The sequence below is a fragment of the Prunus avium genome, chromosome 6, assembly GCF_965620075.1.
Source record: "Prunus avium chromosome 6, drPruAviu1.hap1.1, whole genome shotgun sequence".
Taxonomy (NCBI): domain Eukaryota; kingdom Viridiplantae; phylum Streptophyta; class Magnoliopsida; order Rosales; family Rosaceae; genus Prunus; species Prunus avium.
Genome location: NC_142289.1, coordinates 35,689,453 through 35,750,400, shown reverse-complemented (window position 1 = coordinate 35,750,400; position 60,948 = coordinate 35,689,453). Strand labels below are relative to the sequence as shown.

The 60,948-nt window shown below is 38.6% G+C and overlaps 9 protein-coding genes across 11 annotated transcripts; 4 read left to right on the top strand and 5 right to left on the bottom strand.

Annotated features, from left to right (window-relative positions):
- Positions 1-517: 517 nt before the first annotated feature.
- On the bottom strand, positions 518-1,343 carry LOC110753857 (6,7-dimethyl-8-ribityllumazine synthase). Its single transcript, XM_021954838.2, has one exon. It carries the CDS (start codon positions 1,299-1,301, stop codon positions 849-851), a length of 453 nt encoding a protein of 150 aa, XP_021810530.1. The 5' UTR covers positions 1,302-1,343; the 3' UTR covers positions 518-848.
- A 6,798-nt stretch (positions 1,344-8,141) lies between these two features.
- Positions 8,142-13,011, top strand: LOC110753837 (GDSL esterase/lipase At2g30310-like). 2 transcript variants are annotated; one of them, XM_021954818.2, is made up of 4 exons: positions 8,142-8,909; positions 9,162-9,423; positions 9,503-9,749; positions 10,056-13,011. In XM_021954818.2, exons 1-3 carry the CDS (start codon positions 8,301-8,303, stop codon positions 9,742-9,744), a joined length of 1,113 nt encoding a protein of 370 aa, XP_021810510.1. In that variant the 5' UTR covers positions 8,142-8,300; the 3' UTR covers positions 9,745-9,749; positions 10,056-13,011. The 2 variants fall into 2 exon arrangements, with proteins under 2 accessions (XP_021810510.1, XP_021810509.1); XM_021954817.2 differs by lacking the exon at positions 10,056-13,011 and having other exon boundaries at positions 9,503-9,917.
- EXO70B1 (exocyst subunit exo70 family protein B1) lies at positions 10,772-13,219 on the bottom strand. Its single transcript, XM_021954843.2, has one exon. It carries the CDS (start codon positions 12,901-12,903, stop codon positions 11,002-11,004), a length of 1,902 nt encoding a protein of 633 aa, XP_021810535.1. The 5' UTR covers positions 12,904-13,219; the 3' UTR covers positions 10,772-11,001.
- Positions 13,220-22,480: 9,261 nt separating this feature from the next.
- LOC110753902 (PRA1 family protein B1) lies at positions 22,481-23,532 on the top strand. Its single transcript, XM_021954887.2, has one exon. It carries the CDS (start codon positions 22,673-22,675, stop codon positions 23,306-23,308), a length of 636 nt encoding a protein of 211 aa, XP_021810579.1. The 5' UTR covers positions 22,481-22,672; the 3' UTR covers positions 23,309-23,532.
- Positions 23,533-25,039: 1,507 nt separating this feature from the next.
- Positions 25,040-29,756, bottom strand: LOC110753864 (sorting nexin 2B). Its single transcript, XM_021954845.2, has 5 exons — positions 28,324-29,756; positions 28,023-28,232; positions 27,597-27,857; positions 26,225-26,311; positions 25,040-25,380 (listed from the first exon to the last, which is right to left on the bottom strand). The coding sequence occupies exons 1-5, from the start codon at positions 29,416-29,418 to the stop codon at positions 25,300-25,302; spliced, it is 1,734 nt and encodes a 577-aa protein (XP_021810537.1). The 5' UTR covers positions 29,419-29,756; the 3' UTR covers positions 25,040-25,299.
- Positions 29,757-30,552: 796 nt separating this feature from the next.
- LOC110753861 (Tetratricopeptide repeat (TPR)-like superfamily protein) lies at positions 30,553-43,390 on the top strand. 2 transcript variants are annotated; one of them, XM_021954841.2, is made up of 19 exons: positions 30,553-30,971; positions 31,070-31,226; positions 31,325-31,443; positions 31,546-31,620; positions 31,859-31,952; positions 32,071-32,189; positions 33,034-33,104; positions 33,536-33,677; positions 33,854-34,029; positions 37,474-37,676; positions 38,932-39,062; positions 39,219-39,295; positions 39,773-39,847; positions 39,964-40,156; positions 40,670-40,789; positions 40,871-41,009; positions 41,402-41,442; positions 41,602-41,856; positions 42,307-43,390. In XM_021954841.2, the coding sequence occupies exons 1-19, from the start codon at positions 30,825-30,827 to the stop codon at positions 43,000-43,002; spliced, it is 3,030 nt and encodes a 1,009-aa protein (XP_021810533.2). In that variant the 5' UTR covers positions 30,553-30,824; the 3' UTR covers positions 43,003-43,390. The 2 variants fall into 2 exon arrangements, with proteins under 2 accessions (XP_021810533.2, XP_088110973.1); XM_088254847.1 differs by lacking the exons at positions 30,553-30,971; positions 31,070-31,226 and having other exon boundaries at positions 31,550-31,620.
- Positions 43,391-44,868: 1,478 nt separating this feature from the next.
- Positions 44,869-47,583, top strand: LAC3 (laccase 3). Its single transcript, XM_021954835.2, has 6 exons — positions 44,869-45,026; positions 45,140-45,291; positions 45,599-45,843; positions 45,943-46,071; positions 46,163-47,119; positions 47,216-47,583. The coding sequence occupies exons 1-6, from the start codon at positions 44,907-44,909 to the stop codon at positions 47,344-47,346; spliced, it is 1,734 nt and encodes a 577-aa protein (XP_021810527.1). The 5' UTR covers positions 44,869-44,906; the 3' UTR covers positions 47,347-47,583.
- A 422-nt stretch (positions 47,584-48,005) lies between these two features.
- SEF (HIT-type Zinc finger family protein) lies at positions 48,006-49,641 on the bottom strand. Its single transcript, XM_021954836.2, has 4 exons — positions 49,177-49,641; positions 48,981-49,083; positions 48,444-48,550; positions 48,006-48,354 (listed from the first exon to the last, which is right to left on the bottom strand). Exons 1-4 carry the CDS (start codon positions 49,279-49,281, stop codon positions 48,151-48,153), a joined length of 519 nt encoding a protein of 172 aa, XP_021810528.1. The 5' UTR covers positions 49,282-49,641; the 3' UTR covers positions 48,006-48,150.
- Positions 49,642-50,173: 532 nt separating this feature from the next.
- LOC110753905 (cation/H(+) antiporter 24) lies at positions 50,174-53,542 on the bottom strand. The gene is made up of 3 exons (XM_021954888.2): positions 53,196-53,542; positions 52,030-53,037; positions 50,174-51,548 (listed from the first exon to the last, which is right to left on the bottom strand). The coding sequence occupies exons 1-3, from the start codon at positions 53,520-53,522 to the stop codon at positions 50,307-50,309; spliced, it is 2,577 nt and encodes an 858-aa protein (XP_021810580.1). The 5' UTR covers positions 53,523-53,542; the 3' UTR covers positions 50,174-50,306.
- Positions 53,543-60,948: the final 7,406 nt, after the last annotated feature.

The following is a 60,948-nucleotide window of genomic DNA, read 5'->3' as shown; positions in this document are numbered from 1 at the left end:
ATATGAATGCCAACTATTCTCTGCTCAAGTCAAGTCACATATGATATATATATATATAGGATTAAAATAAAATAATGAATCTGGCAATACTGGCAAATGAATTTGGTATTGTATTTAAAAAAGAATAAGAACAATAATGGAATATATAGGAAATTACGAGTTAATATTGAAAGCAATCACCTCCAACATTTAAATCAGTCATGAAAATGGATCTGACTAAAACACAATCAAATTTCTAGCAATGTATTTTTTCTTTTTATACAAATTTCCCGAGAAATTAATTTTTCAGTTGGACAAATTATGAGAACAGTTCAATTTTCAGCTGTCTTTCAAAGAAAGTACATGGAATTATGGACTGCAAGAAAGCAACTATTTTTTTTTATACATGTGAAATGCCAAAAAGCTCAAATTAAACACACTTCAATTCAACTATAATGGAAATTTATCTCTCTTTTTTAGGCTGCCCAGTTATTTGCTTCTGCACACACAACATGAGATCGATGAGAAAAGAGAGAAATAGAAGAAGAAACATATTTACTTACAAACTTGAAGGTGTACATACAATTGTTTTCGTACAAACGTACATTTCTTTTCTATCTCTCTCCCTCTGTCAAGACTGCCAGTGTGCCATGATTTTTCAATTTTCTCGAGAACCAAACAGATCATGACCTCATGAACACTGAATTTAATTCCGAATCTGCCATTATTATACGCAGACCCAAAAAAAAAAAACAAAAAAAAAAACCAGCACAACCACATTTTATACACAAGAGAAAATACCAAACCTCCCCATGTACCCCAATAAATAAATAAAAACCCCTCCCATCCATCACCGGAAAAAAAATTTGTTAGTCTTCGGTGATGCTCTCGAGATGAGGCCGCCATACTGTGGCCCGGCCGGCCCGGCGATCCCGCCGTGACGAAGACTTCTTTTCCGTGATAATCTCCGTTAAGTAGCGGTCGGTACTCTCGGTGTGGCTTTTAGTGCTCTTTTTCGACGGCTTCTTAACGCCGCTAGTCTTACTCTTCTTCTTCTTCTCCGGTATAGAAGAAGTTGGGATCAAGAAATAGATGCTGCCCCGCTTGAGCTCCGTCTCCGGTGAGAGTATCAAAATGCGACGAACGACGCCTTGGGAGCTGGGTTTGCTCAGAACGTGATTTGGGTTCGCTTCGAGGATCTCACCGGCTGTGACAGAATGCGAGATTTCTTCTACGTAGCCATTCAAATGGACGATCCGGATCAAGTCAAGAGCACCGCAGGGTAGCACACAAGCCAAACAGCACCTTAGACTGTTGCCCATTTTAGATTTTTTGACCTCTCACTCTGTTTTCTGGGTTGCTCTGTTTTTGGTTGCTCTGTTTTTTCTTTGGGGTTGGTTTGGAAGGTTGAATGCTATGGAGGGGTGGACTGGCTGTGTGTTATATATAGGAATATTGATATATCATAAGAACAGAACAGAGCTAATTGGGTTGAAAAATGACCAAATTGGCCTCTTGGTGATTTTTTATTTTATTTTTGGGTTTGGCCTTCTTCTTGTGCGGGATTGGGTTTGGGTGGCCCTTGCGTCCATGAGCTAATTAACTTAAGCCGCCTTCTAAACAATTAATGATGTGAGATTTCTTGCAATCACCTTTTGGGAAGTGCTGAAGCTAGCTAGGGTTTCTTTGTTTCAAAGTGGACGCCAAAGTTGGTCAAATTATGCGTTTTTTCTTCTTTTGTTAACTGAGGTGTAATTGACAATCAAATATTAACTGAATTTAGTTTTTTGTGGACAAATTTGTAAATGTCTCATTCGATCAATTGTTTAAATGCGACTCAAGCGTTATAGTTCTGACATTGGCTCTACAATTATGAGAAAAAAAGATATCGTAAATTGTCTCTTGTGCTACATGTAACACGTGAATTAGCTCTTGCGCTACATATAAAATGTGAATAGTCTCTTGTGTTGCATATCACATGTGATTCTTATATGGTGATACGTTAGTGCCTCTAGAAGAAGGATAAAAAGTTCCCACAATTCCACTTCATTTCTAGGACGTTAAAAAAATTACTTAGAAAAGTGACATTCAATATGAGGAAGAATATACAAAATTGAAAATAATAGTTATTTAAATCATTTTATTTTTATCTTATTTTTTAAAAAAAAACTAGTTTTTATTTATTTTCCCTTTTTATTCTTCACCTCTATCCCCTTCTCATCTTTCTCTTCAATCAAAACACAAACAAAATAATAAAATATATTCTTAAAAATTCGTTAAAACCTCTTATATAATGTTGAAGAAAAAAAAAAGTATAAAGACCTCCAAGGGTGTATTTGGAAATATAAGAAATACGAAGAGGAGTTGTGTATGTGGCTCCCACAACATGCCCCAATGACGAGTCCATCGCGAATATAGGCATTAAGATTAGAAACGACAGATTTAAATAATGGCTTTTGGCTTATGCTCAAATTATAAGTGATTAGGTACGGAATGGAAATTGTAGAGTACAAGCTTTTATTTTTTGAGAAAATGATTATCCTACTCATAGTTGAGCTGACCAATTTCACAGGCTCATATTATTGGTCCAGCCTGGCCTCAGCCGAAAGCATAACAGCCCATTTGTCTCGAGTTGTGTTTTTTTTTTATCGCTGAGACTTTATTGGTCTGTGACATTGTTAGCTGCACTACCGGTGACGAAGTTCTTATAACTCAGGACCCTCTGCTAAGAAAAGGCCAGAGAAAGCTGTCTTATTAGAACAGGTGTCTTTTATAATTGGGAGCTAATTTCCCCACTTTCATTTTCTCCATTTACACTCTTTTTTGCTTTTTAATACTTTTTAATCAATTTTGTTTTTTCTCTTTCTTATTCTATCCTTACCCTATATTAATTTATTTTTTACTTCACTTTTATATTATTTCTTTTTCTTTATACTTAATTTTCTAACTTACACTATATTTTCAGTATTAAGGGAAAAAAAACTTAATTTCTTACTCGATCAAAGGAAAAAAAAATAATATGTTGAAAATGTAGTGCAAGTTGGAAAATTAAGTATAAAGAAAAAAACACTAATATAAAAGTGAAGTAAAAATAAATTAATGTAGGCTAAGGGTAGAATAGGAAAGAGAAGAAACAAAATTGATTAAAAAGTATTAAAAAGCAAAAAGGAAGTGTAAGTGGAGAAAAGAGGAGTGTGGAAATCATATCCCTTATAATTTTCTTTACACTTCAATAAATGAGCAGTATTTGTTTTTTCTTTCTTAGCCAAATATGTGAATGTATAGCCTAAATACTAGAATACCCCTTTCAAAATATGTGAATTAATAGTTTAAACTAGGTAATGATGAAATGTAAGGAAATATGTACAATTTGAGAGATCACTTGCAATATACATTACCCTCCTCAAAATCATATCAATTGTATGATGAAATGTAAGGAAATATGTTAGTATTTATGATAAGTAAAGGATTCGATTTCTTTTAATCCCTAACAAATGATTAAGTATTGAGCTTGTGATTAACTCTCCATATCCATGACTTGAGCATTAGGGTTGTTGAGCTCATCCTTGTCATCAAGTTATGTAATTATTCACAAGAAACTTGCAGTTCAAGTAGTTAAAAGCAGTTACTCTTGCATTACATTGTTTAATTCTCTCCTCTCTCGAATCGTTTGTATAAAAATAAAAATAAAAATAAAATATCATGCTACTATTCAACCATGTTCGTCAATTAGGTGAAAACATCCTTCAAATTAGTGATGAACATTTGTCATATATGGCTCATGACAGTGAGGTTCAGTGGACTTACTTTATATAACTCAAATCAAACCCTAAACCTTAACCGGCCTAATTAAAGTATAGCTGAACACAAACTCGCACATTACATGCAAACTTGAAGTACCACAACATCCTAGATATATATATCAATCTTTTAAGTATTTCTTTGTCACCTAGTGCAATTGTTGCTCGAGTATCTCGCAGTAATTTTATATTTGAACTCTACAAAAACCATCATATGTTACAAATAATATTAAATCAATTCCTAATGCAAACAAACTACATGTTCTTTTCCTTGATCTCCTAAATAATAATTAACAAGTCCCCATGGATTTTTTAATTAACTAGATAGTTAATTAGTTACCTTTTCGCACATATATACTAGCTTTCAATAACGATTTTGCAGACGGAGTTGACGAAAAATGGTAAAGTGGGACAGTGAATACAATTCTGGAGGGTTAAGTGTGAAAATTTGAGTTTCATTGGGTAAATGAGACCGACATTCGAGTCTAAGGAGGAAAACAGTGATTAAGTTATTTTAATAATTGAAAATGGACTAGTCGCTCCTAGTATGATCTCCAAAACATCAGATATTTTGTTGGTAGCTGCAGATAGGCATGGCAAGTACAAGACTAAATATTCTAGTCAATCTTAAGGTACTTCAAACCCTAGCTAGCCAGTATATATGACAAGACTAGTGATTAGAGTATGTCTCTTTGCTCGTGTGGATGGTTTGTAATTTTGCATCTTATGCCACGTCAAAAAGCTTGGACTAGGAAGCTTCATGGCACTGACGTTTCAGGCACCGACCTTAACAGAAATGAAACTTTACAATAATGGATTGCTAATAAGGGACGCACGAGGCATGCCATAAGATTCCCGATCGATGTGTGATTCAATCTAAAATTTTAATTATCCTCAAACCTCAACAACATGTACACAACAAGACTGAAGGAGGAAGAAGAGGCCATCCATAATTGAACAACGTGAGGCAAGTCTGTCTTTACACTGGAGCCAAGGTGGAAGAACAATTTATTAATCAAAGACTAGTTTTTTTTAATTATTGGGGTTTAATTTAATCATTTTATTAATCGCATAGTTAATGAATAATCATCATTGGTTTTAGAGTCTGATTGAAGAAAGCCTGTACCCCTAACAGCTACCGTAGTACTTTACTGTCCAAACTCCTCCCTTTGTATTACTTGCTCCCATCACCACTAAAAACTTATATGAAATGGGAATAGCATTGTTTTGCTATTCTCGGTCAATCATGCTATGTCAAATGGAAAAATTATCACGTGTGGCATGACATGATTGGCAAGAATAGCAAAATAATGTTATTCCCGTTGCAAGCCCTCCCAAGACATAGAGCCAAAAGTTATTTATATAATTAATGCTTCATATACTTTTGAGAGACTTTTAATTAGTGGTTGCTATCTCTAGGTGCATATTTGATAGCTGGCATTGTTGTGGGATTGTTGCTGAAAGCTACAATATTTGATGGATTATACACAAATCTTTGGGATTGGTAGAATTCGAGGTCAGTTCATTGTATCCAAGTCTCGATCGCCCAATTAGAAGTACATAGAATCTAAAAAGTGATTCTTTTCAGTTCCCTATTGGTGTTCATGGATTAATTGGGATTACTGTATTGAAATTTGTTGGGTTTTAAAAACAACACATTGCAAAGCCCGAGATTCATTTATGATATCAGATTATTTGTAGTAGAAGAGAAGTAAATCATAGTTAGTTTTTATACTCACTGATGTGTATATATAGAAAGTGGCATACGTTTTATGTACATATAAGTACAGAGAAATGATATTTCTTACGAAACAGTTTAACATGTTAATTATATTATCATTTTATTGATCTGAATCGTTAATCATATAAAATTACGTTGGTCGTCTGACAAAATCATAATATGTCAAATTATATGACAAATAGCATTTCCTAGCTATTACTACTTTGGGTTTGGTTCCTTCAAATCTTATGTCTACTTGAAAACTATAACCTCAGCTAATGGATTGTCAATAAGTTAGGCATGTAATAATTTCAAAGGAGAATTGGGTCAAGCAAGTAGCTCCAATTTTGGAACTGTCTAAATCAAGAAGGATTTGGTTAGAAAATGTATCGCAACATGATCTCTCAGTGCTAGCTAAGGCTACCACTATATGGCTCATATTTCTCATGGACCCATCTTTATATTCGTGGTCTTAGGCTTTTAGCAAGAATTTCAGGTTTAATTAATTATAACAATAATATCTGTATTGGACTTGAATTTCAAGGTGTTTAAACACCTCTCAATTTGAAGCACGCAAAACTCAAGGAGCTGTCCACTTCAGTTTTAACACCACTTTGTCGAATCATGCACAAAATGACATATTATGGAAAATTCCCAAATCGAACTAACATGATTTTGTTGGAGAGAGGGGACGACATGACATGCATGGCCACTAGTTTGTGTAACAGTAACACCAAATTAGATACGTCTAAATTAGCACAATATTTCAAATGACAATAAAGCAGTGAGAACATATAAAACGTCTTCTTTCGCCTTTTATTTTCTTTTCATTTTGACCAATAATTGTTATAGAACCCAAATTGATTTTTAATGGCTTGTTATAGTTACTTCTACAATTCTACTTACTAATCAAATGAGTTCGGATCCTCTACTTATATTATCGTATCGATGTTATACTAACTCAACTTAATTCCCAAAAGAACAATTTTTTGAACATAAGAGTAATGCAATATTAACATTTAAAAAAACAATTGTCCTCTTTTCAAAATGACCTCCTAATTAACTTGGTGTCATTTTCTTTCTTATTAGAAAAACCTGCTAGATCTCTTAGGCAAACACCTTGAGATTTTTCTCAACAACCAAAACTTTTTGATCCAGCGAATATCTGTTTGTTCAAATTTCTGCGGATGAAGTTGTTCACTTCATCAAGAGGTATATATACTTTAGATTTTGAAGATTTCGTCTGCAAAATCCTTATAAAAAATTATGATTGAAGGAATCTACAGTAGGTGAGATATATATATACTGTCTCATATGCATGCATGTAAAATAGTTTATAATATAAAATGCACGGATGCATGCGGAAATTTTATTTGAGTTTAAATTGATTGACCACCACTGCCAGTATATTCTTCATATTTCCGGATACTGACTATTGAGCAATAAAAATTGTCCTAGATTAATTTGGTGGTTGGCAGCATTTCCCATAAAAGATCTTCAACGATTGACTGCAAATGCAATGAAAATAGAAAACATAATTGTAAGCTGGAAGATAATGGGGCAGGTGCAATTTTCACTTCTGATAAGACCTTCTCTCTCTCGCGAAAAGCTTGTAACTCTAATAATGGACTATGGAGCCCTTTTGGACTTTAACCCGATCTCATCCTATGGACTATGGAGCAGATCTTTCAGTCCTAAATCAAATCAAACCCATATAAACTTCTAAGTTTTGTGGCCAATCGAACCCGAGTTTGTGAGGTGGTTTGTTGAACTGGGCTACTTTCATTTGTGTATGCCAAGCTGTAGCCCAGATTTTGAGTCCAATTGGTAAGCAAGGCCAGGTCAGACTAAGCCCTTTGTTCCTTTGGATCAAATTGGTTAGCCGTTGGATCAAATTGGTTAGTCTGATCCAACGGTTAAGAGATTGGACATTACTCAAGCGCCATATATAAGGCCCTCACTATAGAATGACTCCTTCACATATTTGTAAACATGGATTAAGCTAGTTGGCAAGAGGAGTGAGTCTGCCCTTTGCATCTAAGTTCGAATCCCCCTTTCTGTAGATTAGATTATCACTTATATTTAAAAGAAGAAAAAAACAATCTTGACATAAATAATTTTCCTTATCCTTTTCTCTTTTCTATTTTAAAGAAATCCATTTAGATATACCTCGGATATGTATGAGATTTAATTTTCTTATTATATATGGGAAAATTCTACAGTGTGTCTGGTGCATGGATGCGCCACCCATTAGATGAGTAGTTGGGGCATATGGGGTAATCCACACCGTTAATTGTTGGTTATCGGTTAAATGGACAAAAGAAAGAAAGAAAGAAAGAATTGTTGGTTGTCGGTTAAATGGACAAAAGAAAGAAAGAAAGAAGTTCTAAGTTCTATGTTGTTGTGTCCCTTCAAACCCAAGAGAACCTATGCCTCGACTACACGAAGGATAGACGTAACAGAGCATACTAAATGAGTGGCAAATGTCATTCACAAACGAAAACAACCCATACCTAACGCCAAAATACAGAAAACAATCAAAAGCATAATCCTACAACAAATTACTGACAAATTAATCAACCTGCGCCACACTGTAAGTCTAATATATATCCTTCCTTTCCCCTAATGTTTCAAGAAACATACGTATATAACTTGGCATCCATGTCACGTTTCTATCTTCATCTTCATCTTTTTTGGCCAATTTATTTCTTTATGGTTCCACGGTTCTCAATACAACACTTTGATTTGATGGCCTTTTAACTCTATAAATCCAAAAGGTGCTGCTAAAACAAGTGAAAAAAATGGCACCCACAACACTCTTTCTCATGCAAATTTGGTTTTGGATCACATGCAATGCCAATGCCACAAGGCCTTCACCAAAATTCCCAGCCATTCTAGTCTTTGGTGATTCAACAGTGGACACTGGCAACAACAATTACCTCAAAACAGTGGCCAAGGCTAACCATTTCCCCTATGGCAAAGACTTTCCTGGTAAAGTTCCAACAGGCAGGTTTTCTAATGGAAAACTTGTCCCTGACTTCATTGCCTCCCTCTTAAAGATCAAAGAAGCCGTTCCTCCATTTCTTGATCCAAGCCTTTCAAACAACGACCTTGTCACCGGTGTGAGCTTTGCGTCAGGGGGATCTGGATACGATGATACAACCGCTGCCGTTGTCGGGATCATACCATTTTCAAAGCAGATTGAGTTGTTCAAGAAATACATTGTGAGAGTTGAGGGAATTTTGGGGGAAAAGGAGGCTGACAAGTTAATTAAAGGTGCACTTGTTATAATAAGTGCAGGTACCAATGACTTTGGTTTTAATATCTATGACATACCCACAAGAAGATTAGAGTTCAACATTACTGGGTACCAAGATTTTCTGCAGAAAAAGCTGCAAATGTTCATTAAGGTAAAGTATGATAAATTCCTATCCCTTTCACATGCAATTTTTATTTTTATTTTTATTTTTCTCATGTGATTCTGTTTTTTTTGTCAAAGCTCTAATTTGGAGCTTTCAGAAAGATCTTAAACATGTGAAGCATCTCATCACAAGCACATATGTGTAACATCAAGCCTTTTTCAGAAATATATATTGTATTCAACATGTACTTATTATTAATTTACAATAATTTTTCATGTGAATATATGTATATGTTCGTAGGAACTGTATGAGCTTGGATGCAGAAAAATAGTAATAGCAGGGCTTCCTCCAATAGGCTGCCTGCCCATACAAATAACTGCAAAATCTGAAAATCCAAAGAATAGAAGATGTGTAGACAATGAGAATTCAGATGCCCAAATTTACAATCAAAAGCTTGCAAAACTATTGCCCAAGATACAGTCACTCTTTCCAGGGAGCAAAATTGTCTATGCAGATGTCTATGAGCCATTAACTGACATGATCAACAATCCACAAAAATTTGGTGAGCAAAAGTTATTTTAAATTATTAATCTGAGTCTAAATATGATTATTAAATTATTGGTTCTTTCTTGTGTATAAAGGGTTTGTGGAAACAAAGAGAGGCTGCTGTGGTTCAGGGCTTGTGGAAGCAGGGCCTCTGTGCAATGCATTGACACCACCATGTGCCAATGACTTGGAGTACTTATTTTGGGACAGCATACATCCCAGTGAAGCTGCCTACCAGTACATTTCTAAGTACCTGGAGAAGAAAGTCCTTCCAAAGCTTGATGATGATCATCAATCACAGCCGTTGATTAGTCTATCCAATCGGACAGATGATTGATACTGGTAATGAATTTTTCCGTTCAAGTTTCATATACCTTGTGTGATTTCATTTCCACATACATCTGGCTTGTAAAGTCATTTACTTGATTTATATGCAACTACCCAGGAAAAATAGAAATTGCCAATATTAATGCAGCCCAATTAAGTCTATAAATTTCTGTGTTATGTTGATTTCTTGAAGTCTGATTATGTAAATGTGGGTACTCATAATGACATCAAGAAAGGCTGTCATAAAAGTATTTCTTCTAACTGGTTCACATTTCTACGCCAAAATGGATCTTCCATAAACCATTGTTGGGTTTTGGCAAGTGGGTTGCTGATGAAAGTTGCAGTCAAGACCTACCACCTCCACCACCACCGCCGCCACAACCCCCATCACCGTCAGGAACCACCATTTTTCTTTTGAATTTGAAGGGTTTTTACAAGTTGCCCAGTCAGTGAACCGAACAGTCTGTGAGCACAAGCAAAACCTGGCATTGTTATTTCTTGCACAACTTCTTGAGATTACAAACCATGCTCTCTAAAATATAGGAAGATATCTAGGAGCTCTTAAATATGAGGAGAGAGATAAGACTCCCTATAATTTAATGAGTATTTCAAGAACTATTTTTTATATTATTTTTCAATAAAGATGGAATGGACCAATTAAAAAAAAGTTATGACATTTACGAGTCCATATAGAGAACATGATTGAAGTTTAAATTTATACAGAGAGCTTCTAAAATAACTTTTATATATGTTTAGCTAAAATTTAACTGAAAAATATAGAGCATGATTGTGAATGCTGTTAGTACTTCCTATCCGATAATTATGACATATTTACTTATCTGAAATGGATATCGAATTATTTTAATTCGTAACTTTCTCTTCGCTTACTAATAGATGGTTTTTAAACCCGAAAACTACCATGGGTCATGTGAAGTAGTTGCAGGAATGTGTTTAATCAGCAGAGACAGCAAAACAGCAATTGCTATGCAACAAAAGAAAATTATGTGGATACCAAAACCTATGATTTCCAACGAAAATAGTAAAACCAAAACTTATGAGATTGATAATAGCACCAATCTATGGCTTTGCATTCACAAATAAGGGGTAGGGGGCAAAAGAAAAACTGTACTACACACAAGCAAACATCTAGAGTACAAGGTGGTCACAAGTTCTTTCGGACCATTCAATAATACATAAACAAAACTTTTGTTGTAAACTTCCTTTTTTTAGTACATACAGACAACCATCACTAGCAGCTTAAGCTTCTTCACTTCCGGCCAGCGCCGGCGGATCCTCGACTGCCCCGAAACAAGTCGTTAATCTTAGCCTCGATGTCCTCATTAGCATATTTAATGTACTTGTCATGCCTCCCGATTTCTGGCACATTATGAAACCTTCCGATAAAGTTCTGATACGCCGGCAACAAGTTTTTCGCTAGGGCAATTCTCAATTCATCCCTGAGCTGATCGTCGAAAACAACCCAATTGGATTGAGTTTTACAGATCTCATCGAAGTATATGTTGAACAATTTGAGCTTCTCTTTCATGGACTTGACAGCAACATTGGGTGCTAATGAGCCACTCTCAAGCTTCAACACTCCCAACACTTTATTCCATGAGCTTCTCTGGTAATTCACATGGTACTGCCGGACTTTTGCAGTGTGTTTTCTGATCCAATCGTCGCCCAAAAGCGATCCTAATTCGCTGTCTTTCACTTTCTGTACTATGTACCTCGAGTTGTTCATCATGAAAACATAGCACAAAGCAGAGTCCCTGTAAATCTTCGACTTGGCCTCTAAATTGCTCTCCAAAAGCTCCATAATCCACGCCATTTGGACCGACATCGAAGACGAGGCACGATCATCAACCTTGGGCTGACGAGAGACCGCAGTGCTGTCCTCGAAAACTTGCTCGAGCGTCTGGCGCGATCGGCAAGCCGCTCGGAGATAATTCATCACGTATCGAGTGATAGGATGAAGTCCGCCACCAGGAACTGGGGTTTTGGCGGGATCGCGACTGATCAGATTCTCTAACTCCATGAAAATGCCTCTGATAGCTTCGCCCAACCTTTTCCAAATCGTCATCGCTTCGTTCCTGAGAAACAAACAGTAATGATCCGAAAACACGGACTCGAACTCAGGCATCAAATCCCGCAAGGACTCAAACACGTCTAGAATCTTGAACAATCGCTCCGGCGATCGGCTTCCGATGGCTACGGCGTCCGCGAAGTTGAGTATCTGAATTGTCGAGCCTCGACAAACCTCCATGAACGAGAGGTCGGCAGCAGAGGAGAGGCCATAGAAGACTCGATCGCAGAGTCTACGCTCGCTCGGGAACAGAATCCGAAGCGCTACGTTGGCGGATTTGATCCATCGCTCGATTTCGTCTTCGAGGTCTTGCCATGGCGTCTTCTGAACCTCTTCGATGCTCAGCTTCTGCAACCCTAGCCTCGATAAGCTCTCCTCCAAGAACTCCCTCCGGCAGCTGCTGTACACGTGCGCGCACTCTTTCCCGAACCCCGCGGTCACCATGCGCTTCGCGATCTCGTGGAGGTCGTTGATGGTGCCAGAAGGAAGCGCATCGATCACGATGTCGTAGTCCCCAATCGGCTGCGCCGTAGGGATCTGGTGGTCCTCGCCGTTTCCGATCATCTCCTCTTCCTCTTCGTCGTCCCCCGAGTCAAACGACAAGTTGCCGTTCGACTCACCGCGGTACGCGCGACTGAGTTCGAGTGACTCGCCGCCGCGTTCGACCAGGGACCTGAACTCGTCCTCGAGGCGGAACATGGCCTGCTGCATGAGGTCCTCGGCGCGCGCGAGGCAAACGCCGACGGACTTGTCGACGGCCAGCGGCGTCCAGTCCCTGATGGTGGCGATGAGCTCGTCGATCGAGTCCAGGAAGGCCGAGGAATCGGCCGAGTCGGACCAAATCGGATGGTCAGCGGCGACGTACTGGGAGATCTGACGGTCCAGGGACTTGAGCGTCAGTTCGAGAGCGGCGCAGCTCCGAGGGCGATCCTCGTCGTCGGAAGCCAATTTCTCGCGAGAGAACCTGCCGTCGAAGTTGGAGAAAATCTGTAAAATATCATCGGCCATGTTGTCGTTGCGGCCTAGAGTCTTGGCTATGTGTCGGGCCACGGCTAGCAATTTCTCCTCGCCGTTCTCAGCCATTTTTGGATGTTGAAACGAAATTGGTCGTCTTCTGTATAGAGTTAGTGTTAGAAAGTACTGTAGGTGTTTGATTATAGGTCAGAGTAGGGAGATTTTAGGGTTACGAAATTGAGAGCAAAAATAGGCGGATGGTTTTGATTTTCAAAGATTTCATAATTTCATTTTGTTGTAATTAATAACCAAAAAGCCAAAAGCCGTGAGATGGGGTGATGAAGTTGAAATTGAATAGTATTATTTAGAGGTTCGTGGAAGGTGATTGGAAAACACGCGGTTTGGTGGTGGGGAGAAGAAGAAGAAGAGGGAAAAGATATTTGCGGGCAATGTTTGCTTGGTGGATTCTCTTGGGGCCCCTTTGGATTGGACTTTTGAATTTCTAGGATTTTTTTAATTTTCTGGACTGCTTTTTTATAATTTGAGTAAATGGAATGGATAAGAAAGAGTGAGAAGTGGGGATGTTTGTAAATATAAATGAAGTTAGTTGTTTAAAGCAGTGTGTTAACGATTTCAAACACTCTTTTCTCGGGTTCAAATACTTTTTTTCGTACATTAGAGTAGTTTTAAATTTCACTCTGGTAATTATAAAAAATATAGATATATATATATATATATATATGTGGTGGAATTTTAAAGTGGAGAAGGTTGAACGGGTTTGGAGCTTTAGACTTTATGCGGATTTGGACAAGTGAAGTAAAGAAAAAGTAAAGGGTTTTTGGTTGTTTTGGATTTGGTCTAAAGCATTTTATTTTATGGATGACTGGAATTTAAAAGACGTGGAGACCGCCACTCGAAAAATCTGGACGGCATGGTGTTGCTTTTACTGTGAGCTCTGCGCATTTGGCATCTTATTGGGCTTATTTAGAGATAATAAAATAAAATGCCACGCGGTGCTACGAATATACAGTGGACTGTTTCAGGTTACGCGTTTAGCATTTAGTTTTGGATAAGTGTTATCCAAATTAGACCAAGCCAAGCCAAGCCAAGACAATCCCTAAGCATAATCCATGCCAAGACAATCTTGTGTACCAAACGAGCCCTTAAAAAAAACCAATAAAAATGGCGTCTATATATTTATTAATTAATGTAGAGAGGTTGGTTCTTCGTTGGTGGGGGTTGAGGTTGTTTTTCACAGTGCACTTATGTTACGGCTGCATCGTCATCTTTTCGCAATTAATGTCAACTAATAAAAAAATATTAGTAACTGCTCGTGCACTCGCTCGTCGTTGTATGTGTATATCATATTATATTAATTATAAAAAATTTCTCACAACCAGGGATTGAACTTAGCGAAATCTTTCCAAAAACAACCCCAATTAGAAGATATGGAGAATATCAATACTATATTAACAAGATATTTCATTATCATTACCAATACTTTGGGTCTGTTAAGATTCATTTGGTGTAAAGTCGATTTAATTGGATTTAAAACACTGATTCGGGTTGTGTTGTGTCACTCTTGCTTTTCTTTCTCCTTGGAGTTAATGTGGGTGGAAATTTAACATTTTTTGCTATGGAAGTGTTGGTCTCTTTCTTCCTTCCTCTTCCGGGTCAACTTTTTTTTTTTTGGGCGGTAACGGAGAGGGAGAGAGGAAGAAGCCAGGTCAACACCAATGTCCCGATTGGATTTCTGGCTCGTAAGAGGATTTAGTTCAATTTTGGACAAAAATGAAAGTTAAATCAGGTTGAGAAGAGCGGGAGAGCATGGGCTAGGCCATGATGGCTTGCTTATTCTAGCCCAATCGCATGTTGCGTAGGCGTACCACTATTGGTGATGATACCAGCCCAATAAACCTGGTGTATGTGATTTAGAGTGTTTTGTTTGATGGACTTGCACTTGTACAGGCTCGAATGAGTTCTTTTCTATGCCTCAATCAAGAGGACTTCAATATTCTTTCAATCATGCGTTTATGGCTTGGCAAATGCTAGTAGTACCTATCCAAATAGAAAAACCAATGTTGAGGCCAATGCTCCCTTGATTGGGCTCAGAAACCTAATCTGGGCCTGAGATAACCTCGGATTAGGTTAGGGTTTAGTTAATTCGGGCACAATCAAACCCTTGTTTTCAAGCTAATAAAGCCCTATTCGGGCCTAAAACCCTTGTTCTGGGTCTATCTAGTAATGAACAGTTATAACCAAAGATTCAAATATAAAAATGCGGGAAAGTAAATCACTGGAAAGTAAGACACAAAAAAGATAAATGGCAAGAATATAAAGTGCAATTAAGATAAATTATAGAGATACTAAAGTTCCGTAAGCTAAAGAATTCTCTATCCAGCTCTAGCATAATAACAAGTTAAAACGAAAGCCAAAGATTTCTCCATTTAGCTATTTTTTAAAGAACAAGTTACAATATTGAAGAAATTGGAGATTTCTCTTATCCAATTTGTACAAGTTTCATATGTTTAGAAGGAAACTAGACTGACTATTTAAACAAGAATCATACCATAAAGATGGTAGAGCAATAAAAGATAAACGCAGGAGTTGTCAACTGCTTATCTAGGCAGCAAGTTGGCTATTTGAAAATCTTGAAGTTTATTCAAGTGTTTACAAGACATTGCTGTAGAGCCTCTATATTTATAAGTAGAAAATCTTTAACGATGACAGTGAAGGCTGGATGATAACACTTGAGTGTTGTCCAAAGTCAGTTGCCGATTTGTCATCATGGGTCGATCCACAGGTAGGAGAAAGATATCTCCGATGAAAACACTAGTTTCAAGGGATATCCTTATGATTTGTCGTTCTTTTGTAGTTAGAAAACTAGTCGGAAGACAGTTCCTCTTGATTTTGGCGTCAATTATCCAAGTTGCTTTCTTGCTGAGGGATATGGCAGTCAAGTCATTCTTAATGGTGAGAACCCATCTTCAGACCGTCGCGTGAGTCAACTGGTAATAGTTACCAATTTTCTAACTTTAGTGTGGATTAAGATTAAGGTCAATCTCACGCGCGGGTTTTCTCACCTCTGAACTTTGGCTCTCTCGCACCTCCCTTCCAGGACCCCGCCCCTGCGGCGGCGTTCAGATCTGTTTTCAAATCTTCCCAGCTACACATCCCATGGAGGGCAAGTCTCCTGGGGTATTTCTACAGAACTATCGAATGACCAAACGAAACCGAACTACAGCTGATTGCGATGCTGAGCCGGAACGGTCCACGCCTACCCTTTCGAATCAAGTGATGGAAGTTGAGCCGACCCAGGTGCCTGCAGTGTCCGCTGGCGCTGTAAGTTTTCGAGATAAGCTCTTAAACAAATCAGATACTCTTAAGAATGTTGGTATTGCTATTAACTGCCTTGAGGATAACTATAAGGATTTGAACGACGAAGAGGATGTGACTATCTCGCGAGGTGATCGTGGTCCTTGTATCCAATTCTCTGAACGCGCTATGTCTCGGTTATGTAAGCCTTGGGAGAACGCTCTAATCATCAAACTCCTTGGTCGCTCCCACACTTACAACTACCTCCATGCTCGGCTTCAGCAAAAATGGGGGTTGAAAGGGGGATGGAAACTGGTGGATTTAATGCACGATTACTTTGTGGTCAAATTCGATCTTGAGGAGGATCTCAATTTTGTTTTAACTGGGGGGCCGTGGATCATTGCAGGACAGTATTTAGTTATGCAACATTGGAGACCAGGGTTTTGTCCGGCAACTGCCCAAACTACAAGAATGGCGGCTTGGGTTCGTGTCTCTGCAATACAGCTTGAGTGCTTTGATGTATGGGCCTTGAAGCGTATTGGCAATCTGTTGGGAAGGCTGTTAAAAATTGATGCTCTTACTACCTCCCAAAACAGGGGAAAATTTGCTCGCCTTTGCGTTGAATTAGATTTGACCAAACCTCTGGAAGCTTTTATCCAAATCAACCAAACATGGTATAACATTGAATATGAAGGACTACCTGAAATCTGTTTCTTGTGTGGTCGCTATGGGCACAAGAGAGAGAACTGCGAAATGAACAAGAATGAGAATTGCGAGATGAACGGCACCGGAAAAACTAATTTGGGTGGAGAAGGGCAGACTTCAAAGGATGGCCTTGGAGCTGAGGTAGAAAGGGTTGCTACTAAGGAAAAAGACGGTACTGATGCTTGTATGGATGGTCTGAGAGGGCCTTGGATGATTGTGACACCTCGCAGAAAACCCAAGCATATAGCAAATGATAAGGGTAACAAGGTACCTGCAGGCAAGAATAATGGATCTCGTTTTGATGTCTTACGACAAGTGGGAGAAACCCCTGTTATGGGAGAAAGCTTGGCTAATGGTCATAAGGCACATACGGGCAAAACTCAAGCTGGCTCATCCATGAGGGATGCGGATATAGGACCAAAAGTTTGGACAAAATCTACCACCAATTTAGTTGGTAGTCGGACAGCTTTGATTGACATCTCTAATGCAATGGTGGAAGAAAATGCCACTAGAAAAACGAATTCCAAGATCACTGATGGGCCTGCAAGTTTGAACCCTGGAACCTTGGTCAATAGGGGTAAAATGATTATTGGTGGCAAAAGGATAGTGCAACAGATTTCAGTCCAAGAGCAACTAAACAGCTGGATACAGGGAAATAAAGAATATAATGACAAAGGCACTTATATCTTTGGTCACCAACCACCTAATATTGGTGCGAGTAATATTGAACATGATGAAGACTGTGACACAGAGTTTGATGATGCACATGAAGGTGAGATACAGCAAGAACATATGGAGATCTCCGAGGGACAAAATGAACCTTCACTTGATGAGAAGATTATTGAGAATAATCCCTTCATTATTGAAGGTATGCCTCTTGGCCTCTAAATCGGGTGTAGCCCATGGGATACGTATACTTCTGCTAGTGATTTATGGATTTAGTCTGCTGGAATGTTAGAGGTGCTGCTTGCACTAGTTTTCGAAATAATGTTGTGGAGTTGATTCGCACACATCACCTGGATCTGTTGTTTATTTGCGAACCGAGGATTAGTGGAAAGAAAGCTCTTGATATGGCCAAATCCCTTGGTTTCTCTTCTTTTGAAATTGTGGATCCCGTGGGCTTCTCTGGAGGTTTGTGGTTGCTTTGGAATGAAAACAAGATTAACATCCAGATTTTGGGCACTACTGACCAAGCTATTACTTCGTGTGTCTCCTGGCATGGTCAAGCTCCTTGGATTCTGACTACCATTTATGCTAAGCCTTGTGCAAGCAAAAGGGCTATGCTTTGGGACTACCTCAACTTTGTGGCTAGTTGCCATCAATTACCTTGGATTCTTGCGGGTGACTTCAATGAGATGTTATTTATGGAAGACAAACTTGGGGGTGCCAACCCGTACAGGCTGAAAGGCTTCAACAAGTGGTTTACGGAAAATGATATGATTGACTTGGGTTACTCGGGGCCTAAATTTACTTGGACCAATAATAGGGTTTTTGAAAGACTTGATAGAGCTGTTTGCAACCTAAATTGGAGGCAAATGTTTCCTGATGCGAATGTGTTGCATATTCCGAGAACCAAATCTGATCATTGCCCCATCAAAATTTGCTTACAGTCCCGCCAGATCTCCTCCCCAATTGCTAGACCCTTTAGATTTGAAGCGATGTGGATGCAGCATGGAAACTTCAAAGACTTTGTGACGCAGAAATGGGGACAGATTCCGGGATCTGCTCTTGACAAGTCCTATGGGCTTATTCCACATCTGAAACAGTGGAACCACAATACTTTTGGCCATTTAAAACGTAAGAAAACGCTTATTCTTGCTAGATTGGATGGTATCCAAAAAGCCTTATGCCATTGCCAAAGCACGTCTCTGTTTAAGCTGGAGGATTCCTTGGTGCAGGATTATAATGCGTTACTTGACCAGGAGGCATTATTTTGGCAACAAAAATCGCGGCTTCAATGGCTACAAGATGGAGATAGAAATACAAAATTTTTCCATATGACAACTATAATAAGGAGAAGGAGAAATAAGATTGAGAGACTGAAAGCTGATGATGGTATTTGGGTGGAGGAGGCTAATGGCTTGAAAAACCTTGCTGTTAACTATTTTTCCAAATTATTCTCACAGGGCCACTTAGTTCCTACTCACATGGCCATACCTAATTTGTTCCCAGGTTTGGCACGTGCTGATCTTTCTAATTTGGTGAAGCCAGTTGATTTTTATGAGATTAAAGATAGCCTTTTTAATATTGGCAATCTCAAAGCTCCAGGAGTGGATGGTTTCCCAGCTGGGTTTTATCAAAATAATTGGTCCTTTTGTGCCAATGACATTGGCGACTTGGTCTGCAATGTCTTCAATGAAGGGGTTGTGCCTACGAATCTGAATGAGACCCTCATTACCTTGGTCCCCAAAATTGACAGCCCGCAAAATATGACCCATTTCAGGCCCATTAGCTTGTGCTGTACTCTCTATAAAGTCATCTCCAAAATAATTGTTGCTCGGCTGCGTCCGCTCATGGCGGATCTGATAAGCCCTCATCAAGTCAGTTTTGTGCCAGGTAGGCAAATTTCTGATAACATTGTTATTGCGCAAGAACTTATGCACAAATTTCTTGCTTCTAAAGGAAAAAAAGGTTTCTGTGCTTGGAAAATTGACTTGTCAAAGGCTTATGATAGATTGAGTTGGAGCTTCATTGAGTATGTCCTGAATGAATTGTCTTTACCCCCGCAATTTATCAAATTGATTATGGCTTGTGTTTCTACTGTTAACTATAGAATTTGCATTAATGGGGAGCTTACTGAGGCCTTTACCCCCAAGTGCGGGATTAGGCAAGGTGATCCGCTATCACCTTATTTGTTTGTGCTTTGTATTGAAAAATTAGCTCATATTGTGATGGATGCTGTGAATAGTAAAAGATGGAATCCTGTGAAACCTTCGCAGTCTGGCCCCGCTATTTCCCACCTGTTTTTTGCAGATGATCTACTTCTTTTCGCTGAAGCTACCCCTAAGCAAGCTCGGGTTATGAAACACTGCTTAGATACTTTCTGCAAAGCCTCAGGTCAGACAGTTAATTTTGAGAAATCCATGATCTATTGCTCTCCTAACACATGCAGTGTTGTGGCTAGTGAAATCAGCTATATTTGTGGATCTCCTCTCACTACAAATTTAGGCAGATACTTGGGCATGCCTCTGCTGCACTCCAGAATAAATAGAACTACTTATCATAGCCTGATCGATAGAGTTAATAAACGGTTAGCAGGATGGAAAAGCAAGTTATTATCTCTAGCTGGGAGGGCCACTTTGATTAAGGCAGTTACGGCATCAATCCCTGTCTATGCTATGCAAACTGCCAAACTCCCTGCAAGCACGTGTGATAGCTTGGACCGCCTAAATCGTAACTTTTTCTGGGGGGGAAGTGGGACAAAACAAAAGACTCACTTATGCCAATGGAACTTAGCTTGCCGCCCCAAGAACAAAGGGGGCCTGGGCTTCAAAAAAACTTCAGATATGAACCAAGCTCTACTGGCTAAAATGGGGTGGAGACTCCATCGAGGGGACCCGGGACTGTGGGCAAAAATTTTTGAAGAAAAATATATGAAGGGCCATTCTATCTTAGAGAACACTCTCCAAGGAAAAAAGGGCTGCTCCTCCACTTGGAGAGGTATTTTACATGGAGCTGAGTTACTCAGGCAAGGTATGATTTGGAGGATAGGTAAAGGGGACAGTGTCCATTTCTGGAATGATAGGTGGATCTCTAACATCCCTCTCATCCAGCATGAAGGTATCGTAAGGCCTGCCCAACTTGATTGTACAGTTTCTGAGTTCATGAAAGACGACTGGTGGGATGTTGATAAGTTGAGAACTATGCTCAGTGAGGATTTGGTCCAAAAGATTGTTAGTTACCCTATTGGTTTTGGTACTAACCTGAGGGACATTCATATATGGGACTCTACCGCTAATGGTGTGTTCACTGTCAAATCTGCTTATGATTTGTTGTTCAGAGACGTTGGTCGTTCTGATCCCTTCTGGGATGTGCTTTGGAAAATTAATGTTCCTCCTAAACTGAAAGTCTTCTTCTGGTTGGTGTACCAAGACAAAATCCTGACAAATGAACAGAGAACTAAAAGAAACTTAACCACAGACCCTTCTTGCAGCCTCTGTGGTTGGCACTCTGAATCTGTCCTCCATCTCTTCAGAGAGTGTCCTAATGCCATAAAGGTCTGGGACGCTGTCTGCACTCCTAGACAACTCTCTAACCTATCTACTACTAGTTTGCAAATCTGGCTTATGGGGAATTTGTGCTCTAAGGCTACTTGGGGGGCTGGTCTGCCTTGGTCCTCTGTGTTCTTGTTCACATGCTGGTTTATCTGGAAATGGAGGAACCATTATATATTTACTGATAAGAAGGAGTTGCCTCCTTATCCGCAAAGAATAATTCTCCACGCAATTAATGACTGGGTTGATTCTTCCACTGTACCGAGTGGAAAAAAACCCAAAGTGTTGATTTCGCTTGTTTGGGAGCTGCCTGCAAATGGCCTCTTTAAATTGAACATTGATGGCTCTAGGAAATCTCTGTCTGGAGCTGCTGGTGCGGGAGGGGTCATCCGGGACTCTATGGGAGATTGGAAGGGTGGCTTCGCTGTGAACTTGGGCAAGGGCCAGATTTTGGAAGCTGAAATGTGGGGTTTGTTCTTTGGTTTGAAGCTGGCTGTTGATAAAAGGCTTTTCCCTTTGATTGTTGAGATGGACTCTGCCATTGCCGTCCACTTAGCCAATAAGGCTGCTGTTGATGAACTACATCCTCTTGCTGGATTAATTGCAAGCTGCAGAAACCTCATGAATATGTTGAATATCTGTGATGTCAATCATATTTACAGAGAGAAGAATCGCTTAGCGGACTGCCTGGCCACTTGGAGCTATAATATTGATCTGGGATTATGCGTTTTTGATACTGTGCCTCCTTGGGCTGCTACAATCCTAGTGGAGGATATTGTAGGGGTTGCCCAACCCCGCTTAGTTTGTTTGTAGTCCTTTTTGTTAGGGGCGCTGCCCTCATCCTTTTACCAAAAAAAAAAAAAAAAAAAAAAAAAAGATTAAGGTCTTTTCGCAACATGGGCTGTTGAGTAGATTTCACCAATTACTGGCCCAAATCCAAAAAGACCATTTTCGTTGGTTTTGAAATTGGGTCTAATATAATCTTATTTTAAAAACAAACCAAATTTGGTCCGTTTATGGTACAAACAGGGGAGTGGTAGGCGTGTGTGCCTCCTCCTTTAGTCCCCTGGGGTGTTTAAGTTGTTAACCCAGGTTTTAGCTTTGCCTGGTGCATTTTTTGGTTGTTTTGGGCAGTGGCCCTCTCTTTCCCTTTCGTAATTGAAAGTGTGTTTCGACCAAAAAAAAAAAAAAAAAATGGTACAAACAGGAAGTCTCCTGATTATCAGATAAATCTCAGATATCAAGTAAATCTCGGAGACAGAGGGCAAGAAACTGTTTCATCCCTATATTTTCACGACAATGGGTTGTCTTGATTGAAAAAGAGATATATTGGTGATGAGGCACTATTTATGGCCAAGGCCTAATCTGTCCACGTCATAATTATCATAAGAAAATAAAAAATAAAAACATCGCCCATCCTACCTGATTGGCCAAGCAACGCAAACCAAACGCTGCGCAACACACAAAACTCCACAATATAATAATCACCGTCCATTCCTTTATCCACGGCTACAGATTCTCCAACCCCAAATAATCCTTTATAACCTCTCTTTTGTGTTTTTACCGTTCGACCCAAAAAAATTCTGCAACTTCTGAAAAAGTCTCGCCAGTCTTCTTCAGTCTTCTTCCAATCTTGCGCCCAAATTTCTCTCGTATTTACACCAATGTCCTCGCCTTCCCCGATCCCAATCTCATCCCAACAATCCTCCCACAACCACCAATCCTCCTTCACCATCCCGATCCCATCCCTCCGCCCCATCCTCACGCGCCTCTCCGGCCTCTCCCGCCACGCGCTCTCCAACAGCCGCCCCTGGACCGAGCTCATCGACCGTACCGCCTTCTCCAGACCGGGCTCGCTCTCCGAGGCCGCCTCGCGGGTGCGCAAGAACGTCGCCTACTTCCGCGTCAACTACCTAATCGTACTCGCGGTCGTACTCGCCTACTCCCTCATCTCCCACCCCTTCTCTCTCCTCACCCTAGTAACCCTCTCAGGCGCATGGATCTTCCTCTACGTGCTTCGACCGTCCGATCAGCCTTTAGTGATCTTCGGCCGCACCTTCTCGGACACCCAGGCCCTGTTCGGGTTGGGCCTCGCGACGCTGATTGCTATCTTGGTTACGAGCGTATTGTCGCTGATTCTGACGGCGGTGATGGTGGGGGTAGTGATCGTGTGCGCCCACGGTGCATTTAGAGATCCCGAGGATCTGTTCCTCGACGATCAGCAGCCGTTGGCTTCCGGATTCACTTCAATATTCGGCGGTGGGGCTTCTGCGAGTGCCAGTGTGATGTCACGTGTCTAGGTTGTGATGGTTGATTGTCGGGACTCGGAAGGCGTACATACTGATTAGCTACACAGTATCACACTCCCGTGGGTCGGGTCATAGGCTTAGATCGATATTCATTACTTAAAGACAATTTGTTTTGTTCTCTCAAGTTTGCATTTTTCTTTGTTTCGTTGATGGCAATTTTAATTGTATCTGATTTTATTAATTCTAATACCATAAAGCTTTTTTCTTTTAACATACATTAAGGTCTTTTCTTCTTATGTATTTAGATAATAAATTTGCTTATTTATGAAGAGTATTGTTAAACGAACCCTAAAATTAACTTGAGTACACCATATGATTTAAGTACACCTTAATATTTTAATCAAAATGTAAAATTAACTAAGTACACCTTATTTAACTATCAAAAATACCCCTGATACACTCTAATACATTCTATTACACAATACTCTAGTGCCAATCATAAACTAGGTTTCACTTTTTACATGAATTCATGCCATCTTTTTATTTTGGATTCGCATCAAATTTTTTAATTTCATAAGCTATTGTGGGAGTAGATTTGCTAGCTCCTTCAATTCAAAGCTTGATTCTTGTGATTTTCTTCGAAACATGTGGAGGAGACTTAAGCATCTCTGTCAAATTACTAGTGAAATGCATCATCACTAGTCCGAAATCCTTGAGAATTTTGGATGTTTCCAAGTTAGAAGAAAAGTTTAAACCCTGAGATTTTAAAGTCATCCACTTTCAACTTTATTGTATGGATGATGTTGAGCTAAGAAGTTAGACTGGAACAAACTTTTTCATTCAAATATGGTTGCCCATCTTTCACATAAGGAAGAATCAAGTGTATGAAGAAACACCAACACTTGTCTTTCACCGTGTTTGTAAGGAAGCTCTAAGCCTTTGAAAGCATCAAAGACCCTTAAAATTATACGAAAACTTCTCTACTTTTGATTAGGGTTGAGTATGATTAGTAAGGTGTACTTATTAAAATTATATTTGTTTCACAATTCCATATATCTTTTTTGGTCATTTTATATTAGAGGAAATTAGTACTTCAATAAATAATTTATTAGTAGGGTGTACTTAGTTAATTTTAGGTTTCGTTTAGCAACACTCTTTATCAATATAACAATTGACACAAATTTCTACGTGATACTATAATCCCCAATCTTACATCACAACATCAAAACTTACAACATATACAATGAACAATGGGAAATACACACGGATACTAGTATTATTGGTGTAGCAAAGTTATCGAATAACACTATTACTGTAACAAATAGCGTCATTACATCGATATGATCTCGATATCGTCAGTATTGTCCCATTATCTCAATAACAATCAGTTCTATATGGTATTAATATGAACTAGACAAAGTAATAAAAGTGTTATTTAAGAAATTTGTTCAGTGATAGTACCATTTGAAAGCATTTCCCATGAATGAGTATGTCAATAAATTTTCTTTCAAAGAAACCACAGACATAAGTATGTCAAGCAGATAAAGCGAGTCATCATGTTCGCTTTTAAACAAGTATTTGAATAACCAAGCTTAATTACATGACGAAGAACTTTATCAGTGAACAGAAGGATGTAAAGCACATCTCCCATTTGAATGCATTAGGGCTTTTGGGCAAATAAGCAACCAAAAATCAGCAAACAATTGAAGCCAAACAGTTCAGAGCAGAGCACCAAGCAAGCAAGCCATCCGACCATCTCCTACCCAACACCGACAACTCAGATGCAGAAACTCATGGATTAAAATGCTCCAGATATCAAACAAGTAGCAAGCAATTTACACTTTCAACTCTAAAATCGTGTGATCATCTATATCTAACAGATACAACTTTGGGAAAGTTAAATTTATAAACTACCAAGTGCTCCATTTTTCTCTTTTCGTTTATTCTTATGCATATAATGCAATTTCCTTTGAAGTGGGTAACAATTGGGTTGAAGGAAAAATAAATAAAAGGCGAAAATTTCATTTACAGCAACACACGGTTCAAGTGCTCTCTCTAGAATACGAACTGGTCTCTTCGGCAACCTTTGACCACACATTTGAAATTTTTTCAGCATATCCCACCTGTTTCATTATACAACAGAACAATATGCGTTACATGGGCGTGAAAACAGCAATAAAGGATCTAAATGGAAATAGTAAATATTCAAAGAATGCCTTGCATATGACAAGCCACTATAATACACACGTTAGAGGTCACACATACATGTTAAAGCCAGGGGTAATTACATTTAACTTGTCTTTGGCTCAAAATAAGAAATATAGCTGCACCCTATGTCCTAAATAAGGCAAGGGGGAAATCAAAGCGGATAACAGAGTAAGTGCAAAGAAAACAAGTACTGTCAACTCAGTCTCAGTACACCAACCAAAGATGTTAAATCATAATTGAAGTGGGAGGAAAGTCGTTATTCCTACTATTGATCCATTAATTCTGTTAACCACCCTTGCCTTTTAAGGAGGGGGGGGGGGGGGGGGGGTACTGAGTTAATCAACTGTTATTACTGAACAGAATGCAATGGTGCCAAAATAATTTATATTTAGCTGTCAGTCCCAACTACAAATCAACTCTTGGCTAAGCTACCTACTAGATATACTAGCCTCTCTTCCAATTGCATGCAGTCATTTACTCAAAGCATCCCTTTTGGACTAAAGCTACCTACTAGATTAACTCATAATTGACTAAAGGACTAAAGCATCTCAACAATCATATGCTTTGGCTAAATCACTACAGCATTTCTTTCACTTCCATAACTACGGCTTACATTAGCATCTAGAAGGGCCTGCCAGATTATTCATCTCATATAACACATATGAACTCATGGGAGACCAAAATTCGTTTACATGCAGATTCTTGAAGGGTAAAAAACAAATTTTCTACATAGCTATGTGAACAGGAATTGGTAAGTACCTGATTAAGCACAAATCCCTTCAACATGTTCAAGAAGTCAGCATGCCTCTCGTTGTCAAGCCTTTCAAGTTCACTCTTGTTATTTTCCTGCATTTCATCATAATCATTTCTAAGTTCTGGGTAGAATACATATTGCGACAATTGAAAGGGGAGCTATAGCAACTATGCAAATAGAAAATAAATATATACAATCAGAAAATTTCCAATATCAAGATCAAGTAAATGTCAAATATACAAATAGATCCATACTGCATCTGCTGAAAAGGCATCCCAATTCACCAGAACAGAAAGAATTTTCTAAAAGTAAAAGTTTAGATAGCCTTAATCGCAAAGGGAGAAAATAAAGCAGTTATAAGAGACCAAAAAGATGCAATAATTTGTCATCAGAAACTGAACTGACACACTAAAACCAACTGTAACTTTATGCATATACAGACTTCTTAGCATCAAGACATGCAAGGATGGTTTGCAAAAGCACAAGATCAATATCAGTTACCCTAAAATAGTTCTTAAATAAAAAGAAACTTGGGCTTCCAGAAGCATATACTTCTTCATCCTGTACATGCACCAACAAATAACATCCAAGAGCTCGACTATTTAAGATCAATCTTTGCATAATGCCCATCCCTCACTGTGAAGAACAGCCAAGCCTTTCACCTCATACACTCAGTTGACTGCCACAACTTGTAAGCTTTGATGGATTAACTAATACCCTCATACAGGTGCAATTTGCTGGGCTCTGCCTAGACCTCATATCAGCAGAGCGGAGATAGAAGACACAAGATACAAAGATGAAGTAGTTGTCAGATCCCATCTCAACAACCACGTATCAAAGAACAGCATGGCCAAATACCATCATTTCCTAGCACTAAGTGAATCAAGCTACATGTGTGCCTCAATGCTATGAGATTATCATATAACCAAAGTGAGGAAATTCCTTGGAGGGAGTGAGGCTAGACACAATTTTAGGACAAGAATGCTAGGCATACAAAATAAATCAAATGAAAGCATCTGTGAAAACTAGGAATAACAGCAGATGAAAATTGATGAGGAAAGTATGTGCGGCAAAAACCAATGCCTGTACCAATTAGGAGAGAACAATGCCACCACTACAAGGGCAAAAGGTACAGCTATACATAATGAGGAAGAAACACTAGGAAACAAACATGACAACCTAGGATTTAACAAAAGTAGAACTGAAACAGGGGCAGAACAAAACACTGAAGCATTTGGGATGCAAAACCTTCACATACAAGTTTAGATAAAGTTTGCAAGGTTTCTGATTTATTAACGCATATTTTAAGTACCAAGTATTGGAAAGCTTATCCTCAGTATCAGTACATTAAAAATAATTTCAGGAATACAATGGTACCTTGATCCGCTCATATTCTCTGATTGCCACATTTTTAGCATCCTCAGTGACTCTTATGGTTTCATTTAACTCCTCTAGCTTGCGAATCCTTGATTTGTCGCCACCAAATATTTTATTTGATTGAACTTCAAGTTTTTCAGCTCTTGATTGCAGCGTATCCACTTCTGATAGTAGAGTTTGCACTGTTAATAAAGCACTTGACCGATCCGAGAACGCACTGTTGACAGCTAACATAAGCCCAAGATATTCATGGAACGTGTCCTGCAATACAAATTGTATGAAAATCATTATTACAATTGTTGGGTTTCCTTCTAAAGTAACATTGAAAATCAGTTGAAGAGAATATGCTAGATATACACACATTAATAACCAAATTAACCTTATAGTTGGAAACATAATGAATAACAAAAAGGACTGCAAAGTTACCAAATGTTTGACAGTCTGAGCATTTAACTCTCGATAGAATCTGCTAGCTTTGACTGCAGCAGTTGCCACATTCTTCATGTCAGCTGCTCGCACCCTTTGAGAGTTGAACAAGGCCTCCTCATTCTCAAACTTGGTCAGTTTTATAAACGCCAGTCCTAACTCTCCCATTGTCTCTCCCATGTCTTGTTGGGCTTTCACAAGTGATTCAGCCTATTAAGTTATAACAAAAACATGAGCATTCAATCCAAGCAAACTAATCACTCAAAAAATTCGCAATTTATTCAATTTCAGTATCCATTACCTGCTGAGACGCATTGCTGAGCTGTTGCTCCAGCTCCTGCATCTTCTCTTTCTTCTCCAAAAACTCCTTGTCCTCCTCCCCCACCAGCGGCTTCGAAGCTCCCCAATCATTAGACATAGACTGCTTCAACTCCTTGAACAACCTCAACAAATCCCTCCCGCCCTTCGCCGGCTGAACCACCTCTTGTGGCGCCAGTACCGCCCCGCTCTCCCCGAACAACTGCTTTGGAAGCTTCACTGCCCCATCAAGCATCCTCGACGCCACATCAGTGGTCAACGGCAGCGGAAGCCTCCCCTGAACCTGCAAAAAGACCTTCAATTCGTCGCTTCTCTTGATCACTGGGTGTGAAGCCAATCGCCTCAAGTACTTTTCCAATGCCACTCTTCTCTGCTCCACGAACTCCTGTTTCTGCATCACCTGACTCTCCACCACGCTCTTGTCCGGCCTCGGCGGTATAAAGAACCCTCTGTACGACTCGGCCAACCGGTCCGATAACGTCACCACGTCCCGGAACCGTCGTCGGACTCCGAATTCCGATCCGCCGAAATCCGGAATGTTCGTCCGAGTCGTGATCAGGTACGTGACATAGGTGTTACTTCCCGGAACGATCGAATTCGTGGTCTCCTGCTCTTTCTGAGGATTCGAGACCGTGATTTTAATGTACTCGGAGGTGGAAGACGGAGATCGCGAGAGAGAGTACGAGCTCGAATTGTCGGAGCTCTTGCCGGGGCTCTCGATGCCGTTGCTTTCGGTGATGGTGTCGGCATCGAAGGGACTGAATATCACATCGGCATAAGCAGGCGGGTCGAGGTATGTGGAGTTATCGGGGGCGGAGTTAGGGTTTCGGAGATCGCGGTACGGTAGGGGCGATATTAGGGGATCGGCGTCGGCTGGGGCGGCGGCCGTGGTGGCGGAGACGAGCGGGGACGACGACGCGAGAGGGTGGTGGGTATCGGAGAGCGACGACATGGCGCTGCGATAACTCGAGTACGATTTATTGCCGTTCAAAGGCTCGTCGAGCACGAGATTTTCCATTTCTTCCTTGGACGCGTAGAGCTGGGCTTCTTCGATGCCCTGTTTTTCAGAGCCCATCATCTCCTCCACCAAAATGAAATCAATAAAGAAGAAGGAAAAAGAAGGAGCAGGAGCAAAGCAAGCAATTCCAATTAATCTAAAAACCGAAGCAAAGCTTGATTTGAGGTGATGAGGGGCATATTAGGGTTTTGACGGATTTTGTGGTCAGAGAGACGGGCAGAAGTGTGACTGTTGTAGCAGAGGTGGGTTGGAGAAGACGATCGATCTGACTGAGCGAGCGGAAGAGTGTGGAAGAGAGAGAGGGTCACATGGATTTTTGGGTGGGCTGAGAAACGATAAAACCTTGAGAGAAAACGACGGGTTTAGTTCGTTGGATCTTCGGGTTCACGACGGGATATTTTTACCATTGGGAGTTTGGAGTATTGTACTTGCTTTTACTTTTGGATTGGATGGTTGTTACTTCCACATTTCGAACGGGGTTGACATGTGACAAGTATTGGATTCCGCTAAGTTCCATGAGCATGTTTGGTTTTATGATACTTCACTTAATAGTGTTTTTTGAGTATACATGAGTATGTTTCGAGGATAGAAATTTATTAACTTTCATAATTTGATTATACACTTGTAACTAATGTTATTATCATATTTAAGATCCTCAAACGAGCACTAACAGTCACTTATTCCATCAAATAGGTGTGGTATAATCCGTCTTAGGTCATTTGAAATGAATAGGTTATCTAACATTACCAGACTTGCGGTTTTTTTTTTTCTTCCGAAATTTCTTAGGTTATGTATAAATATGAGAATTGATTATATTAGTATTGATTCTTGTGATTGATGATTTTTAGGCTTGAATGCAATCTATCATATTTTTCTCCAACAAAATAAGCCATAAAGTCAAAAATGACTCAATTATACAACATTAAAGAGTCATCTACTTTATTCATTTCAAATGTTAGATAAATGGTAATGATCATTTGGTCTAGTATAATCCGTCTTCACTTTGTTGGAAGAGTCATTGAATACAAATGCATTGTGTGGGTATTATGTACATAACATGTATGAATCAATTCCATAGTATTACAAGTAACATTATCTGTATTCATCTATATTATACATTAAGTCCCCCTTTTATTAAATATATTATATATAAGAATTATTTGAGGATGCGTGCCTCAAATGGAATATCTACAATACATTTTTAACAACCCAAACGTCCAAAACCGGTACTCGGATGAGGTGCAGGATCCGGATCATTTTCTAATCGGAGATTTGACTAACACCGCATCCAAACACTCAGATTAGGTTTTCTTTTTTCCACTTCTTTACTTTAGTTGCTTCTTCCCCATTATCGTGGCTTTCCGAAGCTTCAAGTAGCGCAAGTGATCTCCAACCAAACTAACAGAAACTCGACACACTTCTGTAATCGGCGAGCCTCGCTGACCCTAAAAAACCAGACCTCTCCAATGGCGTCCAAGTTCGGGTTGGCTGGTGGAATTCCGGAGCGGCGGGTCCGACCCATTTGGGACGCCATCGATTCTCGCCAATTCAAGAACGCTCTCAAGCACGTCTCCACGCTCCTCTCCAAGCATCCCAATTCGCCCTACTGTCTGGTAAATGCCTTAATCCGCCGTCGTTTTGCTTCTTGCTCTGCCATAAACCGCTGACTTAGTTGGCGTGTTCTGTTCTTTCGCTTTTAAATGTTTCCTAGGCGCTTAAAGCTCTCATCTTGGAAAGGATGGGGAAATCCGACGAAGCATTTGCTGTTTGCCTCAATGCCAAGGAGCTTCTGCACTCAAACGACTCCGTTTTGATGGACGATCTCACTCTAAGCACATTGCAAATCGTTTTCCAACGGCTTGATCATTGTCAGTATATGCATATATATATATAAATCTTTGTAGCGTCTGTAGCAAGAACAGAACGCACACATTGCCAAATGCCTTACTGTCTTCTTTGTAACCAGTGGACATGGCTACGAGCTGTTACGAATATGCTTGCGGGAGATTTGCCAACAATCTGGAGCTCATGATGGGGCTTTTCAACTGCTATGTTCGTGAATACTCATTCGTAAAGCAGCAACAGGTTGCTTTGTCTCTTCTTTTATACGAAATCTGTGTCTCCGTGCCTATTGTTTTTGTATGATTTGATGGTATATATATTTTTATTCTATTGTATCTATGGCAGACAGCTATAAAAATGTACAAACTTGTTGGAGAGGAGAGGTTCTTGCTATGGGCAGTGTGTAGCATCCAGTTACAGGTAATACTGGCTTTCTTCGCGCCCTTATTTTTGTGTATTGGAGAAAGAATTCTCACGGGACAAATCTTTCAGACAAGGGCCATAATTTGTTTTGTTCCCTTTATGACTACGGCCATTTTCTACTGGAATTCTCATCATGTGTGTTTCGTGTTGATTCTTGTTGCAACAAATGGGAAGCACAATAAAGGAAAAACATGTTATACACTTGCTGATATTACATGGCTTCAAATTCTGTTAGGTCTTTTGTGGTAATGGAGGAGAGAAGCTATTAGTCTTAGCTGAAGGTTTAATTAAGAAGCATGTTGCCTCCCATAGCTTGCATGAGCCTGAAGGTATACATTGTTGATTTTTGGCTTTTTTCTCACTCTTTATCATTGCCTATATCGAATATTAATTTTCTTTCGTTGGACGCTGTTTATTTCTGCACTAAAGGCTTGTAATTTGCTTCAGCTCTTATGGTCTATGTTTCCATATTGGAACAACAAGCCAAATATGGGGATGCTTTGGAAATTCTTTCTGGAAAATTAGGGTCACTTTTGATGGTTGAAGTTGATAAGCTACGAATACAGGTACTTTCTAACGCTTTCATTTCTTAATGATGGATATTAATGATCGTCTCTTTCTCAAATTTGAATCTAAATGTCTATGGAGTATGTATCTACAAATGTTTCCACATGTCCTTGCCCTTTTTTTTAAAAAGAAAATTTCATTTAGGAAGAGAATTGTAATGAGATAAAAAAAAAACATGGATATGTGCCAAAAAACCACATAAAAATGTATAAAACTCAATTTGAGTGATAACTCGTACTGGAAGAGGGCTTTCGGAAGCATGCTGGTCGTTTGATGCAATAAGTATTAGTCATATTATTGTTTGCTAATGTTGAAACTGCAGCAAATTTTGTCATAGAAAACGAGTTTTATTATTGTTTGCTAATGTTGAGACTTCTATAGGAAACGAGTTTTATGCAGCAAATTTTCATATTTCAGTTACTAGAGTGACACTTTTGTCATAGAAAAGTACGTTGAACTTGCATAGAATTAGCATGAATTTAAAATAATTCAATGCTTGTGAAAATTGGAATGCCTTACAAGTTTTGCTTTTGATAAGATTCAGCTAGTTTAATGAGGTGATGAATAGCTGAATTATTAGTTTACTGTAAAGAAATAACTCCTTCAAATACAAAAGAAGCCTACATTATAGCTTTTAGAAGTTTTGATAGTCTTACTTTCCCATGATGTTGTGTCCCACAGTACACCTATGAGGCACTGTATAGGATTGCATATAACCCATTTACTCTGTTTGAGGTTCTTTTGTCGATCAAAACTTTTAAATCTTGTAGCTACTAGCTGGAATGGATCTTTCACTTGTTTGCTTTTCTTACCAACTTGTCCACTTTGACTTTAAGTTGACAGGGGAGGCTTATTGCTCGGGCAGGTGACTACACTGCTGCTGCCATCATATTTCAAAAGATCCTAGAATTATGGTATGATTGTGGAATCTTTTTTGCATGCCTTCATATATTGCCTATGTGATTATTTGCTGGTTGGCTACGTTCATTTTGATTTTGGCTTTATTAAAAAGGGTTGATGGGATTTCTATGCACTCCTTTCAAGTTAGTGATGCTAAATTTTCCTTAGCTGCATGCAAGACATTACCCTTCCCCCTGTTATCCATTCTTCTTCTTTTTCTACTTTCTAGATTCATGCCTTGTCCATATGTGTTCACCACAATACTGAAATTTGGTACTGTATCAGTGATTCAGCATATTGAACTTATATGTCTACTGAAGAAAAGTTATTCAGATATTGATTCCCTGTTCCTATCCAGGGCTTTGATATGATGTTTTTCTCGTTCTGGTCACTTTATTTTCATTTACTGATTTTGAACTTTCATATTGTTTCTTTCATCTGGCAGTCCTGATGATTGGGAGTGTTTCCTACATTACTTAGGCTGTTTGCTGGAGGATGACAGCAATTGGTGTAATAGGGACAACACTGATCCAATTCAGCCTCCGAAATTTGTTGAGTGCAAGATTTCAAGCTTGGCAGACGAAATGGTACAAATTACGCTTCTTTTTGTTTTTATTTTTTGTGTGTTGGATCTGCTAATAAACAGTGAAATGGCGCTGGTGCATGTTTACCTCTGTGTTTTCATTGTCTGATATGCATATTTCTAGCAGAGCTTTGCTGCAATCTTTTGTACAGAATTTGATTATTGCGAATTGAAATGCAGTTTGATTCTCGTATGTCAAATGCATCGGAATTTGTACTAAAGTTACTAGAAAACATTGGTGATAACTTTGTAAGGTGTCCATACTTGGCAAATATTGAAATTGAAAGGAGGAGGCACTTACATGGCAAGGGGGACGATGAGAAGTTTTTAGATGCTCTAATCCAATACTTTGTCAGGTATATTACAGCTTTCCTATATTCTCCATAGTTTTCACGTGGAATTGCCCAACTTACTCATATGCTTTCCTTGTGTTGTTCATTGTGGCCGTTAGAATGATCAAGTTGATGCACTTTTGATGCAGGGCAGCGGCTATAAGCTGCTGTCCAGCGACGCAAACATACCCAAAATATAGAGAATAGAAGGATAAAGCAATAGAATCGAAGTTGGAACGAAGATAATTGAGTTCTAGGGCAAAATCCCAATAGAAACTCTATAGACTAAAGTCTGAAATTATATTCATCAACAAAACTAAATACGAGAGTCTCTTAATAGCCTATTTATACTAGAATATAGAAAACCTAATTGAAATAGGAATTAAAAACCTAAACAGGAAATTAAACCAAATCCTAGTAAGAATAGGAAAACAAGTAATAAAATAACATATTAATTTAATATAACTAAAACTTAGCCTTATTGGCTGATGCCCACTTAGATTAGGAAAGTCTAATAGATGCTCCCGCATCAACTCCACCGGGTTGGGAAGAATTCTTCCTCGAATTCCAATCGTTTGGTGAAAACCGCCTAGACATAACCTCCTCTTAGTTAAGTTGTCCGTAGAACTTTGGCCTTGATATTGAACCTTCCCACTCCAAAGAAATAGATATTTAGAATATTTGATCCTTCTGGAACAGTACCAGGTATCTTCTGCAGCCAAGCTCTCAGCCCAAAAACTCTTTACGCCAAAAACTAGTAGTCTGACAAGGTCAATGACGTTCTTGGTAGTTTGCAAATTAAAAGAATCAACCCCAAGAAAATCAGCATACTCATAAGTATCACCTTTGAAGGAATTCATCTCTTCTCCAACAATTCCCTCAAGAATTTCTTCAATCACCTTTCCTTCAAACGTGGGTTGATTGTGTTGCTTCAAAAGTTCAAACCCAACTTCTTCGTGATTCACTGCCTTCAAGTTTACCCTAGATTTAGCTTGTTTACTATCACCAAATACCTTGTCAAAAGCTTGCTCAATTCCCAAACAAACTTCACAGTCTTCTTCCAAACAACAGTCAAACACGGGAGGGTTTTCTAAATTTAGGATATTGTCATCTTCTAATTTATTCGAAGCTCCCTCAACATCTTTCTTAGTAACAAGTGGATACACAGACGCCACCTCCTTGCTCTCAATGTCAAACTCATGGCAGAATCCTTCTTCAAGCGGTTGCAAAGTCCACTTTCTCCCATCCTTATAGAATGAATAGGTGTTGGTTTTAGTGGAATGCATCATGTCTTTGTCAAACAACCATGGTCTTCCCAATAAGATATGACATGCGTCTGTGGGAACAATATCTCACCAAGCTTCATCCTCAATGGTATTACCAATAGTAAATTTAACCAAACACCTTGAAGTGATTGGTACTTCGCTTCCTTTTCGAAACCATGCAACCTTGTAGGGATTAGGATGCTTCTCAATTGGTAACTTCAATTTTTCTACCGCCTCCTTTGAGATAATGTTTTCACTACTTCCTCCATCAAGAATCACGTTGCACACCCTTCCCCCACAAAGGACTCGTGTTCGGAATATATTATGTCGGCGCCAGTCTTCTTCCTCAATTTTAGGAGTTGTCATCACTCCCCTTACCAACAAACATTCTCCTTCAACTGGTAAGAGATCAATAACTTCCTCTTCGTTGCCATAAACATCATACGCTGGTTCTGGAAAGTTGATCTTAGTACCTACCAAATTTATTCTTCTTTGTGGACAAGCGTAAGATTTATGCCCCGCCTCTCCGCAATTGAAACATCGAGCTTGTGAAGGACTTCCAGCCGTGGAATTCCTGACATTACCCCTGTTTGGAGGATGAAATTGTTTTATTTCCTCCCTATTTTCACTCTTATCAACCCCCAAGTTCCTACCACCTATTTGGGTACTTGGATTGGCTTCTTCATCACTTTGGACGCCATGAACAGCAACAGTATCTCTTTGCCAACCCGTGTCTGGGCAGCTAGAAACTGCTCTCTTTCCACCATGACGCAATAGTTTTCGCTCTGCCATTAAAGCATATTGTCGAGCATCTTCAAGGTTGAACAAACGGACCACCCCCATCTCATCTCGAATTGTCTGATTCAAACCAGAAAGATAACGAGATGTCATCTGTTCATTAGTCTCATTCAAACCAACTCGAATTGAGAGATTATTAAACTCTGACGTATATTCTTCAACAGACATGTCTCGTTGCTTTAAGTTATGAAACCGCTCATATAACTCCATGGTATAATCAGCTGGTAAAAACTGCTTTCGTAACTTGGATTTCATACGATCCCATGTGTTGATCTTCTGCTTCCCTTGCCGAGCACGCTGCTCTTCAACTCTCTTCCACCATTGAAGCGCGGTACTCTTCAATTTAAGCTTTACAAACAACACCTTGCGATCTTCTGCCATAGGCTTCCATTCAAAATAATTCTCTAGACTTGCCTCCCAATCCAAATAATCTTCGACATGCATCTTTCCATAGAAATCAACAACTTCAATTTTAATTCCTCCACCATTCACATCCAACGCACGAACTAACCGTTCTTCCAATCCACCTCGATGACCATCAGCATGGTTTCCAGCTTCATGAAAAGGTTTGTCGACATCCGTCTCGTCTTCATATTCATCCTCACCACCACCTTCCGGTATGTGTAAGGGTCCGCGGTTGCGTTCCGGAATCTCCATATAGGCATCCGCTCGTTCCTGTCGTTGGAGGGCTTGCACCGCTCTCGACAAGTCTTCCATCATACGCCGCATCTCAGCCATCTCTGTGTTTTGGGCTTGGTTCCCTCGTCCACGACCTCTAGCACGTCCAACCATGCTGTGGAACAAGGATTAACTAGGCTCTGATACCAATTTGATGCAGGGCAGCGGCTATAAGCTGCTGTCCAGCGACGCAAACATACCCAAAATATAGAGAATAGAAGGATAAAGCAATAGAATCGAAGTTGGAACGAAGATAATTGAGTTCTAGGGCAAAATCCCAATAGAAACTCTATAGACTAAAGTCTGAAATTATATTCATCAACAAAACTAAATACAAGAGTCTCTTAATAGCCTATTTATACTAGAATATAGAAAACCTAATTGAAATAGGAATTAAAAACCTAAACAGGAAATTAAACCAAATCCTAGTAAGAATAGGAAAACAAGTAATAAAATAACCTATTAATTTAATATAACTAAAACTTAGCCTTATTGGCTGATGCCCACTTAGATTAGGAAAGTCTAATAGATGCTCCCGCATCAACTTTACACAAATCATTAACTTAACTATATGTTTTATAATACTGCAGTCATTTTGTTTTCAACACTAGGCTGGTTTATCGTGATATGTACTTTTGCTTATTGTAACAATTTGTTAATCTATTTTAGAAAATCATGCACATACACTGCTGATTCATTTTTGCCATTTGATTTATTTCCAACACAGGTTTGGTCACTTGGCATGCTTCACTTCTGATGTTGAGATGTTTCTTGAAGTCTTAACCGCTGATAAGAAGGCAGAACTCCTGGGGAAGTTAAAGGAAAGCTCTGGCTCCCTTTCAACTGAGCCAACAAAAGTGCTTGGGCAGTCAATAACACTCTTTAAAATTCAAGCGTTGATCGGAAACATGTTCAAGCTTCCTGTGGGTGGTGTGTCTCTTGATTTTGCATCTGTTGTATTTCCTCAACTGCACCTTATGACATTTGCTTAGAAAATACCTCTAATTTATGAAAGGGGTGGGATTATTCCTCTAACTTGATTTTCTTGGAGGAGTCTCCTCTGAGGGTTCTTTTTCCCAAAATTTCATATCGCGCATAATTGTGGGTGCACGGGTTGCAGATTATATGACATGGTGTTGTAGGCACATTAAATGGTGTCTTATTTTTGTGAGAGCTGTGCAAGAGATAATTGTTGTCAGAGATGTCTCTAATGGATTTGCTTTAATCTGTTAAGGTTAGAAGAGATGCAGCAGATAGGATGGGATGGTTGTTGAATTGTAGTTGTAAGTTTGATGTTAAATCTTAATGTCTACTCTTAGAGGAGGGCAGGGTGTAGGCTTTCCATGGGGTCCGTTTGGCATTGTAAAGCCCTTTACAAGTGGGTGTTTATTGTGGGATGCGTTTTTTTTGGGAAGATTTGAACAACTCATAATCTTCAGAGGCACTAGGAATATCATAATTATTTTGGATTGGCGTTGTTTGTCTAAAGGCAGTAATGAAACAGTAGATCATCTTTGCTTGCACTGTTCTGTTAGGGAGTCCCAATTTTTGTTTTTCAATTGTTTGTTGATGCCCAAGTCAGTTGTGGCACTTCTTGGCTGTTGGCTGGGTGGTTTTGGTGGGCTTCATAATATTGCAATGCTGGGAGCTATTCTTCATGATGTTATGCAGTATTTGTGGAGGGAGAGGAATGGAATGGCCTTTTCGGGATTATGAGAGTCATATTCTCCGTTCAAGTCCATTTTGGTTTCATACTCTAGTTGATGCCAGTTTCGCTGTTTCTTGGTCTTCCATTGAGGACTTTCTGGTCTCTGTAGATTTTAGCTCCTAATTTTTCTTTTAGTGATTTTTTCTTTAGCATAAGAGAAAGACTAATGCCTTTGATATATGGCAACTTAGAGATGCCGAATAGGGTAACTAGTTGACACATAATAACTCCTAGACATGAACGTTGATAAACCTGGTTGCTGGTGTTGAATTTTCATTTCGGTGTCCTATTTCGTCAATTCTATTTCATGTTCAATATTTTGCAATTGTATTTTCATTTCCCCTGGTAGTTTCTTAATTTTGTCTTCAGTTTGGTATACTCAACTGATTGTTTTAACTATGTGTTTGACAATAAGAATTCTGTTATTGAGTTATCCATTTGAGTCATAGAGTATTAACTTTAGCCATACTTCCTCAGAACTTGAGGGATCTGCTGTGCAGATGGTGGAGATGTATTGCAAAAACCTTCCACTTTCGAAGGACTTGGATTCACAAGAGTATATGCATGGGGAGGAGCTGCTATCAATGGCGTGCAATGTGTTGATTCAGGTATGTAATGTACAAGCTTATTCTTTCGTGTTGAGTGTGCATTTTTTCCTGGCTTTGTTGAACTAAAACCAATTTTGAGGGTGTACATGTTTACTTCCCAATTCATAGATATATTTTAATTGCGGCTGGTCTGACTTTTATTGGTTTTTGGTATAGTTATTCTGGCGTACTAAGAATTTCGGTTATTTTGTTGAGGCAATTATGGTGTTGGAGTTTGGTGTGACCATTAGAAGGTGAGGACTTTTGTTGTCGTTATTTTTATTTTCATTTTTATTAGCATTAACCTCCATGTTACGGTCCATTGCATCAAGTATAATATGTTATCTTTTTTCCTTCTCCTATCACATAGAACATCCTCATCACTATGGTAGCAATATGCATGTCTACAAGGCCTCCAATTTCCAGTTGAACAAATGGAGCCTTAGTGCAATTTTATTTGCTTCATGGTTTCATGTGCATAACCAATAATGATGCTTTGCTATAGAACTTCTTCCGTGTTAATGGAATTGTGCATGATTTTGTATTCATAGATAAACATTTACGTGATTTGTCCATTAGGAAATAATTTGTTAGTGTTTTAGATATTTTTAAATTTTTGAGCTCCATTGTATTAAAATTTTAGCTTTCAGTCTGATCTCTATATTTATTATTTTAAGGAATCTTTATATATTTGTTTATAACATTTTTTTTTAATCTGGTTTGTTTGGCAGATATGTATGGCAGTACAAGATCTTGTTGCTGCACTTGTACTCTCACTTAGGTGCCCTTTCATTAGCATATGAATGGTAAATAATTATTAATGTATCCCTAGAATTTAGTAGTGGCCATGACTGGGCTTTATTTTTTATATTGTATTTACTACATTTTAGTCTATGCCTTACTCCTTTTTTTCCCTGTTTAGGTTTAAATCACTGGATGTGAAAAATATCTTGATGGAAACTGTTTCACACCATATTTTACCCCAGATGTTGGTGTCTCCTCTTTGGGCGGATCTAAATAATCTGCTAAAGGATTATCTCAAGTTTATGGATGACCACTTAAGAGAATCTGCAGACCTTACATTTCTTGCATATCGGCATAGAAATTACTCAAAAGTACACAACATATTTTTCAGCATGCATATATTCATCTCATACCTGCTCTTGTTCTTAATAACACAACATACATGACTCTATGTTTTTTAAATAAGACTCCCGGTTGTATTTGAAGTTGAGTTTATGTGTATTCTTTAAATATCTATATCATGACTTAATATGCTTTACCAATCTATATATATGCTGGACAATGTATAAGATTAACCCTGCATATTTTCCTTTGTTCATTTCTTACCTTCTCGAAGTTTTGGAGGAAACTCTCCCTCTCTCTCTCTCTCTCTCTCTCTCTCTCTCTCTCTTGATGTTTTCTTTCCGTATTGATAATCAAGTCCCTACTTAAAAATGTGGTCACTAAAACTCAGCTCCATCTTTTATGCAATTGCGTAAGATTTCAGGCATTTTAAGTGTCGTGCATATCCAAAGGGAGGGGAGTGATGGTCTTGGCACCTTGTATTTAATATTGAGACTAAAATTTTGATTTTTCAAAACCAAGGGTAATATATTTTTTTCCAGGTAATTGAATTTGTCCAGTTTAAAGAACGATTGCAACACTCTAATCAGTATCTAGTGGCGAGGGTTGAAGCACCCATTCTACAGTTAAAGCAGAATGCAGATAACATTGAAGATGAAGAGGTAATGTATGTTTGCAACTTTTGCATGGAGTGCCTGTGCTTCCTTATGATAGATAACAGGTTTATGTTATTTTTCTTTTAGACTGTTCTTGAAAGCTTGAAATGCGGAAGTCACTTTGTTGAACTCTCTAATGAGATTGGATCCAAATCTTTGACATTCAATGAAGATTTGCAGTCACGTCCATGGTGGGCGCCAACATCAGAAAGAAACTATCTTTTAGGTTAGTATTGCATGCACTTTATCTTATAAGAACAAAGTTTAGGAGACTTCCTTGTAGAAGTGTGTGTTTGTTGGTCTATGCCTAGTCAAGATCCGAGTAATTATTGTTTCCCCAATCTTAAATTCTTATGTCAGATACTTGTTCAACCTATATGAAGAGTGGAGGAAGTGTGTGTTTGTTGATCTATGCCTAATCAAGATCCGAGTAATTATTGTTTCCCCAATCTTAAATTCTCATGTCAGATACTTGTTCAACCTATATGAAGAGTGGAGCATTATATGCTATCTGATTTAAATTCTTGTACTTTAATTTATGTTATTATTGTGTTGTTCTTGTTTTCTCCTCTTATGATAGTTTCTAGAACTAAGTTAAAATTTTATCTATGGTCTCAGGCCCTTTCGAAGGAATATCCTATTGTCCAAGAGAGAACACGGTATGAAATTCTGTCTTGTACGATTGTAATATGCATATTATATTTGGTGATTTGGTGAACTTGGTTCCATGAAGTTACTCTATATTAATAACATGACTTATCTAATTTTGTGATTAACTTGTGTAATTTAAAATTGTATTTTGCTGGTTCCAAATTTAGATGAAAGAAAGGGAAGCAAATGTACGGAGGGTTATTGAAAGGAAATCTCTTCTTCCTCGGATGATTTATCTGTCCATACAAAGCGCTTCAGCTTCACTCAAGGAAAATCTCGAGGTGAATGGAACAAGATCTGACCCTAAAGTCCCCTCAGAACTGAAGCTTTTGCTTGAGTGCTATGCAAAAATGTTGGGATTCTCATTAAGCAATGCAATAGAAGTGGTTTTGGGGGTCTCGAGTGGCCTAAAGTCTTTTGAGGTAGTATTGCAGCACCACTTTTATTCTATGCTAATTTTGGGCGTCATTCTCTTCTTCATACTCTAAGCATTGACAAGTCTTGTTTGATATGCCACACTGTACTGGTTCATGAAGACAAAACAATTGCTTTCAGTACTTGTGTTAATTTGCATGGAGTAGTGAACAAACTCATACTTGTGTGGGTACTGGAGCTGTTTCTTAACCTGTATGACTGTGAATGAATCGATTCAGTTCTACCTAGGACCATAATTCTTATTTTTATTTTTATAAATGTAAAACTTGCACATGGTATTGTAAATGCCTTATTCTACCTTAGAGTTTGGAAGAACTGAAGTTGTAATCAAAAGATTTACTCTAAAAGAAATCTTTAAGTTCAAAAACTGACCCATTCATCGACTCAAGTATCAGACAACTTGGATTATGTTAATGTAAAATCACCTTTTGTTGCAGGTCTTTGGTTTGGACTTGATCGACTGGATAAATTTTTCTGTGTTTCTGAATGCATGGAACTTGAGTTCCCATGAAATTGGGATGGCAAATGGAGAGGGAGGTCTGTCTCAAGCATGGCACTGTGTGGATTCTCTGCTGGAGAAGTATGTTTCGGCGAAAGTTAGCTCCATGGAGACTCTAATTAGCTCTCCCTGGGTTGATCTCCCAGTTTTGGTGCAGTTGATTACAGAACCCTTGGCCTGGCATGGTCTTGTAATTCAATCTTGCTTTCGGTCATGCCTTCCAACTGGAAAGAAGAAGAAGAAGACTGGTGTTGCAGATCAGTCCAGTCTGTCTCATTTACGTGATTCACTCCAGTCTCTATGTGATACTCTGGAAAAGGTTTTGAAATGGTTAAGAGAACAGATCAACAGGCCAGAGGATGAAAATTTGGAGACTTTACTTTCTGCTTTGCAGAAGAAAGGACAGAATGAGGGCCCTGGGCAGGTATTCCAGATAATAGAAACTTTTATGTCATCCAAAAATGATACAGAGCTTGGTGATAGAATTTCCCAAGCATTAAAGTCTTGGAGTTCAGTTGATGTTGGACGGAAGATAGTAACTGGGAAGTGTACAGTATTGTCTGAGTTTCTTCGGATTTGTGAATCAAAATTAAAGTTGTTGCAGGCATTGAAACATCAGATAGCTCAAGTCTGAAGAATGATCATGAAGTGATTTTGAAGTTTCATGTGCTGTGCTTCTTGTGCTGGTTCAACCTCGGGCCCTGTCCGATTTTGTTGTGATTCAGCATGGCAAGAGACTGAAGGAGATTGAAGTTTGTTTTGTTAGTAATTTTTTTTTTCTGTCTCCCATATCTGGGGATTTTTCCTTTGCCATTTTGGGCAGACAGTGGTGGTTTTGATTGAGTGCTGGTCTGTTAGCAGTTTTGCTGTAATTTTTTGTTGGGCAATTGTAGTTTTTCTTTTCTTGTTCCTCAGATGTTGTGAGAGAGTTGCACAGGCTTGTAACTTTGTATTTTTAGGCATAAATTTTTTGACAATGTATCATCCCATTTTTGTTGCTAATTCAATTTTGCATTGTTTGATATTTTATCTTTTATCAATTCAAAATTTGAATGTGAAATGTAGTTGAGCAGAGTAGAGTTTTTGGATTCTCAGGGAAAATTTGTGGTCAGCCTTCGTTAGATGTTACCCATAAAGTTATTCAATGATTTTAGGGTTAAATACTTTTTTAGTCACTAAGTTATCTACAAATTTTCAATTTAGTCCAAAATGTTTTAACCAACACAGAATTACCACGAGTCTTAATCTCTTGTCATGATCCAAGTTTCAAGGTTAGGAATCATAACTATATGCATCATTTCATTTCCCGTAAGTCAGTTGGCAGGCTACCTAATTGGCCTGAAGTACCCATTGTTCCTCTGCTTACGACGGAAAATACCCAATCGTAGACTCGTCAAACCTGCTTCATTTCAAATATTAAATAAATGCAGAAGATAAACCACCCAGCATGCTAATTAGTGCCTTGATTGATGTTTAAACAATACTGAACATATTGACAAACCAACAAGTAATTTTCAGCTTGATGATGTTTAAACAATACTAAACATATGGATATGGTTAACTAACAGTTTTCAATTTTAAAACATAATTTTAGAAAGATTAGGGTTTGGATTGGGGGTTGAGATTCTCAGTGAAGATGGTGAAGCTGATGAGTGTATTGTACTAGGTGTGAACAACCTTGTCATGTCCATGACCTTTGGTGGATGTTTGTTGTATCTTTTTATTTTATCACTGAAAAGTGGTCAACTAAAGCAGAAATATATATTCCTTGTTCCTTGTTCTACCAACCAAACCAAAATTCAACCCCCCCTCTAACTGTGCTATATATAATTGATAGGTTTTCAAAATATAAGAAAAAATAGCACAAGATATGAGGGAATGACTCAATTTAGAAAGTGAACATCAAACCCTTAAAAATGGCTTGGTCCACAAGGCACGATAGATGATGGACAAATGGCTTGGTCCACTCACACTTCTTTTACTCGCTATAAAGGGAAAATGTAATGTTATCCGACAATCTCGTATATTATATTATTATTGTCAATTTAAGCGTATGGTCTAAATTGAGAGTTTGACAATATAATACACTATGAGTGAGTGTCGATAGAGAGCAACATCCTAATAGTAGAGCTTTTGAATTGCTCATATAAAGTAAAGCAGAACTCAAGGCACTAGAATTCTAATGACCCTTTGAAAAGTCACAATTTTAGATGTAAAAGAAGTGTGAGTATTAGTTGCCTCTAACATGGTACTTGAGCATATAATCTCCATTTCTTTAACAATGAGATTAGAGGGGGCATAGTGGGTGCACCAAATCCCCTTTATGGTTAGACTAATATGTCTCAAAATCCTAAGTGTCCCTGTTGACCCAAAACCTAATTTACATGGACAACTTCTCCAAAATAAAAGAATAAAAGAAATCACTACTGTTTTTCCCTTTCCCGCTTAATCCAGAAATATATAAATAGGTGCTCTCTTATGACCATCTCACTCACACAAACTACCACAAGTTCCATTCAACAAAGAGCTGAGAGAGCAATGGAGGCTTCCAACTTGACTCTCAAGCCATTGTGCTGTTGCCTCCTCCTTGGCCTTCTTGCCTTCCTAGCTTTCTCAGCTTCTTTCTCAGCTGCTGAAACTCACTACCATGAATTTGTTGTATGTTTTTTTTCATTCACCATGCACTTCTTTTTATTGTCAGAGAGTAAAATGGACTTGGTTCAAAATTATAAGCATTTTTCGTTTTCCTTTTTTTGTGTGGAATGAAATAGGTTCAAGCAAAGCCAGTGAAGAGGCTGTGCAGAACCCACAATACTATCACAGTCAATGGTCAGTTCCCAGGACCAAATTTGGAAGTCAGAAACGGAGATTCTCTTGCCATCAAAGTTACAAATGCTGCAAAATACAATGTCACCATCCACTGGTATTCATCATATACATAAACAATTTTGAGTCTTAAAAGTTTGTTCTAATTATTGTTAATATTAATGTTTGCAATTAAGCAATCATCATCATAGTGCTTATAATTATAATCTTGGTCGCCAACAAGGTCTAGTCCAGTGGAAAAAGGCCTTAACTTGCAGACTAGTGGTCTCAGGTTCTAACCCTATGGCACCTTGATAGTGTGTGTGAGAAATCCCCCTCCCCTTGTAGTTTATTAGACTATCACTTGTATTAAAAAGAAAAAAAATTATAATCTTGTTCCTAATTATTGTTTATGTATCCTTCAGGCATGGACTGAGGCAGCTAAGAAATCCATGGGCAGATGGACCTGAATACATCACACAGTGCCCAATTCAGCCAGGAGCCACTTACACATACCGCTTCACAATCCAAGACCAAGAAGGCACTTTGTGGTGGCATGCTCACAGCAGATGGCTTCGAGCCACTGTTTATGGAGCCCTCATAATCTACCCTAAATTGGGTTCTCCATACCCTTTCTCAATGCCCAAGAGAGAAGTTCCCTTGCTTCTTGGTAAAAACAGAGAAGAACACTTTCATTCACATGCTGGCCTCTTAAGTTTTCTCCTCAATCATTTGTAGCTCTTTTAACAACTCTTGTATGTATATGCAGGAGAGTGGTTTGATCGAAACCCCCTCGATGTCCAGAAGCTGGCGGCTTTCACAGGAGGAGCACCCAATGCCTCTGATGCATACACCATTAATGGTCAGCCTGGTGATCTTTATAGATGCTCCAAACAAGGTTTGCTATAATGCCTCTGACGTATATTGTGTTCTTCATTTGATTGTGACATCAAGTGTGGTTTGATATAACAATTTGGATAACAATGCAGAAACCGTGAGAATTCCAGTCGGCTCAGGCGAGTCGATTCTTCTAAGAATCATCAACTCTGCACTCAATCAAGAACTGTTCTTTAGCATTGCGAACCACAGATTGACTGTTGTGAGTGCTGATGCATCCTACACCAAACCTTTCACAACCAGAGTTCTTATGATAGGACCTGGCCAGACAACAGATGTTCTGCTTACTGCTGATCAGCCCCCTGCTCACTACTACGTGGCGGCAAGTGTCTATCAGACTGCCCGGAATGCACCCTTCGACAACACCACCACCACTGCTATCCTTGAATACAAGTCTGCTCCTTGCAGTTCAAAGAAAGGTCAATTTCCACCACCAGCCTTGCCATTACTACCAGCCTTCAACGATACAGCTACCGCGACTGCTTATACTGCTCAGATAAAGAGCCCTTCCCAGGTCAAAGTCCCTACGCAGATTCATGAGAACCTGTTTTTCATTGTGGGTTTAGGACTGAACAATTGCACAGTTCCTAACAACCCCCGGTGTCAAGGACCAAACAACACCCGCTTTGCAGCTAGCATGAACAATGTCTCCTTTGTGTTCCCTAGAACTAACTCCTTAATGCAAGCCTACTACAATGGTGTACCTGGTGTCTTCACCACAGACTTTCCACCTGTTCCTCCTGTGCAATTTGATTATACCGGCAATGTGCCCCGGGGGCTATGGACGCCTAGACGCGGAACCAAGCTCTACAAGTTGAAGTATGGCTCTAATGTTCAGATAGTGTTGCAGGACACCAGTATTGTGACAACTGAGGACCATCCTATGCATCTTCATGGGTACCATTTCTATGTGATTGGATCAGGATTTGGCAACTTCAACCCAAGGACGGATCCGGCCAAATTCAACCTCGTTGACCCACCACTGAGGAATACCATCGGAACACCTCCGGGCGGATGGGTAGCTATTCGATTTGTGGCTGACAATCCAGGTGACATTCTAATTTCATATGATAAAGCTTTCTTCTTTTACGACAAAGTAAAGATTCACTATTTTGATGTTTTCTTTTAATTGTTGATCCAAATAGGTGTCTGGCTGATGCACTGTCACCTAGATGCACATCTCGTCTTGGGCTTGGCAATGGCTTTTCTAGTCGAGAACGGAAAGGGACCGTTGCAGTCTGTGATACCTCCTCCAGCAGATCTACCCCGGTGTTAAGTTATCACCAGAACAACACACTACTAGTTGGATTTCATGATTGCAATTGCGAGATTTGCTTTTATCTTGCATCCTTAGATTAATATGCATTGGTTAGGTTGAATTTGTCAGGTAGTTTCCATTGTTATTGCTTCTGCAGTAGCAAGTCCAGAGTTGGACAGAGCTACAACAAGCAGCTTATTTTTCATGTTATGATTTGTTTTCAAAATCATGGAAAAGGATATCATATTTGAAACATATTGCATATCTTCTTCATTCTAGCTTTGGATGATGAGTTGATTTACGTGTAGTGAGATGGTGCTAACTGCCCCAAAGGGATGCTGTCTACATAAAACTCTTCTGGAGATAAACTAATGCAACTCTTGTGGTAAATTCAACACCTAACATAAGATCATAACCAAGTTGACTTATCTTCCACGGTCATCTAATAACCAAACAATAAAGAAAACCAGGAAAGACCTTGCTAAAAGGGGTAGCCATTTGTCAAAAACCTGCACATGATATGAGGAAGGAAATAGTTTTTGGAAAGGAGATGCAATTTCTTGGTTGCAGGAGAAAACTCAATTAACCACAATTGGAAAAACATGGTTTTTTCCTTCTTTCTTTTTGGGATCATTTGCTTTAACATAAAATGTTTGGGTAACTGATGGTGCACCTACTTCTCAAGGAAACTAAATCCAAAAAGAATATATAAACAAAATTACAGTAACAACACATAGTGAATGGTAATAGAGCATATCGTAATGTGCTGACATCTAATTTCACTAAAATTACAATTTTTTGTTGGTTCAAGCCACTCACCAATCAGGCAACAAATTTCAGACAACGAGTATCATTATGTATATTCTGGCAACGAGACGAACAAAAGCGCACCCCACACCTCACACATGTATAGTTGGCAGCAGAACCACACACAGTGCAGAAGTGGCGGCGGGAGGTAGAGCTTGGAGGTCCCACTGCTGCCTTCAGATAGGAAGGAACATGAGGAGGCAAAGAGTCGAGATTTGCCTGTTTTGGTGGGAAAAATCATGTAAAGAAAGACATCATAAATTTTATTTAAATTGTAAAAGGAATACAGGCAGCATTTTCCTTATTACCTCGTGTACAAGCTCAAGGAATGTTCTTGGGGCCTTCCTCGCCTCAAGAGCTTTTGCCTGCCGAGTTTTGCGCTTGGTGCCCTTAGAGTGCTTCTTTTGTATATACACTGCAGCAGCAGTTGAAACTGTTATTTGTCTTTCCTTCAATCCATCGAAAATTGCATAAGAAATTTCATGAATGTGTAGATTTTAGCTCAAACAAAACTTGACTGGAACCAAAATTCCACTGAGACTACCAATAATTGCCTTTGATAGACCAATTACTGAAATAACTGAGAGAGAGAGAGAGAGAGAGAGAGAGAGAGAGAGAGAGAGAGAGAGAGAGAGAGAGAGAGGAATCTCTCCCATTGTTGATTCTGATTGTTTCACACAATTTTTATACCCACATTTAAACACCATAGCAAATAAGCATCACCCATCAACTAAAATCTTAATGGCCTTCAGTTCTGGATGCAAAAGCAACAGGGTCTAAAATCTCATTGCATAGGAAAAACAAACCAATAAGAAGAGAGAGGGTAAAGAATTAGAGAATTGGACCTTGGTCATCATCATCAAGAGAAGCTTCATCGTCGTCATTAGCTTCTACCATCTCCAAACCCGCATTATCATTTTCTAAAGCTTCAAGCCGAGCAAGGGCAGCCTAAAACATCAGCCAACATAACCCATCAACTCCAATAAACTTATGCAAAGTCACATAAACAAAAACCAAAATCCAAAAACAAAAAAACAAAACCTGCGTGCGGTTGTCACTACTCTGAAGAGCAGCAGTCATTTTTGAAGCAACCTTGCGAGTTCGACTCGACATTCGGCGCATTGGGTTGGAAACGTCATCGTCCATTGCTGCAAATTGATGTTAAAGGTGTCTCCTTTCGCAAATTCTGGTGATGAAAAATCGTTACAATGACTTTCAATCAAGAAAGCTTGACCAGCATGAGTAAAACGTTTGTGGGTTAGCTTAATTTGGAGCTTAACGAGACTGGTTCAGCTACAATTTCCTCGTCTCATATGAAATTTAACGATTTGGGTACTCGCTCGATTCTCGAAACGTTTCAAACAGAACAGAAAAAGGAACGGTATCAGCAAGACTATCGGCGAGAGAAGGGAGGTGGGTTTTACTGCACAACAATGGAGGACCTTGCAGAGAGTGAAGAAGGGGAACCGTGGGAAGGAAGTGAGATTTGGGCTTGGACTTCACTTACGATTGGAGCTCCAAACAATTTTATAGTTGGGCTTCAAAATCCACCCAAACACTTGTACCAAATACAAAAGAAAACTCACTCAAATTTGATCAGCGCACCCATCATCGTTTGGGGATGGTTTTTCCAATTTTTGAATCTTTGTTTTTTCATAGAAACATACTCAAGTTGTCCACAATGTCATTTTATGTACTTGAAACATCATAAAAAATTCAACTAATGCTATGTATGACCCACTAGTGTAGTAGTTTGGAGTAATTGCTCTCCCAGAAAAGGTCCTGAGTTCGAGTCCTAGCATCCGTGTAGTGTGTGTGAGTTTAGTATATTATTGCCAAGGCCTTATAAAAAAAACTATGCTATGTATAAATATGTCATTTGGATCTCTCCAATCTCTCTTTATAAAAATAATAAAAATAAAAATAAAAATAGAGTAAGAGCTATGTTTTGAGTTGAAGTAGAATCACTATGCATGTATGTACACAAATTGAGTACAATATTTGTTACAGTACACATGGAAGTATACATGTAATTACATGTGAAGTCTACTTATGGACTCCCCTAAGTTCTATTCTACATCAGCTGGTTTGAATGTCCCTATTTCTCTTTTTTCATAAGCCATTTTCAAAGCTTTGATTGAGCTAGCTAGCTATGTACACCATCTTCTGGTTTATGAGATACCAAACCCTAGTAACCTACACCATGGATTTACCACATCCTTCACCTTCTGAATAGGGTTACATGGAAACCCTCCACTTGACCCACTTGTACTATCTGCCCCTTGCCCTCTCAAAACTTGCTGTTGTACCACTAGCACAGAAGCAGTACCACCAAAATCATAAGAGGAAACAAAGTCCCCAATTATACCCAATTCATCATTTTCACTCCAATTTGATAGTCCTTCTAGAAGAACAGGATTGATCCCCTGTTTCCTCCCAACAATCCAAACATCATAGTTGTTGTTGTCATCACTCACTGCTTGAATGGCTGCTATTGTCTCTTCTCCATTCCTTACCACCACCTCTCTATAACTCACCCTCTCATTCCTCTCATTCTTAACCCAAAACCATGTCACCACCCCATCATCCATTTTCTTCTCCATCTCATCATCACCTTCAGAATTATGCGAAAGGAACCGAATCACGGTTAGAGACACATTTAAATTCCCAGCCATTCTGTCCGCATAACACAATGCCTCTCTAGCATCTGCCCCTCCCAAAAACAGCACAGCAAAATGTAGCACAGTGTTCCTGAATGCCATGTAGGTATGCCTAACATGACCCTTGTCAACAAGAACACCGACTGAGCAAGGTGCATGGTTTATCACATTTGAATTGACAGATCTAACCCCAAGCCTCACAAGTTCTGTCAATTTCCCTCCAAGAGTGTCCAAACACTCCTTGTGAAAAGGCAATATAATAAGTGTAGCCTTCTTGACAAGAGCCAGATCACAAATGTCCTGGTACATTGTTCTGTTTGGCACTATAGCTGTGAAGGGATGGATCTCAATACACTCACCTTTGCTTTCTTGGTAGTTCTTCCAGGCATTGTGGATTGTGTGGCTGACTGCATACTTTGAATCATGATCTTCTTGCTTTTCATGGTCTATCAAAACAGGAGAAGCACGGCCAACAAGGTCGATGAGGCGGAGAGCGAAGATCACGAAAGGGGTGCTTAGAGTAGGGTTTGAGATTTCAAGAAGGTTGATGAGGGCAGCTGTGCTGTCTTCATCATATATGCAGAGGAGTATGCGAAGTTCTGAGTCTTCAGGAGGTGTGTGCTGAATTGTTCTTCTTTTGAGGACCTGGTATGGCCTTGTTGGGTCATAGAGGATGCTGATCAAGGGTGTGGCTATTGCAGTCCACGAAGTGATTGCTAGCACCATCAATGTGAAACCAGGAACTTCTATTATCTGTATGTATGTATGTTCATACAAAACAACCAACCAGCTGAAAATGAGTTCAGAATGAACATAAACAAATCATATTGAGCATAAAGAAGATTAAATTAGTGGAGAATCCATATCCATTTTTTATGCAGGTAATGCTAGCTAGAGAATTCTTTTTTTCTTTTTTTTTTTAAAGTTGTAGCGTTTGATGTGTGAATTAATAATTTATCATAATAATTGACGTAATAAGTACACATCAACTGTCACATCATGTGATCAGTTAATATAAGTAAAAAAATGTGATTCCTTTATTATTTTCTTTCTTATGCTTCCTAATAACTTTTTATTTACATGTATCACACCAATTAATGTTATATGTATCACATTTATCCATTCAGTTTTATATAAATCAGATAATTTGTTTGGTTAGATTGTCAGAGAAAATAAGATAAAAAATGGATGGCATGTGGCTCTTCAACCATTTATGATATGCTAAGGATGTTACCTTTTTGTCCATCCAATGGAGGAAAACCACTATCTCCACCTGCCCTCTTAGGATCATGATGAAGCTGAGCACAACACCATCTCTGATTGGCAACTCAAAGAAGGCAGAAGTGATTAGGGTTCCAAGAAATTTAGACACATAGCCTGTCATAGTGATGGCAAACAAAGGACCCAAGCCTGACCAACCAGCAGAGCTCATGGCATTCACATCCACATAAAGCCCAACAAATGCAAATGAAAATGGCATCAAAACTTCCAATATAACAGTCTCACTCCTCTCCACAAGTGTTGATCCAAGTGGAGGCCCATCTGGGATTGCCAACCCTAACCAAAACGCACCGTTTGCAATGGCAATCCCAAACATGTCAGCCAAAAAACCCATGATCAAAACCCCCAACAAAATTGCCACAACATAGGCCTGGTCCACTGGTTTCCCATCTGGGGTTATCTCGACTACTCTAGACAATGCTCTTCTGATCACAAACACAGTTAAGACCACAAAACCAACCAGAGAAATTAAGTACCAAACCACAGCCAAGGCTTTGCCCTCACCTTGCTTAGCTGCCTCAAATATAACCATCACACCAACTCCCATGGCATCACTGATCACTGCTATGGACAATCCCAGCCGTCCGATCTCCGAGCTTAGAAGGTTTAGCTCTTTTAGGATGGAGTGAAGCACAGGAAACAATGGTAGAGCCAAGCCAGTGCATATGAATCCAATGGAAGAAAGTCTTGCTAGTTCTTTGTCCATGGACTTGCGCAAGCTGAATGCCACAATGGATATGAATGTGCAAGGGAGGGCCACCCCAGCAATTGCTATGTACAATTGTTTCTTGCTTGTTTTTCTCACTAGAGAAAGGTCCATTTTCACTCCGGCTAGAAAAAAATAATAGGTGAACCCCATTGCTCCAATATTTCTCACTAGAAATTGGTTATCTACCGGGAACATAATCGAGGTAAATTTCTCGCTGCGACCTAAAATCGACGGTCCAATGAACATACCACCCTAATTTAACAAAGTTAATTAAGTCAAAATTATATATATAATCAAAACTATAATTCACACAAACCAATTAGGATTGAACTTTTGTATATGTATATTATGTGTATATTCGCATGAAGTTTAGTTGAGAGACATATATTATGAGAAGAAGAGGAACTTACAATGACTTCTGAGACAATTCTGGGTTGTTTGAGAGGCTTGAGAAGGAAGCGGAGGACACGAGTGGTGAGGATGATGAATGAGACCTCTAACAACAAAAGTGTGAAGGGATTTTTCAAAGGGTTATCACCAAAAAAGAAGCCTAAGGTGGGTATCGGTCGATAATTTCCGCAGGAAATTAAAGCTGGCGGGTAAACGAAGTTGAAATCTATGGACACGTTGTCAACCTGAGCTTTCACGGATGCTGCCGGATGAAAGCCGTTGGAACTACCATCCCAACCGTGGGTCCCGGCAGCCGGGGGATGGAAAACTGGGAATTCCCTAACCATGCAAAAGAGTAGCTGAAAACCCTAACCATGCAAATGTTGCAGAGAGAGAGAGAGAGAGAGAGAGTAGGAAGAAGGCTAAAAGGGGTGTGGACATGCGTTAATAAGGGGCATGAAGTTCACTTTGTTGTTTGGTTGACCATTTTTATCACAATTTCTTTTTTGTGAGGTTGCTGATATTCCCTTCGATCGCCCAAATTCACTTCCCTAGCTTTTTTCTTTTTAACTATCTAATTAATATAAAAATACTGTACAGAAAAAAGAAAAGTCTAAAATGATTTTCTTGCAAATTTTCTTTTACAAAATATTATGATATCAACTACATGGGCTTAATCGAGTTGGATGGAGCAGATATGCTCCTCGCTATGCACCTGAGTTCGAATTCCCCTCCCCTTAAATTAGATTAAAATAAAATATCGTTTGTATCAACAACAACAAAACACTCCTGTGTTTCTTTTCAATATAGAGTTCATCTTACACTCACTCAACTTAGAAAAAAAATATATATATAAAATATCATATTTATACAAACAGAATGTTTGAACGTTAAGTAATTGGTAAGTTAATACAAAGTTAATCACTCGTTCAAGCCCATTGATTAATATGAAAATTCATTTAAATAAAGGCCCAATCCAAAGAAGAGCCTTGTCAGAGTTAGCTGGTAGCGATCCATGGCCCATGTACAAAACCTGCGATAACTTTGTCTGGGTTTGATTTATTATGATGACTCTGTTCTTCATCTTTTATGTTTCTGCATGTGAAGTCTGAAGATTGAGGAGGGAAACGAATTAAATACTTGGCAGGTGTTTTGGTGAGAATTGTCAGGGTACAAATTTATACAAGAAAATCCAGCAAGACCTGACATTTTCAGACCATCCATCCTATTAAATTCATTTGTACCATATAGGTAATATTTGCTCCAGCAATGATGTGCTCTCACAGATTCAAAACTGGAATTTGGACCACCACTCCAGTTGTTTTCTTCTTTTTTCCTGTTTTTTTCTTATATGAATTCAAAGACAAGCAGAAAAGGATCCTTGAATTCTTCCGGCATCATAATTGTGTGTATGTGAGAAATTTCTTTTTCCTGTAATTTAGACTATTGCTTGTACGGGTACATCATGAATAATCATAATTAACAACTGAATTAGAGTACTTTAACATATTTTACAAAGGGGGCAAAGAGAAGAGGCCAGGCTGTGGCACAAAGCTTGGTGGTGGGGGTTCCTGTTGAAGCACATTACATTCGTATGATCTTTCTCCGAAGATGAAGATCTTATATCATCATTAGAGATCTCATATATATAATACTGCTGAACCCTAAGCAAATAACACCGTTGGAGATCAAAATATTGCAGGTAAATTGGTTCCTTTGTCGCCTAATAACCAGACACACTTTGTACCCTAAAGTTAGATCAAGCTTCTCAGTACTCCGGAAACAATCCATCCCAGCCGTACACGTGGCACGTAATGGCCAACCAGATGATTCACAGTGCATACTATAGATCATTTACTTAAATAAAAAAATTGAAACCACGTATGAAACAAGTCAACTAGACCATCATCTCGTCTGCAATAGCAACAGCAACATGAAAGCAACGAATTGCTAATTTACCCCTTTATTAATGCTTTTATTTTCTGTAATTATATATAATAATAATAATAATAGAAGAAAGAAAAAGAAAGGAAAGCTTTTAATTTTATTTTTGTTGTTTTTAATGGAGGAATAGTGAGGATGGAGATAATGAGGACATGAATAGAAAAGAAAGCGACGAGACCGTGACCTGAAGGGAAGTTGTGGAGCGGTCCACATCCGTAGGTGCTAGCCTCTCCTCCATTATTGAAAAAGCTGCTCTGCAAAACGTTTCCGTTCAAACCATGAAACCCTAGCTACATCTCTCATCAGTCATCACAACGCACAAGGCGTCAAGGCTGCTTCTGGAGAAGACTAGGGTTTCAGAGTCACACCATTAAAAAGCTGTCAGACTCATACCCCAAAAGTGGAATCGTGGAAATCTGGAAAAAGTAGCACTTAAAAAAAAGAAAGATATGCAATGATTATAAATTTAAGCACATTAAAATTTTGGTACATATCTCCAAAAGGCTAGCTTACTCTAGAGATGATGACTAGGGTTTCGATCGAATCTGCTCGCAAAACATACATGATCTGATAAGATCATGAGACAAGTATTCGTCAGAAATCAAGAAAACCCAAAATAAACAAGAATTAGAGAGATTAATAATTATATGGAATCCATACCAAGAAAAGAAGAAAGTAAAAAGGGGAAGATGGAGATAAAGAACCACAAAATCTTGTGAACAAATCTGGTTTCATACCCTTCAGAAAGAAATAGTTATATATGTGTGTGTGTATATATATATATATATATATATATGTAATTATTTATAATATATATATATATATGTAATTATTTATAGTTGTTGCTTATGAGAGCTAAAACCCCAAAATCCCAAAATCCTCGAAATCATTTATTCTTGGAAAAATGTCCAAAATCCCGGGATGAGAGCTAGCTAGCTAGCTAGCTAGTTTAACCTTCCATGGTAGAGAGAAATGACAACAAGTAGCTAGGAAGTTATCTTTGAGTGATTACAGATGAGTAGAAAAGTTAAGAACTCAGCATTGACCTTGCAACGATCCCCTGATTAATGAAATGAAATCAAACAAACAAAACAAATAGTTTCATACCCTTAATGATCCTAGCAGGATTTTGCTGAGATTTGCAGCAGAGATAGAGAGAGATGTATAGTAAGAAGAAGCCATGAAACTCAGGATGGATAGCGCCAAAACAAATGCCTAATATAAATTCAACCATTTTGTTCATATGGCGCTATCCCTCCTGAGCTTTACAGATTCTCCATTACTCAATGTTCAAATCTCAAAGCCTCCCATATCCAACAAGAAAACCTAAGCAAGGCCGCAGAGGCTGTATAGTGAATAGAGAGAGGGAAGAGAGAGAGAGAGAGCTCACCGCTTGGTGGGTGTGGTTAGAAAAGTGAGCAAAGGGGGTGTATTTATAAGAGGGAGGGGGCCGGTGGGGCACAGAGACTCAGAGGGTTTGCTTTCTATTGGAACATGAAAGAGCTTAGACTAAGTAAAACCATTGAGTTTGTTGTGTGGAGGGACGGTTTATTTTTGCCTTGTAACTACGATTATTACTAATTATTTTATTTCTTTCTTTCTTTTTGGGTTTGAAACTTTGAACATGACACTGCTTAATTGTTTATTGTTTCTTTATACGCTGCCGACTACGATACTCATCCTCAATCGACGGAAGTGAGATGGACTGAGGTTCTCGTACAATGTACGTACATACGAATTAACCTTTGTTTTCTCCACTATTGCAAACTTTCCCCAACCTAAACTTCAATTTTCTCGGCGAAACCTAGCTAGTGTTCGACAAGAGTATTCGACTCACAAGGAAAGGTCTCAGGTCTCACCTCTATTAAAAAAATGACATATTATATCATCAATTAAGATAATACAAATAGTTTTATTTTTTACAAAATCAGCCGGCCCATAAATGCTTACATTGTAACAAGGAAGGAAAAGAATTTGAGAACCCCATCATGTAATTTTAGTTGATTTCAGAAAAGTCATCACATATTCCCCCTTATAGGAAAAACAAAATAAAATTTGCACTTTTAAGGAGTATATGATGACTTTTTTGACCTACTAATAATAAATCCATTTGTTAAAGAATATTAACACAATATTTTCTTTTTATAAAGAGCGATATTATTTTATTGATAAGAGGAACATAAACAAGTACAAAGCCACTTTGTTGTCAAACATAGATAAAACTTTTCTAGTGACCAAATGCAACAACAAGTTGAATTAATATGGAGCAAATTATGCACAACACACAAACAAATTAAAAATCTCGCATTCAACAACCAAAAGCACGTCTACTCAAACCTACAATACAAATTAGTTGTCCAATGGCAAAAACGACAAATTCATATCGAAAGCAAAAACCCAAAACATAAATAAAACTAACAAAAGACAACATGTGAAAATTATTAGACAAACAAATTAAGAAGCATGATCACCACTCCACATCCTCTCGGGCCGCCCAGGGAGAGTCATAGTGCCATACCGACTAAATCGGAACCCAATGTAACCTGATATCTTCTCATCATTGCAGCTCCAAACCCATGTTGAAGGGTGACAGTTGGAGCTAAATTCGCAGGTACGTGAACAAAAGACGACTACTATCATGGCAACGACATTGTTTTCACGACGGCTGCTTTCACATCACAAAACAAAATAACAAAGCCAAAAAAAGGGAAAATTGGAGGGAAAAAGAACATAGGAGAGGGGAGGGAGGAAGGTTGTCGTCCCCTTTGGGGGCGGTGACTAGGGTTTCTTAGAGTTTTCTTAGAAAAATCACTTCGACATCAACTAAATGTTGCCAACTGTATTTTTCTTTTTTCTTTCTTTTTTCAAATCAAGTAATTTATTTATTTGAACTTTTCATCTTATTCATTGTACCCATTTGGCTGCCCTAATATTTCTAACACCTCTGCCTCCCGAAAGAAACCACGCCTTTGATTCAACAAACCCAACTCTGCAAATCAACTAATCAAGAAATCCCAAACGGCTATTTTACTAGCTATCTAGAAAATCCAAATTGATCCTTCAGATATCATATTCTTGATGAGGCTTGGAATTGGCAAGAGAAGGTTTTGATTATGAACCGAAAAGGGAAATAAGAATTAAAAAGTATTTCTTTGAATTGGTGATGGTTGGAGACGTGGCAGCCGGTGCGCCGCCGGTGTTGCTGATTCTGTAGTGATGGAGTTGGGAGAGGAGGAGGAGGAAGGATATGCGAATTGAGTAAACTTATTATTTTCCTAAAAAGAAAAAGGCAAAACTCTTTTTTTTTTATAAATTAATTAATAAAAACATTTAATAATCTTATCCGACATGTCTTTTCCAAATAAGCTGCCACATAATGTGGTCAATTAATGTGGTCAGTTAAGTCTTAATTACCCCTCAACTTGTGAGTGGGTCAACCATTGTATCAATTGGTCAGACAACTTGTGAGAAAATTTATACTTTTGGGAACCCCCGATTATTTAATCGTCAAAAGTAATCATCATGAGTTAATAATCCCAATTAGAGTCTAATTAAGTCGGCCACATAAATAATGACTTTTCCATTCTCCTTTGCATTGCAGTATCGCACTCAGAACTACCAAAATGAATGACTAAACGACTCGTTTTTCCATATCGAGCAATTACCTCAAGTTTAAGTGCTTTCAACACTTTATTTTATTGACATTTTTTTCTTCTTCTGTTTTCTAAATTCTGATCCACCGCTATGATTATGAGGAGACTTTTTTCAATACTTAGATTCTGTTTTTCTCTTTTTTTACCCTTTTTTTTTCCTTTCAATAGTGGTAATATTACAACCTAAACTTTATTGCTACTAGATGAAAAAAAGAAAGGAGATTCACTATTATAGCCAATATAGGAGCCTAAATTATATATTAAAAAATTTGAAAAAAAAAATTATATATTAAAAAAACCCTATATGAAATGGACTTTAGAAACACACCCAAAGTCCATTTACAACATAACAAAAAGGCTTTTAACTTCATTTGGTAGAGTTTGTTCCCTTGAAAAGCCTATATGGAGGATTGGAGGGGGAGCTGAGAAGAGTCTTTTGCGGGGAAAAAAACTTTTATGAAACAGGGATAACACTATTTTGCTATCTCCAACCAATAACATTATAACATGCGTGATAACACTTCTATGTGGACAAATTTGTATAAAAAAAACAATATATATCCCAATACAAATTTGAGTAAAAAAAAAGAAGTAAGTTTAATTGATTTTAAGAAAAATTAGGTACTATGGATAAGAATCTTTACTAATAAAGATTTGATACATAGAGTATTTATGTTTGGGTTTTATATAATTATGTGTACATCTCTTAAATATGTGTCTACTCCTCGTCCCGTAATTCTCTAAAATTTGTATTGACATTTCACTATATGTGTTTATCTCTTAAATACACAATTAGTCTTAAATATGTAATGACCAAGATTAACTCATTTTACATAGTTAGGATGAAGTGTGGAATGAATTTAGACATCCTAAATTTAAATTTTCGAACTTATTAATTTATGGATAGTTTGTACATAATTCATGCTCTATATTCTGATATAGTTAGCATGAAGTGATTATTTTGTACGAATTAAATTTTCTCAGCAAGTCAGTGTTACTTGCATATTTTTCTTCGCTCGATAAAATAACACAAATAAATTAAGTTAATTACCAACGAAGTCTAACTTATTGAACAATAACTTTTCCTTATAAACTAATAGTTTCAGATTCGAAGCCATATGACACATGTTTTAGAAAACTCTCCCCCTACCTAACTTTGAGAAAGAAAAAAAACAGGGCAAAGCAAAAGTTGCTTACTTTTCACAACTTGTTCCTCCCATCCAAGTCACCCCAGAGAAAAGAAAAGGGAAACAAATCTTTAGATATATGGACGTCCATTTGAAAAGTCTTGGTTGGGGTAAATTAAAATTGCACTATTTTCAAGACATGTACTAAAAATTGGTTTTACTACAAGTGGGGCCAGTTTATTCTATGCCCTCTATGCAACTCTGTTCTCTCTGGCTCTCTGGGACGTCTCGTTACTTGCACCCACCAGGCCACCACTACCAAAAAAACCTTATAACCTTATATGTAACAGGGATAACACTGTATTATTCTCGATTAATAACATAATGATATGTGGAAAAATTATTCATAAGAGTCTTTACATTATTAATCGGGAATAGCAAAAAATGTTATTTCCGTTACATGAGAGTTTCTTAAGCGCCCTAATATACTCTACTTGTTCACTTGTGTCGATTTGGGGTACGGTCAATACACCAGGAGGATTGCCCTCCTAATTTGAAGTTTGCAAAAAACTTACTTGTAACGGAAATAGCACTATTTTATTATTCTTAACTAATAACACAATGATATGTAAAAAAAATTATTTTATATGTCATTAGATTATTAACTGAAAATAGCAAAAAGTATTATCTCGTTGTTACACGAGTTTCTCTCCCACTATTGTCCACACCCACACCCACACCCACACCCACACCCACCAGACTACATAAAACACCCCCATTGGGTTTAGTTTGGTTTGATTTGGTTTGATTTAGGTAGAATAGTAGACAGTACTTGCTAAGTAGACCCACCCACCCGCTCTGTTTTTTCTTCTCTCTAGGGTACATGTAGCAGCTCCACATGCTTTCTAAATGCCCTCTGGCTCACAAACCCATGCCTTTTTCTTTTTTCTTCTAAAAATTTACTTTTTTGTTTCCTCAATAGTTTCTATTTATTTTTTACTTTTCAACTTTCTGGACTCTGCTGCCCAAAACGACACGAATGCCCTAGT

Coding starts and splice junctions, on each gene's coding strand:
- LOC110753861 (XM_021954841.2), top strand. CDS start 30,825: ATGGCGTCCAAGTTCGGGTTGGCTGGTGGAATTCCGGAGCGGCGGGTC. Junction 31,227..31,324: donor TTTCCAACGGCTTGATCATT/GTCAGTATATGC, acceptor CTTTGTAACCAG/TGGACATGGCTACGAGCTGT. Junction 33,678..33,853: donor CAAGCTTGGCAGACGAAATG/GTACAAATTACG, acceptor ATTGAAATGCAG/TTTGATTCTCGTATGTCAAA.
- LOC110753905 (XM_021954888.2), bottom strand. CDS start 53,522: ATGGTTAGGGAATTCCCAGTTTTCCATCCCCCGGCTGCCGGGACCCAC. Junction 53,038..53,195: donor GAATTGTCTCAGAAGTCATT/GTAAGTTCCTCT, acceptor TTGTTAAATTAG/GGTGGTATGTTCATTGGACC. Junction 51,549..52,029: donor TCCATTGGATGGACAAAAAG/GTAACATCCTTA, acceptor ACATACATACAG/ATAATAGAAGTTCCTGGTTT.
- LOC110753837 (XM_021954818.2), top strand. CDS start 8,301: ATGGCACCCACAACACTCTTTCTCATGCAAATTTGGTTTTGGATCACA. Junction 8,910..9,161: donor AGCTGCAAATGTTCATTAAG/GTAAAGTATGAT, acceptor ATATGTTCGTAG/GAACTGTATGAGCTTGGATG. Junction 9,424..9,502: donor CAACAATCCACAAAAATTTG/GTGAGCAAAAGT, acceptor TTGTGTATAAAG/GGTTTGTGGAAACAAAGAGA.
- LAC3 (XM_021954835.2), top strand. CDS start 44,907: ATGGAGGCTTCCAACTTGACTCTCAAGCCATTGTGCTGTTGCCTCCTC. Junction 45,027..45,139: donor CTCACTACCATGAATTTGTT/GTATGTTTTTTT, acceptor GGAATGAAATAG/GTTCAAGCAAAGCCAGTGAA. Junction 45,292..45,598: donor TACAATGTCACCATCCACTG/GTATTCATCATA, acceptor TGTATCCTTCAG/GCATGGACTGAGGCAGCTAA.
- EXO70B1 (XM_021954843.2), bottom strand. CDS start 12,903: ATGGCTGAGAACGGCGAGGAGAAATTGCTAGCCGTGGCCCGACACATA.
- SEF (XM_021954836.2), bottom strand. CDS start 49,281: ATGGACGATGACGTTTCCAACCCAATGCGCCGAATGTCGAGTCGAACT. Junction 48,551..48,980: donor TCTTGATGATGATGACCAAG/GTCCAATTCTCT, acceptor CTGCTGCTGCAG/TGTATATACAAAAGAAGCAC. Junction 48,355..48,443: donor TCCTTGAGCTTGTACACGAG/GTAATAAGGAAA, acceptor CCACCAAAACAG/GCAAATCTCGACTCTTTGCC.
- LOC110753864 (XM_021954845.2), bottom strand. CDS start 29,418: ATGATGGGCTCTGAAAAACAGGGCATCGAAGAAGCCCAGCTCTACGCG. Junction 27,858..28,022: donor CTCAGACTGTCAAACATTTG/GTAACTTTGCAG, acceptor TTTGTATTGCAG/GACACGTTCCATGAATATCT. Junction 26,312..27,596: donor GAGAATATGAGCGGATCAAG/GTACCATTGTAT, acceptor GATGAAATGCAG/GAAAATAACAAGAGTGAACT.
- LOC110753902 (XM_021954887.2), top strand. CDS start 22,673: ATGTCCTCGCCTTCCCCGATCCCAATCTCATCCCAACAATCCTCCCAC.
- LOC110753857 (XM_021954838.2), bottom strand. CDS start 1,301: ATGGGCAACAGTCTAAGGTGCTGTTTGGCTTGTGTGCTACCCTGCGGT.